The sequence below is a fragment of the Streptopelia decaocto genome (assembly GCF_964273445.1).
Source record: "Streptopelia decaocto genome assembly, chromosome: 15".
NCBI classification, from domain to species: Eukaryota; Metazoa; Chordata; class Aves; order Columbiformes; family Columbidae; genus Streptopelia; species Streptopelia decaocto.
In genome coordinates this window covers 3,121,689-3,190,853 of record NC_138670.1, presented here as the reverse complement: position 1 = coordinate 3,190,853, position 69,165 = coordinate 3,121,689, and the positions used below count along the sequence as shown (strand labels likewise).

At 50.8% G+C, this 69,165-nt stretch overlaps 3 protein-coding genes across 3 annotated transcripts in view; all 3 read right to left on the bottom strand.

Annotated features, from left to right (window-relative positions):
* Nucleotides 1-36,990: 36,990 nt before the first annotated feature.
* SCARB1 (scavenger receptor class B member 1) lies at nt 36,991-56,321 on the bottom strand. Its single transcript, XM_082066444.1, has 12 exons — nt 56,114-56,321; nt 52,328-52,485; nt 50,696-50,837; nt 50,042-50,245; nt 49,634-49,729; nt 48,980-49,092; nt 46,939-47,105; nt 46,190-46,308; nt 44,873-44,946; nt 44,202-44,253; nt 43,579-43,725; nt 36,991-37,480 (listed from the first exon to the last, which is right to left on the bottom strand). Exons 1-12 carry the CDS (start codon nt 56,231-56,233, stop codon nt 37,358-37,360), a joined length of 1,515 nt encoding a protein of 504 aa, XP_081922570.1. The 5' UTR covers nt 56,234-56,321; the 3' UTR covers nt 36,991-37,357.
* Nucleotides 56,322-58,527: 2,206 nt separating this feature from the next.
* On the bottom strand, nt 58,528-60,351 carry UBC (ubiquitin C). Its single transcript, XM_082065902.1, has 2 exons — nt 60,238-60,351; nt 58,528-59,754 (listed from the first exon to the last, which is right to left on the bottom strand). Exon 2 carries the CDS (start codon nt 59,746-59,748, stop codon nt 58,603-58,605), a length of 1,146 nt encoding a protein of 381 aa, XP_081922028.1. The 5' UTR covers nt 59,749-59,754; nt 60,238-60,351; the 3' UTR covers nt 58,528-58,602.
* A 4,487-nt stretch (nt 60,352-64,838) lies between these two features.
* DHX37 (DEAH-box helicase 37) overlaps nt 64,839-69,165 on the bottom strand; it is a 15,202-nt gene continuing 10,875 nt past the window's right edge. The window contains 9 exon segments of the mRNA XM_082065937.1: nt 64,839-65,204; nt 65,742-65,839; nt 66,283-66,356; nt 66,790-66,884; nt 67,237-67,374; nt 67,799-67,913; nt 68,277-68,449; nt 68,567-68,683; nt 68,922-69,135. Coding sequence (XP_081922063.1) covers nt 65,122-65,204; nt 65,742-65,839; nt 66,283-66,356; nt 66,790-66,884; nt 67,237-67,374; nt 67,799-67,913; nt 68,277-68,449; nt 68,567-68,683; nt 68,922-69,135 — 1,107 coding nt within the window. The 3' untranslated portion in view covers nt 64,839-65,121.

The following is a 69,165-nucleotide window of genomic DNA, read 5'->3' as shown; positions in this document are numbered from 1 at the left end:
GCAGGGGTGTAAATCAGCAGCGCTGCGAGGCTGCACTGGGAATTTGCTGATTTAAAGCGAAAAGCGATAGAGCCGTGCGAACCATCTCAATTTCAGGTCGGGGTTATTGATGCTCGTCCTCACCCAGCAACTCGTCCACCTTCCCCCTTCCCTGGCCTTTCATTCCTGCAGATACTGCAGGCTGGGCAGCGGCATCCCTGGGATTCCCACGGAGCTTTTTTAATAGTTTGTTTTGTTTTTTTCATGAAAGTAATTGTGTGCTTTTTTTTGCACGTCTCCAGTGAGTTAGTTGCCCAACACAAAAGGATGATATTTGCACTTGGAGGGCAGAGCTGTCCCAACACATCATCACCATCGGGAAACACGGCGCTAATATCCCCTCTGCAGAGGGGAAGGGGAGGGAATGCGTCCTTTAAAGTGCCTCAAAATGAATTTAATTTAGAATGGATTTCACATTCACGTTTGATGAATTAAAACCAGTGTGGTTTAACAACTATGTAATGGGTTATATATATGATCTGTTAAACAGGTGTTTGAGGTTTAGCAATTATCTAATAAGAGACTCATACATATTACAGTAGATAAACTTCAATAAATATGTTCTTAATCAACCAGAGAGCACTCAACATACAATTACCGTCCCTGCCACATCTTGTTGAAGCGAGCAGCTGATTCAGTGCACGACAGGGTTTTATGTGCTGCTAAGAACAAAACAATAAACAACACATCTCTTGTTTGTGCTGCCAGGGTTGGGGGGTGCTGCTGGATGGGGGGTCTCTGTGCTTTCCCCCAGGTGCTGGGGCAGCTCCTGCTTCCATTCACTAAAATGGAAAGGGATGCAGAATCATTTTGGTAGGAAAAGACCTTTAAGATCATCAAGTCCAACCATTAACCTACCACTGCCATGTCCACCTCACCGACATGAAACATTTCATCTGTTTGAGGACCATATTTGAGGACCATCTATTTGAGGACCTTTGAGGACCATGTTTGAGGACCATATTGTTCAAAGCACAGCAGTCAGGAGAAAATACAACAAAAATAAAGAGATAACTTAGTAACTAGCAAATAACGCAAGATTACAGTAGTAACTGAAGTATTCTCCTGTACTTTTTCAAGCTAGAATGCTGAAACCTAGAACAATTCCCACATTGCTGGATGTGTTTTGTCCCAGTGATGGATGGATGAGGATGGAGTTTCATCCCAACAGATGGATTCGCATTAGCAGGCGTCAGAAGTGGAGCAATAGGCGTAACACGCACCCCAACACCTCGAGGTTTTCCCTTGGTCAGCCGTGCGGGTGTGATCCACACCACGCTCCTGCCTCCCGGGATGCAGAAACCCAGCCCCGCCGTGGGGTTAACACAGCAACGCTTGGGCTCATTTGGCACATTTCCAGTTCAGGTGTTAAATCTAATTAGCACGTTAGTTCTGGCTTTCCCAGCCATAAAACAGCGGAGGAAATCCCCGTGAACTGCTGGAGACAAAGTCGTGCATCACTTGGGCGGCTTCCCCACATCCCTGTGCCCCAGAAAGCCAGGTTTTGCCCCAGAGCGGAGGACAAATGGACAAAGCTGCCAGCGCTGCGGCCAGGAAAATAAACTGAGCTGTTGTGTGGAATGGGAAAGTACCTAGAAAGCACTGTGGGGTAAGCAGAGCTCATTTTATTTTGTGCACAGACGTTGTACAGAAGTTCGCAGTGGGTTTGAATCACAGCTGGGACGGAGCAAAAATCAAGTCAAGGGGATGCAAAATTTTTACTTTGAACCACAAGGATGTTTGCACAAAATCGCTTTTGAGCATCCCAGTGGGGGAGCAGCACGAGCCTCCACGTAGCCACAAAAACATCAAGGAATGGGGTCTCCAAAGGGCCTCCTCTGGATATTGCAAACACCCACAGCAACATCAAGCCGACCTCTGAAATCACTTCCGACACTCCATTTCCCCCCAGGACCTCCATCAGCTCCTGCCTTATAATCGGGTACACATCCCTGCGATGAATCCCCATCCTCCTCGCTGCAGCCCTTGCTCCTCAAATTGGGGAGGTGCGCTCCATGCCAGGCTGCGGGACACCCTTGTCCCCGCATCCCAGCTGTGGGACCCTGGGGACTTGATGCTGCCGGCAACAGGCACATCGAGGCAGGTCAGGCAGCGACCCATGGGGCTGCGATCCCTCTTCCCGGGGAATTTTCCTCTCTCTCCCCTTGACTGCACAAGATGAGCACATTTTTAAATATAGCGTTAGTGCTGTCTAATAGCCAGCTCGCTCCGGCTTGGAAATCTGAGTCGCTCTCATTGATTTCACAGCAGCTAAATGCAGGATACCAGGCGTGCCCGGGGGACACGCAGCTCCTCCAGCACAGCCCGCCCCAACTCAATGATTTCTGCCAACGTGCTGCTGCTGCGGAGCTCTCGCTGTGGAGCTTTATAGTCTTTATATTCTTTATATTCTTCTGGTGGTGCTTTTTTTTCCATCATTACCGGGGCAATTTTATCGATGGCTGTATTGCTGGCTATTTAATTATTCCCTTTTAATCCTTTCGAACAGATGAGACATAAAAGCAAAGGCCATTAGTGACTCGGAAGGGATGTGCAGGGGCATTAGCCTGGCGGGCAGAGCAAATCCCAGCCCGGATCGTGCCACCCACCTACTATCTCTGTGCTGGACAGTCGCGTGGGAAGAGGCATGCCGGAGGGGGCAGAGCTTTAAATAGAGACATCAAAGGGGGACAAACAAGGAGGGAGGTGCCAAGGGTGCCCCAGCGCCTGTTTGCACCCCCCAGGGTACCCCAAGCCTGTAGCCATGGGCGCCCATTGCAAAGAGCAGCCAAGGGCTGAGCGTCCTCAGGGGGGTTTCTGCTGAGCCCATATTTGCAGCACCCAAACCCCTCTGGTTCTGCCCCAGGGACAGTCCCACGAGGCTGCTGTCCCCACCACCCCCCAGGGACACCTGCCACGGCCCCGCTGAGTTTCAGCTGATGGGCTTAGGTGGAGGGAAAGCAAAAGGCATTTGCTTCTTTTTTTAGACCTGAACGGAGAAGTTGTACAATTTCAGCTTATAAATAATTGAAGGGCTAATGTAATCTCAAACTGAGCACTTATTAAATGGAAACGTCCCTGTTGACAGATGAATTCCTGTAAATTTTCTTTGGTTGAGCTCAGATGCCCATTTTCTGCTTTGAAGCAGATGAGGTCACCCTGGCTGGACAGCACACGCTGTGCCTGGCAGGGATTTGGGCCTTTGCAAAGAAAAAAACAAAGGTAATAACAATAATAGTAGTAATAAAGAACTGAGATTTTAAAGGCTGCAGGATGGTGTATACAGGAGGTTAGTGCACATGTTTGTTTGCTCTGTTCTCCAAAGAGGGTCTCCTGGGATGGGACATCCCAGGTGTCACCCAGGGACCGCGGCCCCAGTGGTGTGGGAGGGGTGTGGGGAGGAAGGTGGGGACCCCGCAGACGGGCAGCGCGGAACCGCGGCCGCCCCGACGTGCCATCGCCTTCCCCCGCGCTGCCGCTGTGTTTACGTTCTGCCTTCCTTCAATTATAATTAATAGCGGCTCATTATCAGGAGGGGACCGTTTATAAGATTCAATTAGAAGCCATTTATTTTAATGCTTTTGAACACAAAATGAGTTTGATCTCAGGAAACATTTCATTAGCATAATCTTCCCATAACAAGATCATCTTCTGAGCTTGACATATTCACAAGCCGGTACCAGGAGGAGGAACCGTGTTGGAGCATCCATGGCCCTGAGATGCCCAAACCAGGGGTGGTGAGCAGGGTGCTGCCTGCACCCTGCCTGCACCCTGCCTGCTTTTCCCACTGCTCAGGACAGGCGTCCTTGGCCAAGGGTTTGGCTGGTTGGGGGGATTTCAGTTCCCACATTGCACCCTCTCCCCATCACCAGTACCAAACCGTGGCTCCTGGAGCTGGCTCAACTCAGCAGGGACCATCACGCTCCATTGTGCCAGAGCCACAAACCCAGTGCTGAGTCACCAACAACCCTTTGCCTTTGGACAAACACAACATGGGGGCTAATGGCAATGCTCCCATGTCCCCCTCCAAGCTGGAAACCTGCCTGTTCCAGCTTTTGCACAGAGCAAGGAGCTCTCAGCAAACCTGTGCCATGGCACAGCGAGGGAGTGAGATCATACTGTTTGACTGTTCAGCTTAGGAAATTTAGTCATGAAGCAGGAATGAAAACTTGCATCTATTCCAAGTCAAAATACTCAATACAGCATGGCCATTGTTTTTTTCCACGAGGACAATTATATCTGATTTGTTGCCCATATGGAAGATGTATTGGTTTTCCATACACCGGATGAGTTATACATTTCATAAGCTAAGCTGTCCATATATTCAAAATAATATGAAATAATTCACTTAGGCTTAAGCTGCATAGTGCACTGCCATGTATTCCGGGTATAAAATTATGCCATGAACATATTTGTAAACGTTTGGTCTTTACCAGAGCCCTGATGTGAGCTCTTGCCTTTCAGAGAATGATGCTCAGGGTGCTTTGCCCACACCTCCTAAGAAATCTCCAGCGCCACAGCTCCAGATTACCTGCTAGGCCAGGAGGCGGTTCTCAAATATTTTACACGTATGTGCCATACATTCTGGAAACATAACATACACAGCAACATACATACACTGCTTCCCCATATGGGCTTGAAGGAGCTGCGGATTACGGAGCCAGATGGCCGGTAACTCAACGCAGCTGAACCAAAATCTCTGGGCCAAATTCGTCCCCACCACAATCACAGTGAGCCTGAAGGGCTTACGCTATGGTTTCACTTAACTCCTCACATTTGACTCCCACAACACGCGGGTTATCTGCTCGTGGAGGTCATTTAACCACGGGTAGCTGGGAATCTTGTTTCTGCAGTTGTTCGTCCTGCTCTCGTGTGGGTCTGTCCCTCCTCCCCAAGGTGCGGGGACAGATGGACAACCCCCAGTTCTCCCACTCCTGTGCTGGGAGAGAGGTAATTTGGGTTCAAAAATGCCATATTGCACCAGAGCGTCTCATACTCACACTACAAGTTCTCCATCCTTCTTGGGGCATCAGGTGCCCTTGTTTTGGGGCTGACTCTGTCCATGCACCCACATCATCGGCAGCTGCCCCTCCAGCTCCGCACATTTGGTGTCCTGCTGGACACCCCCACCTGCAGCCTGTGGCTTCTCTGTGACTTTGTGGCCAGAATAAATTAACAGAAAAATCTATTTCCATGCTCAATTTGCCATGTAGCTCGGGCAGTGAATAATCCCCGAGCAGCCCTTGAAAACCTCCCAACTCCCACGCTGGAACCCACGGGCGGCACCAGCGTGGCCAGGGCACTGAAACCACTCCCCGCAAAGTCCCGGGCTGCCCAAATCTATGAGGGGCTCCTGTGGCCATGGGGGCAACAGACATCTCATGCTGACTGTACCCACAGCAGGATTAAGCAACCAATTGCATGTAGGGATTGAAAACCAAGATGATTCATAAAAGGCAATTAAAACGCTCATTGATACTACAGGAGATTTGTTTTCAGCTGTTACACTCATGGATAAGTGGCTCGGGAATGAGCAAAGGCTGGAGCTGGAGCTCCCCAGCCCCTGGGTGATGCCTCCTGCCACCTTCGAGCCACCTGTTTGTCCCCAGGACACCGGGTGCCCGGTGTGCCGTGTCCTGCCGCGGTTTGACCCCAGGACACCGGGGTGCCCGGTGTGCCGTGTCCTGCCGCGGTTTGTCCCCAGGACACCGGGGTGCCCGGTGTGCCGTGTCCTGCCGCGGTTTGTCCCCAGGACACCGGGGTGCCCGGTGTGCCGTGTCCTGCCGCGGCTTGCCATGACTCACCCAGCAGAGGCACCGATCCTGCTCCTCTCCCTTCGCTCTCCCCGCGTTACCATCGTTATGAATCATTGGTCTGAAAATAAGGACACCAGATGCATGCGAAGATGAGTCATTTGAAGGAGGTGAAAGGAAAACCAGACCAGCCACAGATTAAAACTCCTTGTAACAATAAAAGGACTGTGTACGTAAATCAGTTTATTTTGACTACAGTGATAATGGTTTTCCGAGAACATGCTGACTCGCGGAGAAAACGCCGAGCCTAGACATGATCCTACTCCCCAGCCAAGGGCAGTGCCTCAAAGTCCACCAAACCCGGTGGCTTTGCTGAATATGGGGCTGTGAGGGGATGCTGGGGGACACGGGCTCCACGTGGCCTCAGAGCAGGCACCGTGGTTCCCCGTGGTGCTGCTGGGACGGGTTCTGCTGCTTTAAAATGGACGCGGAGCAGCTCCGTGTACATTAGACAAGTGCTAATGCAACCCAGACACTTGGGCAACGCCTTTGCCTTAATGAAGTTGAATTTGAATGTAGCTCGAGGGTGGAGCGGGTCCCTCGGTGCAGTGCTGTGATGCCCAGGTCCCATCCACGCCGTGCACGGGAGCCCGGGTGCTGCTGCAAAAGCAGGTCCCCAGGTTGGGGACACCCACCCAAAAGCCAGCCCGACAGAAACAGCCTGTCAGCCCTGCAGGGAGCTGCTGCTCGAGCAAGGGAAGGCAGGAGCTGCAATCATGGGATTAAATCAATTTATTTTGTGACATGGATTTAGATTCCTGCCCAGTTTACAGCACGAGATGAGTTCAATGCCACCTGGGAGCAGAGGGAAAGAAGAGACAGGGAGATGCTGCGAAAGAGATGACCCATGCATTTAACAGAGGAAAAACACCTCCCCGCATTAGCCCAGTTCCATGACAGGGTCGAGGGATTTTGTGGGATTTCTTGGAGAACTGAACACATTCACACCCTGGGGTTTCCCTGCAATCCCAGGAAGGAGGATCGGGAAGAGCCTCGGGGTGCACCGTGCCCTGCTCGGGGCTCTGCCGGCACAGGGAGCCCTGGCGGTGCCAGCCAGCACCGCGGCACTGCCGGCACAGCCCAAATTGTTCGCATTCCTCCCCTAATCTCCAGGTTACCCCCCCGGCTCCTCTCAGCACCTCAGGACCTGTTTGCTTCCCTGCCCTCCCCAGCACTGCTGATGGAGCTTTTGCACCAGGCCCAGAGAAAGCAGAAGATGGGACAGAGAGCGATTTGGGGCTCCAAAACAACATGGGCAAACATGCCCTTGGTAAGAATAATATCCTTCCAGCTAACAAAATTGCTAAATCGGAGCAGTCTGCTCCTCCCGGACCGTACAGCCAAGGTAGGTGTGCAATGCAATGAGTTTGCATGCTCAGTAAGGCAGCAGATAACGAAGCACCGTCCTCCAGCCCTCGTCCCCCTCCTGCAAGCAGAACGCCGGGAGGAGAGCCATGCCAGGATTTGTGTGTGCGGAGTCTATTACGTGGGTTAAGACAGAGAGAAAGACAATTTCGAGCTGCAGACAGAGGTACAGAGAGCTCTCTGCAATCCCTCTGGCTTCACTTCACCAAGGTCTGTGTTTACCGAGCCAGCTCCCTCCCTGCCAAATGCAAACATGATCCTTAGGGGAATAACAGAGTGAAGAATTTGGATGAAGAAGCTTTTTTTTAAAAAAAAGAAAAAAAAAAAAGAAAAAAAAAAAAGACATCCAACAAATACTTAAGGGAAAAACTGAGGAAGAGATTTCCAAAAATTCAGAGGGTAAGTGGTTGCTCTCAGGGGAAAACCAATCTGAGCATTCCCAAGAGCCGCAGTTTCAGCCCTGCGTTGGAATACCCTTGTGTGCCCCAACAGCCTCCAGTGCTCAGCAGGGTGGGCTTTCATTTTGAGCATGCCCAGTGGTCACCCACTGACAGAAACCACCTCAGGATATGCACAGCAGCTTAAAAAATGATAATAATTAAAAAGGCAAAACTAATTCTTGCTCTCTTCATCTTGGAGAAAGCCCAAGGTCCCTCAATGCCTCGTCTTACCCTCCAGGCTGAGCAAACCACCACAAAACCCCACTTGATTTCTGTGGGACAGACCCTGGCAAAGTCTCCCAGACTTAAGCCAGACTTAATTACCCATCTCTCTTCCTTTTTTAATTTTCTGTCTCTCTGGTCCTCTATTTCTAGACCACAGACCCTGCCCATCCTCTGGGGTGGGATGCAGTGCTGTCTCCCTCCCCTTGGCCGGGCTGACAGTGTTGCTCGGGGGGATTGAAAGGGAAGTTTGTTTTCAAGTCGGCTCAGCCCAGGTTCCTGGGTTTTCCAGATGGTCTGGCTGTCTAGGGATGCCTCTTGATGCCTTTCATAGAACGAGCCCTCCCTGGAATATGGGAAATGTGAACTAACGTTACAGTCCAAACACAGATTGCAGGAATATTTTCTTCTATTCAAAGCAGGAGACTGAAAATACAGATGTGTCAAGAAATCGATGGGCAGCTTTTCCCCTTCACTGCTATAGTTGTGGGATTCTTTTTATAGCCCGAATACTGATGTAAAATGAGCCTTTCCTAAAACATTTAAAGTTAAGAGCCTGATTTTGCAAAGGAAATCGCTATTTCAGCACAGGATAGTCCCGTGTGCGCAAGAAACAGGAGGTTGGAGGAAAACCAGGGGATTCCTGGATGAGTTGCAGCTGCTAAAGGGATGTGCAATATTGCAGATGGGCTAGATGGTCCTCGTAGGTCCCTTCCAACCAAACTATTATTCCATTCCATTCCATTCCATTCCATTCCATTCCATTCCATTCCATTCCATTCCATTCCATTCCATTCCATGCTATCTGTGCTGGTGACCACCTCTGAAGTAGCAGGAGCATCTCCAGATGTGCCTGGGCAAGCATGGGATGGGGTCACTCCAGCCACAGCATCTCTCCAGCACCTCCTGCCCAGCACCCAAACCTCTGCCCCATTTCATCTGCCACCCCTGGAGCCAGGGGACCTTATTTTGCACTCACAACCCCTGGCAAAAACTCCTTTTCCACTCTCTGTTTTCAGGAAGAATTTCTGCAGCCCCAGCAGAGGAGAAGGGACGCTCACCTCCTGCTTTAAGCAATAAAATCCATACATGGTAGAAAAGTTTTTAAAAGGCATAATCATTTCGATCTCAGATAGAGCCAGCATGTGATGGAAAGAATTTCGCAATTGGCAGGGCAGGAGAATCAATTTAAGGTGTTTATACAATGCAAAGCTCCCAGTGTATAATTATCATTTTATAGTAAATCAATTGTAATTTTGATCCAGGAGAGCAGCACAGGAAAATTAGCATTCAGGAGCACCTCTGATAAATTAGCGAGGATTATGGAGTCTGTGTTTGCAGAGATTTTAGTCTGGCACTAGGGGAGGATTTAAAAATGGCAAAGTTTTTGCCTTTGCAGCTGAATACACCAGGGGCTGAGGAATTTAAAGCTGTTTAGTTCTGGAAGAGAAGTAGGATTAAAGCTACGGAGAGGGCAGGGATCTACTCTGTATTTGATTAGGAGTTTTATGATGCAAAGAAGCTTTGGGGAACGCTCCAGCTCTCCGTGCACGGGATTATACTTATCACTGTATTAATTATTAGTATTAGAATAACACCTAGAAACCCCAGCAGCGTGCAGAGCCCTCCCGCTCAACGCACTGAATATCTGGGGGCTGATCCAAATCCTGCTGAAGAGACCTGGGATCTGAGCCCACCGACCTCTCTGCCCCTCTGAGCCTTTTCCTTTGGGAAAAGGAGGAAATTCGGAAACCCCCAGCTCCAGGCTTTCCCCCTGTCTGTCCCATCACGCTCCTCTCCTAAAGTGCATTATAGCAGTGGAAAAAATAATACAAGGAAGAGAAAGGGCCCCAAGCAGCAGCTGGGTACAGGAACTGTGTGACCAACGCTCCCTCATCAGCCTGTCCCTCATCTGTGCCGGCTTTATCATGGTAATACCGGGAGCCCAGTCTGGTGGCAATAATCTCCTCATTCTCTGCCGTTTCCTCACGGGGGTAAAGATCATGGAGCATTAACACAACGGATGTGCACTTTGAACCAGAAGCTGTTCCCTGGGCTATAAATCAGAGCCTGCCACTGCAGCACAATGGCCCTGAAATTAATTACCCCGTCGCTTTGCCAAAGAGAAAGCGCCCGGTGCTGCTGCGGATGCAGGCGCAGGGACCCACGGGACAGCCCTGGGGACAAGCCATAGGGTGGCCAGAGCCACTGATAGCGCCTGGAGCCACCACCAGAGGTAAAGCCTCGCTGCCAGCTCAGGGGTTTGTCGGCTGCATGTCTGCTCCAAAACCCCTTTAGCTACGTGGTTGTGCCTGGGAAGGTCCATCCTGCTCCCTCGTCACGTTCTCAACGCTTCTGAAGCTCTAAGACAGCAATAAAAATACCAAGTTGGGCCATGGAGCTCAGCCATTCGTTCTGGGGTAAAACCCCGGGGTTTTGGTCCCTGTGCTGATTCAATTAGCTCACCCACGGAGCGGAGAAACCTGCTTTCCGTAGGCTGGGAAACAAGCTGCAGCGCACAGCCCGGGCGCACGGGGAGCGCAGGCTGCAAGTACAACCTGATGGCAAAAACGGGCAAGGATGGAAAATATTTTTTCTCATTAAATCCTGCAATACACAAGACATTTCTAACTGTTTTCAATTTAAAGTGTTGTTTGCTCTTTTCACACCTTGCCCATCAGCAGAAAGGCTGGGAGCAGGGAAGAGGCAGCTCCTTACACCGGGTCTCCCATGGCTGTTCTCCGGGTGATTCTCAGGTCCCAGTCGGAGATCAGCTTGTTGCCAAATGGGTTTGTTGCCCCAATTTGCCCACCACACGTTCACCAGAAACCCTCCTGTCACCGCAGGATGCCACCGCGTCCCCGCAAACGTCATCTCCCAGCGGCAGGGCTGGCTGCGACGTGGGGGCAGCCTCGGGGAGACGCTTTCCCTCTGCACCTCCTGCTGCCGTACGAGGTTGCTATTTATGAGAAACGCGAACCCGCTTTCCCTTCCCCGCAGCCAAAAAGGTCATTTCAAGCAAGCAGTGAGATTTCCAGCTCGAACAGACTGTTCGGGGGTTGTTTGCAGTAATTTTTTTTTTTACATCTCAAGAACTGGTGCCGAAGAGACTGTACGCAACATTTAGTCCTTGTCTCACATGAAATCTAAGAAAGAAAAATGAAGTTGGTGCCCAGTGCACCTAGAGCATCTCCTACCCAACTTCAGATCCTGCTCCTACCCACTGCAAACTCTCCCCATCTCGCCCTCAGTGCCGGGGCTGGCAGTGCTGTCCATCTGTCCATCTGTCCATCCCAGCAGGCTGGCTGCTCCTCCGAGACGTGCCAACAGCAGCCGTGACGAGAAGCCAAAAGCATCGCTGCCTTTGGGAGCTGGCACAGCAAAATTTATGTGCAAATGAGACCTGAAAACATTGGCACTAATGGAAGGGAGAGGTTGTGTAGTGTGAGTGAAAAATATGACCCAAGTGATGCACAGTAAAATGGCAACATCCATCAGTTCTGGGATGTTCGCTCACAAAGCACAGGCTCCGGCTATTAGTTTTGCAACCATTATAAAAGGGAAAGGGGAAATTACCGCACGTTTTCAGCCTGGCTTTCCTCCCATCTGTGCTGTGCAACACATCCCTCTCTACACTAAAAGGTGCAAAAGGACGAAGGAAGATGAACCAAGCAACCAAAGCATAGGCCACAATAAAGCACATCCGTTTACTAAATAGACATTTACATTTTAGGAAAGAAAGCTAAATTATCCCCAAATGAACAGCAGTTTTTAGCTGCTACTCTTCTGTCCGTCCCCATTGCAGCCCAGTAAATAATACATTGCTTCCCCTTTTTCACCTGTCATGAAATCCAAATACAAATCAGGTGATGCCTCTTAGAAACCTCTGGCTAAGCTGTGTCAGTCCATGGCACTGTGCTTACAGGGGAAAAAACACATTATTGGAAAATTTAGGTAGAAAAGCCAACAAGTCAGCACCTCATACCCATGTGGGAATGGTGGTGCTGACTCTGTGCTTACAGGGACCGCACATCTCTACATCTGCTGGAGAGGATGCTGCCGGCCTCGTATCCTCTTCAGCAAGTGACCCATACGAGCATCACCTTATCCTGCTGGAGAGAACAGTCCTTCAAGAACCCTGTATTCAAAGACCTGCCTTGAATATAGATATATATATTTTTTTTTTCTTTCCTTTCTAATAATAAAACATTTAGTTCTAGGTCACTAAGCAGAGGAGAAGAGGAGAGGGAGAGCTGCTCTGATCTGTTTTGCAGCTTTTTATAGAGAAATGTTCTGCTTAACTGCCTTTCTGAAAAGCAAAAGGAAATGTACAGTATAAATGAGGCCTGGCCATCAGCCAGGGCTGCCCGGCTGTAACCCACTGGTGCGACCAGCTCCGGGGTGCCGCTGGTAACCAAAGGCAAGCAGTAACATAAGGAGTGGTGTAAAAGCCCATTTTCCCTGGCTGGAAGAGCCAGATAGTCACAGGATTGCTGAACAGCAAGAACCAGCCCCCAAACCATCCAGCTGGGGTAGACCCAGCTCTGCCCCTTCTCCTCCCCATCCAGCAAACGTCCCAGTTCCGAGGACACAACGTCCCCCTTCCCACACGGCTCCACCATCACTTATGAATCATTCCCCATCAGTCACGCTCTCCATCACTTCCCTGGGTTTTATTCCCCTTGCCTAAATTGCCTCTTATCTGTGGATATCCCTGACATGAAGGGATAACTCATGGGTGGTTTCCTCACCGCCATGAGCCACAGCACATTATGGGAGTGAAGCATCAGTAAAGCAGATGGGGAACAAAAGTACTGCAAGAAATCAACTCGCTTTTCCCCAAATCGCAGTGTTATTGTGGGAATAACACTGGAGAAATAGAGCGGAGTGTCGAGCTAGCTCTGGGATTTGGCTTGATTAAACACAATATGAATTTAAACTACTGGAAGTTTATATGCTCCTATAGCAATATGCTATAAAGCTTTATGCATATTGATTTAGATAAAGAACAGTGTGTTTATTTTTTTATTCTGCATTATGAACCAATAAGCAAGCGAAACCCAACTCATTACTGAAAAGCAGGCGCTCACGTAAGCCTTACAGAAAATGTCTGTCTCGTGGCTTGATAGCCATAACAAAAATGATTAATAATCTGCTGCAGACACTTATAATTGCGATAGCTTCCTCTTGTGAATTTAAATAGCTTTCTTGAATTACTGCCTTTGACATAATCAATAAAGCTGAGTTATTGCTTTATCAGGAGGTTCTGTTTGGTGGGGGGAAGCAGAAACACAGGGAGCCAAAATCTCTCCAAAAATTCAAAGCTGGGTCTTGTCCCCGTAGGGCTGGGCCACTGCAGCCATAGAACCCCCCAAGTTTATTTACATCCCTTCAAACAGCTGTGACAGCAACCTGGAGACAGAACGGGAACCCATCGCAGCCCGGCAACAAATATTTAATGACCGACTTGTAAACCCAAGCAATATGTTTAACTTTTCCCATTCCCTATAAAAGGGCTCTTATTTAGCCTAAGTGGGCTCTGAAGTTAAATATAGGGTATTACGGCATGCCAGGGGCTTGGGAGGACACGGGGAGAGTTTGTCTGCCAGGATTTCCATCCTCTCAATGTGGAAAACGGGGGGAGCTTCACCCCAGGGAAACCCCCACCCGCAGTGTGGGGCAGCAACGCTTCCCCATCCCCAAAGAGACTTTTCACAGCCGCCAGCAGCAAGGAGAAATATTTTATTTCCTAGTTTAAAATTAAAACCAGGAATGTATAGATTTTTTTTTCCCCCCCTCTCTGAAAAAAATAATAAAAACCCCCCTCATTTTGAGCTTTCAGAAAAGTGTTCTGATTTGACAAAAGGCTGCTTTAATCCAATACCCTTTCACACAAATGTCATAAATTAAAGAAAAACACTCCAAACCCATCAACTAAATAACTTAAAGACTGGCGGGGAAAGCCCCAAAGAGATGCTGCCCGCGCACTGTCCCTCTTGACTCCCAAATGGGACCATCAGAGCAGCTCTGGTGGGAAGCAGCCTAAAAATAACGTCTTCTATAAACACCCCCCTGAGACCAGCAGCATCTTGGGGAGCGAGCGGTCTCGTAGGAGGGAGAGGTTTCCAGTTGTTGGGCCAAACTAAACGTTGACATTTTCTTAGTTGGGTTTTGCTTTGAAGCCGGTTATCTCGTTCCCTGACTGGGGATGGAAACAACCACCCCGGTGAGACCTCAGTTTCCAGTTAGTTTACCCGTTGCAAAAAGATAATGCATTGACAAGATTTTATGGTCAGATAAAGTACTTTTTTTTTGTTTCTGAATTCATGCCTATGATAGCTTCCTTAAAGAGCAAAATATTTCCTTTTAATAAACGCTGCGCTATATTAGCACTAAACTATATTTTTTCCATGAGAATCTTCTGCTAGATCTCCCGAGTGGGCAAAAACACCCTTAAAATTAGGGAAAAAATTCTCTGGAGGTTCACAAGGGCTTTCCATAACTCACTGTGACTCTCTGCCCTAATAGAGATGGATGAGTCACAGGTGGGGCCACTCAGAGGAAAATCACATTTTTCATGTTGATAGCACCTTTTAACAGGAGCTCTCAAAAGTGCTTGGAAAACCTTCAGTGCTGCTTCCCAGGCATGGAACAAGGGGGTAAATTCCCTTTCAGGGACAAAACCAGGCCAAACTTTCTGGGTTTGCTTTCCCAAAAATCAGTCCAGCCCAAACCCAGCTCAATGCCACAAAAGCCCCATTGGGGCAGGACAGGAGCCCACACCGTGCCCTAAAGCCAGAATCTCCCTGCACACAGGTAAAGACATGCCCAAGCTTTCCTGGAGTCAAAAAATAATATATAAATTTTTAAAAACACACTACCGTTTTGCTCCATCTGTGCTCTCGGTACCGGGGGGAGACAGCACAACAAATATTTCCAACAGGATCATTCCTTTTAAAGAGATAAATGAGCAAGATCTTGTTCAAGTTGAAGACTTGAGACAAGTATAAAGTGGGATTTTCCTTTCCGGGAAGGAAATGTTCCTTTTTCTTGACCAACCGAGCTGTGCAGCATCATCTCTCGTGGATTTAATGCCCCCATTGCTCACCCTGCGCATTGGTTAAAGCCTCGTGCAGCCCCAGAGCACCCACCACGCTCCCTGGAAATCTCACCCGGGGGCGGAAAAGGGATTAACACACGTAATCAAATCCCAGTTTTAGCAGAAACCTTTCTTTAATTTAATTAGCATCACGGATATTACACTAGCGACATGTTAAGCTAATATATGAGGACACCATTGCTAAAGAATTGAAATGATTGAAACCCAGAGGTGACACTGGAGCAGCGGGACAGCTCATGCAATGCACAGCAGGGAGATAAAGTGAAACTTAGGAGCATCATTTTGGGGAGAATCCTGTTATTTCTTTTAGATGGGGGTTAAGCAGCAAGACAAAGCTGGGGCATGAAACAGCCACCAAATTTGCCCTCAGCAACACATGCATGTGGGGTGTGTGTCCCATCAGAGGTGGAGGTGGGATCTCAAAGTGCTTATGTCACTTCTGAATTATACAAAGCAGGATACAAACTTTCATTAAAACACGCTTTAATTTGAAAGTACGAAACTACTTTTCCTGACTTTGGCACATTTGTAGATAGGTACTGTCTATGAAGTATAGGTTTAAGTTCTCACCTATCATAAGTAAAGGTAAAAATTGGCAATCAAAACTGAAACACTAGTAATGCATTCAAACGTTGCATAAATAATTTTTAAACAATTTTTGTACAAAAGGTGTTAAGAAGGCAGAAACGCAACCTCAAAGCTGCCAAACGAACTACCCCAAACACAGGCTCCATCTGGTGAACAAGCCTGCCCATGCCCCAGGGCAGCTCCTGTATTCCTCGCTCAGCCGCAGAAAATCTCAGGAAATTAAATTAAAAAAGAAAAAGCAGCCTATTGCATCAGTGACTGCCACCGAGGAGGGAACAGCGAGTGCTGGCAAGCAGAAGGCAATGTTCCCGTGCTAATGCCGGAGCGATGACATCTTCTTCAAGGATAAAAATGAAGATAAAGCTCCCGTCCCCAGCCGGAATGATTGACGACGGCAAGGGAAGGCGCAGGTTCTGGGGAAAGGGAGAAAAAGCAACTTGAAAATGCCTGGAATGGAGGGATGCTCACTCGGAGCTGCAGAGCAGCACAGGGACGGATCTGCCCGATGTGGGGTCACCCCGGCCGGGAGCCTGTGCTGCTCCTCACCCCCCTCCTCCACTCGTGTCCCCCAGGGACGCTGCCCCGCACCGTGGCCTCTTGGCACCAGCATCCTCCTCCTCGTCCTACCCCCACGCTGTACCTTGTGGGATTGTGAATTTTAGGTCATTTCCACAATAAAATGATTTAAAAAGCAGAGAGGCCAGACTCCTGCTCTTGGCTGCACAGAGGAAATTCCTGTCCATCTCTCGGGGGCTTTGCCTCATCTGTGCGTCGGAACTGGAGTCGCTCCCACCACCACCTTTTAATCGTTTTGTAACTCTGGCTTCCCCCAGCTCTTCGTTCAGCTGTTCCAACCACCAAATTTCATTAATCCCTGAGAGCCAGAAAGAAAATCTATTAATGCTGAAAATAAAACTATTTTAAGGCTGCAAATATGAGACTGAGGGATGCGAAGCAGCAAAGCTCCAGAGAAATCTGAGTCCTTGGGCACACTGGCCAAAAATTGTAACCATGGCATTTAGCACAAGCCCTCCAGCCTCCCCATCTGCCTTTTCCAAATGGAGGTGAAAAAAAAAGTGCTGGATTTAAGAGGATACCTCTGGCCTCATGCTTTCCCCAAATGAAGGCATCAGCTGAGGATGAGGGAGGAAGGCAGGGGCTGAATTCAGGCCCTGGGGATGGCTAAGGAAACATCACCTCCCTCCAGTTAACAAAGCCTGGAAAAGCCCCAAGCGTGGCTCTGGATGGAAAGTCTGGGGGTTGACATGTTAGGTTTCCTCTCGCTGCTTCACGAGCCTTCTGCCGTATCGCCATCATCTCTGGAACAGTCACATCTCTTGAGCTGTAACGCACACGTGTGCCAAGCAGGAATATTTTAAGCAACCTTGGCACCCAGGTGCAATCGTACGTGGAATTAAGGATGGAGGGAACGTGTGGAAATGATGATACATGGAGTGCTCTGCAGAGCCCGGTGCCAAAACTTTTAAAGGAGTTACAAGCTGGCTGTAGGAATGGGTTTTCCATAAAAGAAGAGTTGTTCTCTAAAGGATGGGTAGGGATCTGGCAAACAAGCTCTCATGGACAGCCAGGCTGCGCTCCCTGCTCTCTGCTCTCACAAACACGCCTGAAACTCACCCAAAAACCTGAAAATATTGCAAGTCTAAAGACTTTTCCCTTTGGCTTCTTGGGAGGCGCCTGGTCCAGGGCACTGACCTGTTGGGTCTCTTTGGCTCAGCCCGGACCCAAAGCCCAGAGGAGTTAAATGGATACCTAAGGATGATGGTTTTTGAGGGGTTTTGGTTTGTTTTCTTTAAAACCTGCACAGAAAGGGAGGAAAGGAGAAGCAGCATCTGCCTGGCGACTGTCATCTCCCACGGACACATCTCCTGCAACGGGAGCGATTCCCCAGCAAACGCCCACACAGCTCGGGCCGCATATTTAAAGTAACACATTTAAAGGCAGCATCTAGTAAGTCGGTCTTGACAAGAACCAGTTTCTTGGCTCTTGCCCTGAACTTGTGGGGAGGTTGAAGATATCACCTGCTATATTAAGCATGATATGCAGTTTAATGGTAAAAAAATGCAAATCTAGACTTCTGCCTTTTCTCCCACCCATACTCCCAGCTCTTAAATAATTTGCTCCTTTTAATGTTTTCAGGCATGGCAGAAATCCACTGTCAGCAGTTATGGAAAGAAAAGGAGAAGGAGACGGAGAGGCAGAGACAAGTTCGCTAAACCGGGAAAACCTTGTTTGCAATTCAAGATAAACAGGCACCATATAAATATGCACCTCAAAATATAGACATAAAAAGCCACTGATTGCTGTAGAAAAGCAAGATTCAGCCTCCAGCAGTGAGGAAGAGCCTCCACAGCGGCCTCCACCCCAGGAGGATGGGGAAGCAGCTCCTGCCAGGGCTTATGCCAATTAATGCATGGTTGAAATACAAATTGCTTAAGCAGCAGCCAGAGGTGCTGGGGGACTGTGGGGACCCCCGTCCATCTCCCCCCAACACCCAGCAGCTTTGGGCTGACAAAAGCTTAATTGCAGCTGGGGGGAGAGAGAAGCCCTTCCCGCTGGCAGCTGAGCTGCTCATCCTTGGAGGCGCCATCCCCAGCGAGCACAGCGGTTATTTAATAATCTTCTGGAGTCAGGCACATTCCCAGGCTCACAAAACATCACTTCATTAAGGGAAGGGAAAGCAGGAGTGGGGCTGACACCAAAGCCCCTCGCCCACACCATGCAGCATGTTTTTCTCATCCAGGGGACCAGTGCACCTCCACTTTTCATCGCTTCACCGCTGTGTTTTTGGCAGGCAATGAGCCAAGAGCATCAGTGCTAAGTCCCATCAGCCGTTCAGCTACTCTGGGTCATCCTCTGAGATCCCAGCCCGCTCGCCATGGGCATCTCTCCCACACAGCTGCCCATCACCCCCGCAGAAAAGGAGGGGAAGCCGAGCGAATTAATCTGTGCAAGATACATTAGCGAATTAACAGGGGGAAGGAAAGGACCACCTTAATGATATAAATGTGTCCTATAATTAACAGTTAACATGCAGGGAAGATAGCCCTGGGTTGGAGTCGTTGCTACCAAGGAGAAACATGGTCATTTATATTCTGTGTGGGTCCAGGAGCAGGCGAGGAAGCTCCCACACCACAAGCACTTGCATGTGTAAATAACGGCTCCTTCCAACAAGGAAAAGAATATACAGCAAACAAAATTTGGTGCGCTCGCTCAAGTGTCTTATGTTTAAATAATACGATCTAAGTGATGCATTTCTGCTCCAGCACTAATCACTGCCAGGGTCTCATGGCTCTGTTAGGAAAATTGCCTACTTCAATCACTTAGGACCATCTACGGCTTCTCTGGGCCCAGAGCGGCTCATTATTACTCTCAGTGCTCTTAATTACACATGCGTTTTTGGGGAGAAAAATCAGAAGTGGGGATTTAATAGTCCGTATATGAGTTGCAACCAGCCTGACAGTCCCAGCAGATCTCGGCATCCCCCTGTCACGATGCCCGGAGAGAAGAGATGCTCAGAGACATCCCACCCAAGCCCGAAACACAGCCCCGAACTTCAGCCGTGCTGGGGAAACACTGGGGTGACCTAAAGTGTGGGTAGAGAGGGTTGTCCGGAGGAGAAATAAAGACCAGAGCGGCTGAAAGCAATTTCCAGCGAGTGCAGCAAGTGCCTTTTCCTCTGCAAGCACACTTACGGCTTTCATTGCCAACCTAAACATTATTCTAACTGTGAAACCGAGACCATAATACATGTCACGGTTGGAAACTAGCAGGTTTTTATAACCAAATCTGGAAAACAAAAGTTGCAAGCTTATTTTTAACACATCACAGCTTTTTCCTAACCAGGTAAGAAGAGGAAATCCTTTCCCCAGGGCCCCGTGAGCTGCCTGGAGATGGCAGATCCTGGAGCAAACCCGCTGACGGGTAGAGGGGACACACAACCCACACGCTGCTATTGAGGCTGTTGTACTTTTCCAACCGCTAAAATTGCAAGTAGGCATTAAATATCTTATTGAGACTATCAGCACATACAATTTGTGGTCATTAAATGCATTTCCTTTATGTTTCCCTGAGGCTAGGACAAACCTGACTTCCAGATCATTTGCAAGAAAACTCTCCTAAGACTGTAATTTACCTGCTGCCAGCACCATAAATCTTTAAAATTAGTTAGTCGACTGTTTGCTAATGACCATAAATGTGTTCGATAATACAGCTACTTTTTAATTAGCTCACAAGAAGAGAATTTGAGTAGAGAGGAAAGCTCAGATTTTTTTTAATGGAAGCCAATATTATCCCAAGATACCCAGGACAGCACGAGTTAAAGTGTGCAGCCTCCTTCCCCCTCCAAACCCACTGGTTTGGGGATAATAACCCCATCCAGGCTCAATAGCCAGATCTGGGCTGGTTTCACCATCCAGGAGCAGCAAATACACCAATGAACTATAGAAAACGTGGGATATTCGCACTGCCGGGAGGGAGGTGGGAACGCAAACAGCAGCTCGGTCCGGCGCGGTTCCCCAGCAGGACGCGGCGAGAGGGAAAGGGACCGAGGGGGTTTCTGGAGCCCCATCCCCGCAGCGTCCCCGCTCCCCTCCCCAAAGCCATTCGCTTCAGAGCCGGCTCGGTACGGTTACACTCGCATTCCGCACAGGGCAACAGTTCTGCCTGAATTCCCACATTTATTCTTAATTACCTCGTGAAGAAGTCAGATATATTGACCGCCGCCTGCTCGATACATAATTCATGCGCCAGGAGAGGCAATTTCCAAAAGTTCACCTTGTTGGATCCTTCCAGGAGAAGGGAAAGCGGGTTTTTTTCTGGATGTCAGCAATTGCATGTTGTTAGCAGAGATGGATCCCTGCACGCTTTACAGGGGCAGTGGATTTCCAATCGCCGCCACAAAACACGGGGGCTGCAGATATTAGCGCTCGGAGGCATTTTGCAAGGCAGACATTTTAATTTAAATCGATGAGTTATTGATTCATTTTTCATGCTGGAAGGAGAGAGCACAGTGTGTATTTCTGCCACTCGATCTATACTTCTGATGACCTCAGGCATACAGTATAAACCTGATGTAAAATATTTCCTTTCCTAATAGGGGAGCTTTTATGGCCTTGGACCTGAGCAAGCAGAAAGTCATCTGGGAAAAGATGCCTGAATAGGAAACCCTGGCAAGGAAGGTAATTAACGTTCGGCACATACTCTCAAATTAGCCTATCCCTGAATAGGAAGGAAATGAATCGCACGTTGAACTTTTATATAGCCTCAGGGTCTTCTCAGACACTTACAGAATTTCCTGGTGTACGGGAGCTGATCAAGAGCCTGCAGGCGGGGAAGAGCCACGGAACGCAGCCAGGACGAGAGACCCGTGGCTGCTCGGGAAGCCGCCCCGTGCCCACTGTTGGCTCTTGGAAATCAGGAAGCTGGCCAGGATGTTTATGGGAGTATCTGCCTTAGAAAGCTCGGGGGACAAAGGGAAAACTGTAACGTGAGCCAAACTCTTATCAGCATAATCCTTCTGCAATAAAAATGAAAAAACAACCCACATCATCAATGCTTCACAGTCAATGACGGGAACCAGCCCTTTCCCCAGCAAGAGCATCACTCGCGTTTCAGGTAGGGTCCACCGATGTCTTTCCCTGGCCATATGGAGAGACAGAGATGGCTGTGGCACAGCGTCTGCCGGAGGAGGACCCTGACCATTCATGGGATGCCTGGTTAGGAGATGCCTGCCCTGCAATCCCCTTCCCTGCGCTGGGACCAGGGCCTGTGTGCAAGGTCCCTGAGGAACAAGAAGCCCCCACCCCAGGGACCCCATCAAAGAGCCAAAACCCAGAGGAGAGAGGACATGGAGCAAGACAGAGCCAAGGCACAGCCATGCCCAGCTCTTCTGGGAAAAAACATCCCTTTTCCAGCCACCTTGCACTTTCCCTAGATGATTCTCCAGCAACATCTTCTTTGTCTCCCCAGAAGTTCATCTTCTTTGACCCTAAAGCTGTCATCCAACACTCGCAACATCATGGTGACCTCCATGGCCACTCCTGCCATGTCATGGGGGACAAGAACATCCAGTTAAGGAAGGTAACAGTGACCACAGACACCAAAGCCCTTGTCTGACCACACTCTTCCCCAGAAATCAGAAATCTCAGTTAAAATAGGAGAAGTGCAGCCTGCCTGTGGAACAGGGAAGGGGTTTTCCACACTTTACCATGAGATACCAGCAGATCTTCCCCCAGTAACTACATCCTTTGAAATCTGGCTCATAAAACAGCAACAACGACAAGTCACTTTCGTGCGTCTAATAAAGGAGAACTACAAAACCATGAGCCAGTTTCCAAGAAAAGCCACCCTGTGCCAGCCAGAGTTTTAACCAATTGCACGGAGGAGGGGTTGGAGAAAGCAGATCTGCTTTGGTCACTACAGAGGCACATGCAAAGACATTTTTATGATGTCACTTTAAAGAAATACTGTGTTTCAGCCCCAAAAGCAGCTGCCACGTCCTGCCTTCGGCTGTGAGTTGGGGAAAGCCACGTGCAAGTCAACTGTCTCCTTCTGTGCTTGTTACTGCAGCCCACGCGATGCTCCTGCAGCATCCAGGTCCTGCTGGACACCAGTGGGAGCTGAGGACCATCAGGATCAGCCCCTTCTCTGCACTGGAGGGGTCTGAACCAGGACAGAGGGCCCGGTGCCTTCTGCCCCCGACTTTCACAAGGATGTCCCTTCCCTGTGCCAGCCTTTGAGGACAGGTTTGCTTGCCCCTGGGTGCCGTGCAACGTCTCAGCCTTCATCTAAAGAGCAAGTGGCCACCACCACTGTGCTGAGCAACGCAGAGGATCTCTGTTCCCAGGGGCACAGCACCCCAGCCCCCTTGTGCCATCCAGAGGTGTCTGGGCACCTCTGTGGCCTTGATTCACCCCCAAATCCCTCCTCCATGGAGAGGAATAAGTTCTGGGGAAACATTCCCCCACCTGCCTGATGAGAGGTGCGAGTGAGGACGTGCAGTCCTGAAAAAGTCCCTAATGCAACATCTGCAAGAGCACGGCTGAAGGAAGGTGCCACACTGGGGAAGTCTCGGCTGGTTAATCAAGGCTTTTTGGTGAAGATGTCGCATCAAGGACAGTTTTTCTCCCCAGCACCAAACAGACACCATGAGAGACCTTTGCAGGTGAAGGGAAGAGCTACTGAACATAATCTGGATAATCATCTGGGGGATGTTTGTAGAAGAAACCCTTCTGGTAATATTAAATGATAAATTATGTGCCAATAACTTCCCCAGCGCCTATCAGAAGACATTTCAGAGATGAGCAGGAGATGGGGCCAGTCCTGACAGTGACAAATTGGAAGTGCCGGCAGACACGCCGCCCTTCCCAACGAGACGGTGAGGAAATGCCATGTGTCAGCATTTACAAATTAAACCTGCAAGCGCTGCCGCAGCCCCGCCAGACACAGCCGCCCCGCTCGCAAAATGAATTCCTCTGAGTCACTCTGGTTCAGAGGTGGCTCTCTCCAAAATTAGGCTGACTACAGGCTCATTTGCAGTGGGAAATGCAAAAGCCACATTTGTCATGCACCAACGTCCCCAGCTCGCAACAGGGCTCTGCTTTTAACCCCTTGCTTTCCTGTCTCTACAGTTGCCCAAGGAGGATGCTTTGGGCATTACGTTTTGACCCAGACCATGCCTTGGAAGACAGCTTTGATGATAAAGGACATTAAGAGATTTAACGCTAGAAAGGGCATTAAGATTTCAAGCCCAACGCTCCAAATGTTGCTCCCATGAAGAGACAGATAGCCAGGGACACCGCCAGGTCCCAACCCCACAGAAGGATGGGGACATTTCTCAGTGCAGGCTCACTGTGGGAAACTTCAGGATTCTGATTAGACAAGGCAAAACAAAAGAAGCAAATCGGAGCAGTGCCGCTGCCAGGGACAAAGGCTGCTCCAAGCACACCTGCACTTGCCAGCAGAGCAGAAGGACCCTTGGAAAACCCGCAGAGCGCTCCAGAAGCAGAGCTACCTCGCCAGAACACGGATTCCGGAGCAAACAATAGCTCTTTGTATTGCTAAAACGCACCAGATGGCTGGTGGTGTGAGGATCCAAGGCGAAGAGATGCACTGAGCTGCTGCAGAGGAGCAGGGACGGAGCAACCTCGGGCTCAGGGTGCGGAGCCGTAAGGAGAAAGAGCTGCAAGGGTGACCTGGTGTAAAATCAATCCCCGGCTCAGTGAGCACCCTTGCAGACAAGCTCCTGCTCTGCCAAGACCTACAAATGTGTCCAAAGCCGGTGAACGTGGTCTACAAAGAGACCTAGGGAAGGAGCAGAGATGATTTACCAGACTGCGCGGGGAAACGCATCCCTTGTGTCGCACAAAAGCAGAATTTAGATAGAGGAGAAGTAAATAGAAAAGGAGAAAAAATAGCAAAGGCTCATCCCTGGTGTGCTACAGAGAAAAACCTTTCCTGGAGCAGTGCCCTGTGTGTGTTACCCCCTACAACGCTGGCAGCATGAGGAAAATACGCCAAAGTGAGCAGACCAAAGGGGAGAAAAAGCACCAAGCAGTGAGTCAGAGGAAGAGATTTTGCCTATAGATGGTAGAAATGCAATACAGAGCGTGTGAGGCGTAAAGGGAGCAGGTGTGGGGTGGAAAAGGCTACCAGATGAGGTGACACGCCAAGTGACACAACAAGCCCCGAAACACCGTCTGGAGAAGTGGGACGAGCACGGGAGCCAGCCTGGAGAGCTCCGCAGTGTGCAATAATACCCATTATAACCAAGTGAATTCATGAACCAAATGAGCCCAGAGCAGCTGAGACCCAGGGAGGTGTGCACAAGGGTTACTGGGCATTGCTGGAAGAGATGGAGCACCTTCCAAACACAGGGTTGTCGCTCGGAAACAAATCTACCGCAAACCCTTGATTTGTGCCTGCACCTCACTTCTCACCCCAAAATCAGACTTGCTGAAGCTTTTGCTGAGCTGAGCTCTTAGGATGGAGGGGGAGAAAACTTGTGGTGATTTATTTCTTGACCCAAAGCTATCTCCTTTCGGAGCAGTCCTCCTGTGCCAAGCCCTAGCTTTAAAAAAAATCACATTCATTAGTCAACTCACTTGGCTGGGTCTGTAATAAGAGCGTAATAAACTTTCCATATGTCTCTGATAAACTAGACAGCCTAAGTTATGACCAGAAAAAGGCATCAATTTTTAAAACATCAAAATTTGCCACGTAACTCAGGCCAAGCACTTGTTCTTAACGAGACGGTAGAAGGAGTTGGATCCAAATTTAGAGTCAAAAGAGCCGGAGGAGGACATGCCAGCTCAACTCTCGGGACTCCTTTTAAAGCCCTTGTTTTCACCAGCAACGCTGTGGGCATGAGGTTCTTATGGACGTGGTTTAGTGACAGCGTTGGGTTAATGGTTGGACTCAGTCTTGTGGGTCTCTTCCAACCTCGGTCCCCATCCAAGTGTAGGACAGTGGGAGCAGGACGAGAGGGGGCCACGACCGTATCTTTATATATACATCAATATTTTGCAACCTGTCCTCCAAGCACAAAGCTGGACCTCGCCCAGGGGGTGAATCTCAGCACAATCAGCCTCAAAGAGTGATGGTCTTTCAGCACTTTAATTACAAAGCAGTAGGCGAGAACAGTCCGCCCCATGTTCAGCAGGAAATTGAACCGTACAAGTGCTGCAGAATATTCCCGCACAGCTCCCCTAGCAGCTCCGGGAAAGTTTCCAAATTCCTGCACCATTAACATTTAAGGAATCGTCTCTGAACTCTGGTAGTTAAACAGTAAGGAGAAACAAGACACTGTAAATGGATTTGTTCAGTGTAGGTCAGTTAGTGAAGGGGCTGTTTAAATCAGGGCTTGCTGTTTCACACTGACAGCAAAGGTCTGGCTCGAAGCACTTCATCATTTTAAGTTTTCCAATTCGTTTTCTTTGACCACTCTTAGGCAATGGCAACATCTTATGGTCTGGTCCTCCCGCAACACAGAGCACAGGTGAGGGGACACAGAGCCCCTGGGCTGAGGGTTCTGGTGCTCTGGGCAGGACACCTTGATGCTCCAGGCAGGAAAAAAATGTGCTGTGATTTAATTCCCCACACACATCAGCTTGACATCTTTATTGGTGCTTGCAGCAGGAACAGACCTCAGTACAGGAGAGGGACGGCACATCCAGACCGACATGCAATTCCATTTCTCTGATGCCCAGCACAGGGCGATCCAGGGTCTCGGGATGCCCTTGAGCATCCCTCATTTGGAGCGAATCATCTCCTGGCTAAATCGCTGTACGGCTGTGGCTGCCAGGATAACAACGTGTGCAGGAGCTCGCTGTGCCTCCGGCTGGGCTGGCAGCTACAGGGCAAGGCTTTCTGCTGGGCTTTTTCTTGAGTTAACTGGCCCAGTGCTACACAGAAGCATAATTATAAACTCCTGATTCAGTGTCCTGAGTCCCAGCTGGAAAACCAGTTTACTGTCTCCACCGGCCTCCTGCAAAGGCACCAGGCCCTTGAATGTGGGTGTCTAAATCAAGGAATCTCATGATGCTCACAAGGATTATGCTCACAGGGGTGTCTTGCTGCTGCAGCGCGACCCTGGTGTGCCCCAAACCATGCCAGGGCACACAGTCACAGCCTCTTCTGAACGGAGCACACTTTCCATGGCCCCTGCCCCTTCCCAGAGCCAGCAAGCATGAGAAAAGAGAAAAAACACAGCCCAAAATGTGCTCCCACCCCAGCCGAGCAGCCCTCCCCACACACCCAGTGGGGTGCACGCACCTGAGCATCAGGCAAAGCGGCACGATAAAGGCAGTCGACTATAGGAAACAGTTATAGAAACAACCGAGAACGCACCAAACCCCAGCGAACCTGCGTCTCACTCCACTGGGACACAGAGCATCTGGAAGCTGTTTGCAGGTGGTTTCAGCCTCCAGCACTGACCGCCACCTTGCCGGCAGAGCCACCGCGCCGGCAGAGCCACCACCTCACCCCGGCTACCTCTGCCGCTCTTCAAACACCAAGGGCGCTCCTCCTGCCCGCTGTGCGCTGCCCACACAGCCAGCGCTGCGGACCCCCGGCGGGCAGCCTGGCTGCAAACTCAGCCCAGGTGCTCATGCACACAGCTGGGAGTTATTGGGGAAAGATCAGCTCTGAAGCGAGCCCAGGACCACCCAGGGCTTCAGAAAACAGAGTCCACAAGTCCACACGCAGCCCCAGTGCTTGCCCTGCATCCAAGCTGCTGACGGCATCTGGATGCAACGTGCTGCAGCGGAGGATTAACGGCCCGGGGAGAGGACAGGTTAACCGAGCAGGTCACCTGCCACCACGGGGCTTTGATCCCGTTCAGGTCCTCGAGACTCACGCAATGCCAGGGGACAATTGAAGAGTAAGCCTATGCAATGAATTCAGCTCCAATTAATTCTTCCAAGATCACCCTGTGTATAAAATACGTTTTGTTTTGCTCCAGCCTCATCACCCTGTCTCTCTCCCGCAAAAGGCACGAAGCTGTGGACATCCCATCGGCGGAGGGGACCGTCCCCCCGGGGCTGGAGGCTCACGGGAGCCAAGTGTCCTTGTGCCAATGGGCAGCTTCTGTGTGCGAGGTACCGGCGGCTGCTTCAGAAAAACAGATATGCTATTTGGACACAGTACAAAGCACTTGTGTTCCTCTACAGCCCAAATGTTTGCTAGATGTGTAATTCTCTCCACTACCAAATCCAGGAGAGAAAAAAAAAAAAATCTAATTCTGGAAGGGCTTTTATACACCTTCCTGGGACTTTGTTTCAAGTCTATTTGGCACTTATAGGTCTTTAATTTCAGGTGTTGACTTTGCAACTTCTAATGCAGAGTGAGGCTGCTCCTCTCCCCAGCCCCAGAGGCAGCAGCGATTTCCCACCTCCCAGCCCCTGCCAAAGGACCTGGATCCACAGACACCTCGCCTGGCCTGTGGGTATTTACACTCAGCAACACTTCAATAAAAGGCATGAAGCCAGCAAGCTGCTCAGCCCCATGCCGAGATCCCAGACGAGCCTGACCAGGGGGGCATGGCCAGCCCCATGAGCAGAGGGGGCCCCAAAAATCCTCTAAAGTGGAGTGGGGATGGGAGCAGGCTCTGAGATTAGTCGTGGACGGTTTAATGAGCGAGCAACCCTGCAGCAGCAACGCAGGCACAGCCGTGAAACGCGCCCCAGCCCGCCAGAATCATTGCGCCTACAGCACTATTCACCTCCAGAAATAAAAATCTGCTTACTGACACAGCACCGCGTGATCCAGCGGCCCTCAGTTTACTATCATGTATGTCAACAAGTCAAAATTTCGCCTGGTCAATAATGCTGCAATGAGAGCCCATCGCTCAGCCGCGCTCGCGGGCACGATGATGCATCAGCATCAATCACCGGGTGCAGGAGAAATAAAAGCGCTGGAATATTGTTGTCCCAGGATTAATGCCTCTTGCTGTGAAAACAAACGCCCCAGACTTGCCTCAACATTCATTTTTGATAAATGATTTGGCTTCGCCTTGACACTCCTGTAGCAGCAGGAGACCATTATCCTGAGACAATGTTTTATTCTATTGACATTATCTCTTAATTATAATGTGAGATATATCAAAGAGAGCGAGAGCCCACCAATTCCTCAAGCGGAGTTTCTGCAGTTTCCCCTGTCAGGGTATCTGGAAGAGATTTTCCTACAGCGGTTCAATGATCTGCTCAGGTGCAGCCTGGAAAGGGCCCATCAAGGAGCAGCAGGATCCTTCCATCACTTCACCTCAGTGACTACTTATTTTTATCCAGTAGCAAGCGGTTTTGTCTTTTGGGTTTTTTTGGTATGTGTGTTTTTATTTGGGTTTTTTTTTTTTTTAGATTTCCAGAAGCAGGGAGCTTTTTAGAAAGAAGGAAAAGTCTTTTGCTTATTTTTAAATGATATTTTTAGCAAGATTCAAAGGGGATTTGGCATTTACTGTACCCCAGAATATAGTCAATATTCAGATAAAGTTTTTGCAGGGGCTTCAGGGGTTATGCCAGTCGCTAACGGCTGGCAGGAGGAGGCTAAGGAGGTGAGTTACGCACTCGCCTTTGCTGTTTTGGGGTTAGTTCCCCTGCCAGGTGCTGCCTGCACAGCTCAGCCCATGCTCCAGCAGCCAGGCCTGGCCTGTCAGCAAATCTGATTGGCATTAATACTTTGCACAGTTTTGTTTTGCAAAATCATCTTGCACGCAGTGAATAAACAAGAGGAGGAGGAACCAAAGCACCCTCTCTCATCCTGAAATCCCCAAATTGGAGAAAGCGTGCCTGCTCCCAGCCCAGAGCACTGCACAGCAGCACAGCGCTGCTCTGGAACGAGGAAAATATTTAAACTGAGCCAACTTAATTAACTTGCAAGAAAAAAATGGCACAGCACTTTGTACCGGGATGAGGTTTCTCCATAGCAGAAAACAAAAGGGCAGGTCTGGTCGCCACCTCGGGCTCCCACCGGCGCGGCAGGGGGGCTGGACCAGGGAAACCAGCTGTGGCGTGTTCAGTCGAGCGGGATCAGAGGGAGATGATGGGGCTCGTCGTAATGTCTTCATTCCTACTGCACAGCCCCAAGTCGAGGACAGCATCCAGCATCCTTGCTGGTGACAGGCAGCACCGCGTCCCCCGCCTGCTGCCGGGCAGAGCAATTAGCAGCGCCCTAATGGTGCAGGTGGGATCGGGCATCCCACATACACACATTACAGGGGAGCAGGTGAGAACATCCCTCAGACAATTAGGGGCTCCCTCAGTGACCAGGCAGTGAGGACTAAGTCCTGTGTCACCTTCACGGCAGCACTGACTGCTCTCACATTCCAGCCATGCCTGGTTGTCCATCAGCGGTTTGCAACCAGAGCGTGAAGCTCTCCACAGAGAGAGCGTGTTGATTTGTTTCACGATTTCCATTAATTACCAGGTAAATGAGACCCCTGCGCACTCCTTGGGCACTTTGCCTCATCTGTTCAGGCTTTTGACAGCTGCTGGAGCAGTGAGGATGTTTTCATCACATGATGCCTGGCGGAGCATCCTCTCCCTCGCTCTGACCTCCAGAATCATCCCATCTGCTTTATTTCAGTATCCTCCCTTGGAATTTGTTCTCGGCAGCTGAAATCAATCCCAGTGCAGGCAGGAGAGCTCTGAGCCCTCAAGGCTTCAGTTACCTGGAGAAAAGTACCCTGGAGCCTCAAGGTTGGCCATGCTGTTGAGTGAATGCCACCCAGCGCACTGAACTTGGGACCTGGCCAAGGACTTGTGTCAGGCTGAGCTAATGCACGCAAGGCACCAAGCGGATCGATCGCTGGTGCTTTAAACTTTCTCTGCTGAAATCTTTCCTGGAAAGCCAATTAACGGCACCTAGCGCTTACTCAGGCTGCTCTTATTCCATAATTAAAGCTGAGCAATAGTGACCTTTGGGGGAAGGCGGTGGGGAAAAGGGGAATAATCTTTGATTTATGACAAGGTAGAGAGCCTGTAGCTTGGCTGCACGTGGGATTCATGGAGCCGCACAAGCTCAGTGACTTAAAACCCTGTTGTACAGTGGGGGTCAGGGAGTGAGACAGGACTGAGGTCCTTCTCTGTCCCAGGAGAATTTCGGGGATGGAAAGCAAACGGAGCCAGGCAGGGCATGTAAAAATGCACATGGTGTGAGGGGGGAGCTGGGAACACCCAGGCCAGGGCACATGTAGGCACCTGAAGGACATCAAAACCACCCCCAAACTGCATCCAGCTGCCCCTCGGCGTGAGCCCCCCAGTCCCCGCCTGCAAATGCACCTCCCGGGCCAGGCACAATCCCACCCCACCACCCCTCATGCTGCCAGCCCAGCACGCTGGGTTGCTGATTTAACAAGGATTGTTTCTTTCTGATGTCTCAGGTCAGATTAAGGGGTGGGACACGCTTCTGTACCCCCTCATTGACAGCATGTGACAGTGATTTACAGGCCTGCAGCCCACCGCGGCTTTCCAGGATTACTTAACGCAGGATGAAGAAGATCAAATGCAAACAGGCGGATGGTATGTGAACTACTCCAGCCAGCCAGGGCTGCTAAACCCTCTGGTTTCTTTCACAAAGCTTTGAAATGGGGAAATGTAGCTTCAGATAATTTATTTGATAGGGGCACTGGGGAGGGCAGGGGAATATTTATGAGCCAAAGAAAAATGCACAAGGTATGTCCCTGGGGATGCACCCGCCAGGGCACTGAGCACCATTTAAGCTGGGAAGGGGGAATGTGATCCCTCACTGCTGAGGAGAGGGGTCACCTCCTTGGGACCCCAGCCAGAGCCCCCCCAGCAAATGGAAATTATTGCTGTTCACAGAGCATCTTCTGGAGAAGGGGGAGAGCAAACACAGGGCTGTTCAGCAGCTGTGGGCAGGCAGGGACTGTCCCTTGGTCTCTGCCTCCCCATGGGGTCAGACAAACTGGTTACGGGGGTGCAGGGTGATATGGATCCCGCCTCCAGGATGCTCAGCACATCTGGATCTGGAGCAGCTCCCCAAGGGTCCCACAAGCCAAGGGACTGAGTTACCAACACCAGGAACTGCTATTTGCTAAAACTGTGCTCAAAAAAAAAAAATCCTAATCACCATCTATTTTTGTTGGCGCTGAAGGTGGTTTCACTGCTCCTTGTGGCATCCAGCACACTGGAAATGTGGCGCTCACAGGGGAGATGGCCAAGAGGGAGCGGCTCAGCACCTTAATTAGGGGCGCTTAATGAAGATAAAAGCCATGAACTGTGGACCTGGCCAGCACTGACCTCCAGCCCCAACATTCCCATGGATCTGTTCCGCTCCGGTTTCTACACCCATGGCCCCAAGCCAGAGACTTACTTGGAAAAGCAGAGGAAGTCTGAGCAAGAGGGGAGAGGGTAATTCCTTGAAATGCTGCTGGCTTTGGGGACGGGAGCTGCAGTTGCTGGAAATTCCTGCCCTGGAAGCCCAGTTGCAAAGCTCAGCTCCCCCCCACGGCTGCCAGGCCCCTGTGATGCCCCACGGCGCAGCCTCCCGGCCCTGGCACCGGTGGCTCAGCAGGCAATTTCTTACAAGAATCAATCCAGAAGCCAGTTCAGATGGAGAAGGCAGAAAGCAACTGGGTCACGGAGGGAGGTGGGGGGTTGACAGAGCAGTGCAGCCACAAGCAATGTTATTAAGCCCGGAAATTCAGCTGGTTCCCCCCACAGAAACAGTGCTCAGCAGCAGCAGCTGCACACAGCAGAGATGGGAAGGATTCCCAGGCTGGGAACCAGGCAGGCAGCCCCAGGGTGGCTGTTGCTTGCTCTACCTGAGGACAGAGACCATGTGGGGCTGGCAACCCCCCCAGGCCAGTGTCAGCTGCTGGGGATGGTCCCTGGCCCCAAGGAGCAGGAGCAGGGCCAGGCACAGCCCCGCAGACCCCGCACGCGTCAAGAGAGGCAGCCTGTGCCATCAGCATCGAATATGAAGCCAGCCTGCGTCTGGGAAAATCATGAACTTACAAACGGAGAAAAACTAAAAACAAACAAAAAAATCCCGTTAAAATAGCATTGTGTGCCTGTGTCCTAACCCCCAGGAACCATGGGTTGAGAGACCAAGCCTCATTCCTCAAGAGACTGATATCACCATTTGGTATCAATTTTCCATCCGACTGCTCCTTTTTAGGAATTGTTTCTCTCGCTGCAGAAAACGAGTGCTCCCAGGGAGCCACCGAGCACAGGGAGCCCTGGCTGGGCGCCGGCGGCACATCACGGCCCCAAGCCCCCATCGCAGCGGGACGGCCCCACCGGGCACCACCCGCACGGTGCACACCGCGGTGGGAAAGGGGAACGGGGACTCGACACGCGTCCATGGGCTGAGCTGCCATGGGAAGGTGACGGCAGGGTGACTCGAGGAGCCTCGTGTCCCAGGGATAGAGCATCCCAAGGAGAACATCCTCCGTGCTCTGCGTGGCTGTGGCTCTCACTGCTGGGACACAGCGGCACTGTGGCAAAAGGAACTGCTCTAAGCAGGGAGTACATTATGTTTTTTTCCTTCCCTTTTTGAAGGGCAGGAGAATTTTACAACCTTGGGTGAAGGAGCTTATGCACACAGGGTTTTTTTTTTTCCCAGAAATGGTCCAGCCCTGACTCTGGTGACTAGCGAGGCGATAAAATTAAGCTCCTGTGTCCTCACAAGCAGGACATAGAAGGACATTTAGTCACACTCTTTAAACGAGGCACTGAACACCATAAAGTTTAACATTGGCAACCCAGACACACGTGGGAGCAGAGACCTCTCTGCCAAAGCCCAGCAGCTCTTATTTTCTTTCTACAACGATAACGCACTCGACACAGGTCTCAACATCTGTGTGTAGAGGGTGTACCCATGGCATGGCTCACACTGGGGGCGATGCCGGGGTCCCCCAGCGCCGCCCCCGTGCCATCTGCGAGGCCAGGGACGCCGCAGGGCTCCTGCAGCGGGGGCACCTTCGGGCAGGCTGGTCGGTGGCCAAGGCGGCAGACGCTGCGCAGAGCGCGGCGCTGGCCAAGCGCAGAGGGCAGCGCGGGGCCGGGGCTGCCAGGCGCCGCGCACGCCAGCACTGCGGCACGCAGCGGAAAAACACTGTCTGCTAGGTGTCAGGATGAGAAAGGGCTTAGAACAAGGCAGATCCCCATGCACACCCCAGAGAGGGGGGTCCAGGCTGAACCCCCAGCTCGCACACAGGAGAGATGCTGGTTTAAGCTACATGGATTTAGCCAAGACCTAAGTTTTGCACCACAATGCGACACAGTAGAGATCCCTGCCAGAAATGGGATTAAATGCAAGAGGCACAGAAGTACAGGCAGACCCTGCGGTGCCCGGGCACACTGTGCAGGCTCCCCTCCAAAATCACAGGGGCTCATTGTCCTCCCTCTGGCTATCTCCTCCCAGACAGAGAGGGTCATTGTGGCCAAAAAGCAAGAGAAACCAGGTGCCACAATTCATTTCATCTCCTCCCAGCACCTCTTGGCTGGACCTTGGGCCCTGCAGTCCCACACTGCAGCCTCGCTCAGACAGCGTGCACACAAAGCTTGGTCCCTTATAGCTGCTAGGGAGAAAAACGCCTTCCCATCAAACATCATGGTGCCACCCCTATAAGTGCAACAGCATCAGCTACGTGTTGCCTTTTTTACTGTTGTTTCCTTGCTTTTTGCATTTTTATTTTTAAACAATAAGAGCCATGGCTCTGCCCCAGGAGACGCACCTGCCCGCGACCCCACAACAGCGGCTTCACTCACCACTTGCTTTGCCGAAGGGTTTTGTCACTGCTGCAAGAGTCCTGTGCGCAGGAGACCTGTGTGTGTTCAGGAGCAAACATGGGCGACAACAAGGAGAAGTGGAGCAGCTGCAGAGCAGAACGGAGCCTTGCTGGGTCTCAAACCAGAGCTTCTTGTGCCTGACGGGGTTTTAATCCAGCACAGCCAGTGATGGGCAGCTGGGAGCACTGGGGCACAGGTTGGGGGGATAACACAGAGCCTGCTCCTGGTTCAGGAGGGTCCAAGCTGGGTCTGAACCCCCTTCCCAGGAAGGGAATGGGAACAGCTGCTGTGTTGCGTTTATACCACATTTATAAAAGCACCATAACCCCAGTGTAAATGGGGAGGGCTGTGTTATCTCTGCTCCGTCTTCCAGAGGAGCTGGTGGAGACTCCATCACACAGTGGGGAAAATAAGTAAACAACAAGCCATGCAAGCCTCCCAGCTCCTCCAGTTCCCCTCACCTGCGCTGCTCCCCAGGCCAAAAATCAACCATTTTCAGCTGTGCCAGCCTGGGTGAAAGGAGGTTCCCAAGGCTCTGCATAGTAAAATAATAATTACCAAGTCTGTGGAGGCCAATTAAAATCTTAAGAGCATGTAAATGACTTTAACCTGGCTTGATGCAGGGGAGGGGGTGCTGTGCTGTCCCCTGTGCTGGGGGAGCGTGTTGCCCCAGGGGTGCTGGCTGTGCCTGGGGGGTGTTTGGGCTGTGACAGCCCCGAAGAGCTGGTACAAAGGGAATTGTCACGGGAGAACGAGTCAGGGCCAGGAAAGGACTTGGGGATTATGAGAAGTGTTTTAAAATTAATTGGAAACCTCACAAGCAGCCAACAAGGTGGCTGAAGAAGAGGAGAAATGTAACTGCGGTGCTCTGAGCTGATGAATCCCCACATTGCAGCGTGGCCGGTCGGCTGTGCCACAGCCAGCGCACGGAGCGGGGGACGAGCGCCCAGGAGCTCTGCTGGGCAGTCCAGCCTGGTACTGGTGTAAACTGGGCAAGCGGAGGGCCCTGATGACATAAAATGGGTTAATAGCCTGCTGGGCTTTCTGTGTCCATCCAAGCCCTTAGGAAGTGGTGGAGCCACCATCCCTGGAGGGGTTTAAAATACATATAGATGCGGCTCTTAGGTACATGGTTTAGTGCTAGTATTAGGTTACGGTTGGACTCGATGAGCTTAAGGGTCTCTTGCAACCAAAATGATTCTGTGATCCCGGCCTGTTTCCCCATGTTCACAGCGGGGGGCAGAGTGGGGTTTGCAAAGTGCCCTGAGCTTAATGCATGGATTATATACGCACACGGGCATCCCGTTTACCGGCGAAGGCCGCTCACGCTCCCCAGGGTGAGGAGGGCTCAGCAGAATCGCCCCCCCAATTCGGGTCCCCCCGTTCGGGGCCTCCCGCGGCCCCACAGCGCCCCCCTGCGGCCATGCCGGAGCAGCGCACCCCACCTGACACCCCCCCAACCCAAACATTTACTGCAACACGCCGAGCTGTGTTGAAAACAAGAGCTCTTGCACCAGATCTTCCTCCAGACACACACACAAAAGACACACACACTCGCCCTAGGACCACCATTCTAGTATTTTATTCGTTTTCACCTGAACAACAGCAATTAGCACCAGGACGTCATGAAAGCCTCAAGCCGGTGAGCCCAAGGGTGGGTTATCTCTGATCTACCATTAGTTTTGCCAAACGCCGCTGGGTCTTACTGGTGTGAGGTGACAGGTCAAGTGTCCCACAGCACCTGAGCCGGTGCCTCTGCCCTGTCCCCACTGTCACTTGCTGTGGCTGTCGGTTGTGAGCGCTGTTGCAGGGGGACAATTTTGGATTCAAGGCCAGAGAGAGCTGACAGCGGTAGTTTAAGCATCGGCCTCAGCGAGGACTCGTGCCACAGAAATAATCCAGCAGTCCTGGCCACAGGGTGGGACTTGGCTCACCCCATCCTCACCGTGGGACATGCTTGGGGCATCCAGGCAAACCCAGCCTATGGACCAGGTTCTGTGGTAGCTGCTCCCCTTCCCCTTCGCGGCCTGGGCTGTATCACAACTGTTCCCATGATAAAACAGACTAATCCCAGCTGCAGGACTAGGAACATGAAAGGAACCGACCAGCACAGTAACTGCTGGTGTTGGTTGTAGCTCCTGGGCTCTTCCTGCCTAGTAAGAGGGACAGAGGTGCAAGAGAAAAGCATTGCCGACCCCACTGGAACATCACAGGGCTGTCCTAGACAATTGCAAAGGTCTCCAGAGCACAACAGCATCTATGCCGCACACAGTGCAACAAATCCTCTGGTCCAAGAGGTCCAGAGATCCATACACACTCTGTTTTGTCCTTGCCAGAGGCATCAGCACTGGCCCCTTTGGTTTCCCCAAGGGCCGCCCCGGCTCCTGGTTGGAAGCAGGAAAGGCAGGTGTGGTAGACAATCACTGATAGGTAGTTAGCCAAGAAAATCCCTGGGCTTTGGGCTTCTTTCCCATTAAAAAGTGACCCCAATCCACCCATCCCCAGTTAACATCCAGCCCCAGGACATCATTTCAGAAATCTGCAATATTTTAACCAAAACCTACTAAGGCTGTCATTACTTTCGTGATTGCACATAGCCTCCTCCATCTCCAAAGCACAAGTATCTTTGTTAACGCTCAAGAACAGGCTCAAGCTCCTGCCTGTTCCCATCCCGTGTGCAGGTGGCATGGCCAGGGTGACACGATGGCCTCCCAGCACCCACAGCCAGAAGAGCTGACCCTGGATGGCCGAGCGGGACAACTGTCAGGAGCTGAGTGACAGGTCAGATGTACCAGCGAGATTTTTGGCACGGCTCATCTCGTGCAGTCACCTAAAGTGAGGAGAGGCGAAGTAAATGGGCTGGAAGCACTGGAACACAAGGTCATGGCACAGAGTTGGGTTTTTAAAAGTCACCACTGTCCTCTCCAACACATTCAAAGGCTGGAGCAACCCCAGGCAGGCTCCGGGTTACCCTGGGAAGCGCCATCACTGACGTGACAGCGCCCAGAATTGATTTGCGGTGTAGTCCAGTCACATCAAGTGGTAATAAAATCGTAAGTGGCTTCAGGAGAGCAAGCCCCATTCGCGTGAGATGAACAGCGGCTTTTAAAAAGATCACTAAATCCCATCAGTGCTCCATATACAAACCTCATTTATTTTGAAGGCTCCTGTTAAAGTGCCTTTTATTCCCAGCAATAGGCAGTTTTAAATTGCAAAATAACTTCTCGGATCAGCCAGCCACCGTCTTCATTCTCGCTGGCCCACAGGGACAGAGGCAAAAGCCCTTGGGGACAAGGGCTCTAGAACACTGTGTTTTGGGTGCCTGAAGGGGGTCTCCGGTGCCCCGGTGCAGGAGTGCTGGCCCGTGGCTTTGCCGTGGTGTGCAGGGTCTCCGCTGAGCTGCCCAGGACGACTTCACCTTCCAGAGACCTGTGGGGATCCAGAGCAGGTCTCGTCCCCAGCAGGGAGGTGTCCCGGCGGGACGCGTGCGCGGCCGGTGGCTCAGGCGTCATGGTCGTCCGGGCTCAGCGTGCCGGTGTCGCGCAGCAGCGGCGTTGTCTCGGAGGAGGGGGGCGGCTCGCTCGGCGTGGTGGGGTGGCTCGGGCTCTTCTTGGTGGCAGTTTTCTGAAGAGGAGAGGACAGCGGTTACAGCCGCGCGCTCTGCGGTGGCACCGTGGTCACACACCACAGTGCGCAGGTGTCACCACATCCCCACTTGGGACACGTGTAGCCCAAACCTCTTGGTCTTTCACGTGGCCAACAACCCTTTTCTGAAGTCTTCTAAAACCAAAGATTTGTTTATCTCCTCCCCTAACAAAACAAAGTTATTTCCTTTCCTGCCCACTGATGCTTCTAACGCGCCCTGAATGCCCAGCCTGAAGAGCTGTGTCACCAAGTGGACAAAGTCAGCCTGCTGCACAGCATCAGAGAAGATTGGAAGGGAGATGGACAGGGTCTCCTCAGGGCCACAACAGCTTGAAGACCCCCGACTCCAGCTGCAGCAGACCCATCCCCAGTATAACGTTAAATGCAACCCTGAGGAAGGTGAAGGATGAAAGCTGTTGCCTTCTGGCACCAAGAGGAAGGCTCCTGCTCCACCTAAAGGCTTATGACTACACAATAGTTTGACCACCCTCAAAGATGAAGTGGAGCAGATATGCATTCAAGCAGATCATGTGGGCCCCCTAACCCTAAATCATGCAACAGAGACACCCATCTGTCCACCCGACCTGTCATCTAGAAACATTTGCTGCTTGCTGGGGACCTGGATCTGGGGTGCTGTGGAGGGACTGCGAGGCTTGTCCAACCCTTTGACTGTTACCCCTTGCTTCTTCTGCGTGGGCACCAATGATACCACCACCAGGGCCACTTGGAAAGCATCAAAAGTGACTACAGAGCTCAGGTGGAGAGACAGAGTCATGGCAAAAACAGATGACTGGCATTCAAAGATTACCTCCTCCAAGCTCAAGAGGGGGGCATCTCAGCAAGCATCCCAAGTAATGCAAAAATGCCAGCAGGCTGTGTGGATGAACAAGGAGCTCCTTGCCAAACTCAGATGCAAAAAGGAAGCACAGAGAAGGTAGATGAAGGGACAGGTAACCTGGCAGGAATACAGAGGACATGTCCCAGCAAGCGGTTAGGAAAGCTGAAGCCCAACTGGAATTGAATCTGGGCAAGGACAACAGAGACAAGAAGAATGACTTCTGTAAGTACACAGGTGACAAAAGGAAGACTAGGTGACATGTGGGTCTGTTGCTGAATGGGGCAGAAGACCCCAGAGACCAGGAAGAAAGTCTAGAGCAAGGAAGACAGACCCTTTTTGGAAGAGGATGAGGTCAGAGAACACTCAAGCAAACTAGACATCCATAAATCCATGGACCCCAACGGGATGCACCCATGAGTGCTGAGGGAGCTGGCTGATGTAATTTTGTCCTGGTTTTGGCTGGGATAGGGTTAATTTTTTTCCTAGTAGCTAGTATAGTGCTGTGGTTTGGATTTAGGATGGGAACAATGTTGATAACGTGCTGATAACAGCTGTTGATGAGCAGGGTTGATACTAAGCCAAGGACTCCTCAGTTTCTCATCATGCCCTGCCAACGAGGAGGCTTTGGGTGCACAAAAAATTGGAGGGGACACAGCCAGGACAGCTGACCCCAACTGACCTGAGGGATATTCCATACCATATGATGTCATGCTTGGTGTATAAAAACTGAAGGGAGTTGGCCAAGGGCTGGTGGGCACAGCTCAGGGACTGGCTGGGCAGCAGGTGGTAAGCAATTGCATTGTGCATCACTTGCCTTCTATATTATTTTATTATTTTTTATTATTATTGTAGCTTCCTTTTCTGTCCTGCTAAACTGTCTTTATCTCAACCCATGAGTTTTACCTTTTTTCTAATTGTTTCCCTCATCCCACTGCAAGTGAGTGAGCAAATGGCTGTGTGGTGTTGAGCTGCCTGCCAGGCTAAACCACAACACATTTCTGTGCCACTCTCCATAATCTTGGAATAATCCTGGCAATGAGGAGAGGTGCCCAAATACTGGAGTAAAGCAAGTGCCACACCTGTCTCTAAGAAGTTCACAAAGGAGGACCCAGGGATCTGCAGAACAGTTGGCCTCCCTTCAACACCTGTGAGGGTGACTCAGTAACTAATCCTAGGAACCATTTGTAGGCACATGAACAACAAGAAAAGTCATCAGGAGTAGTCAGCATGACTCCACCAAGGTGAAAATCACACTTGACCAACCTGATAAACTTCTATGATTAAATGGCTGGCTTGGTAGATGAGGAGAGAACAGTGATGGTGTCTACCTGAACTTAAGTAAGGTTTTCAACACCATCTTCCATAAGATCCTCATAGAAAAGCCATGAAGTATGGGCTGGATGAGCAGACAGTGTGTTGGACTGAAAACTTCCTGAACAGTCAAGCCAAGAGGGTCATGAGAAGTGGCATCACACCTAGTTGGAGGCCAGTAACTGGCATTGTGCATCAGGGGTCAATACTTGGTTCAACCCTGTTTAATATCTTTATTAACAATCTGCAAGTTTACGGATGACACAAAACTGTGAGGAGTAGCTGATACACCAGAGGGCCATGCTGCCCTCCAGAGGGACCTCAACGGGCTGGAGCAATAGGCTGGCAGGAACCTCATGAGGTTCAACAAGAGGCTGTGCAGAGTCTTGCACCTGGGGAAGACCAACCCCATGCACCAGTACATGTCAGGGGCCACCCAATTCCTAAGCAGCTTGGCAGAAAAGGACCTGAAGGTCTTGATGGACACCAAGTTGGACACAAGCGAGCAGCATGCCCGTGAAGCAAAGGCAGCTAACTGCATCCTGGGCTGCATCAGGAGTCCAGCAAAGGGGCACTAAAATGATTAAGGGACTTGAGCACCTCTCATGTGACCAAAGCACTAAAATGATTAAGGGACTTGAGCACCTCTCATGTGACCAAAGCCCAAGAAAGCCCAGAGAACAGAAGAATGATCTTAGCAATGTGTCCAAGTATCTGAAAGGAGGGTGTAAGTACAGAGCCAAGCTCTTCTCAGTGGTGTCCAAGGACAGGACAAGAGCCAACAGGCACAAACTTAAACACAGGAGGTTCCATCTGAACATTAAGAAGCACTTTTTTTATACTGTGAAAGCTGTAAAAATTGGAACAGGTTGCCCAGAGAGGTTGGGGAATCTCCATTCCTGGAGATATTAAGAGGCATCTGGACATGGTCCTGGGCAACCAGCCCTGCTTGGGCATCGTGGGGCATGGACTAGATGACCTCCAGAGATCCCTTCCAACCTCAGCGATTCAGTGATTGTGACCCTGTAATACAAACCCAGATATTTTATACATCACAAATTCCCTCTTGAAAGCTTTTCCACTGGGGGTGCCTGCATGCAGGAGGGGAGTGAAACCCACCAGTTGATTACCTGTTACCACGAGTTTTTACCCATTCCAAAACTTACCTCTGGATCGTAAACACATGGAAAGGGAGGGAAATAGGCAAGAAAAGCATTTCCTCGCACCAATCCTACTTCTCATCCTGATCCCCACTGATATCATTAGGGCTGCAGACCAGGTACACCAGGACAATAACCAGGCTGCAAGCACACACTTTTAAGTGTGAGTATTAAGACATATAAATTGCCCTGAATAAAGCCACGAGATAACATCATTACTTCAACGCTTGCCAAGAGGGCATGTCTGGTACCTGTGGGCAATAAACATTTCCATTTGATTGGTTTTAAGCGAAGTTGAATCAAATCAGGATGAGAGAAAAGCATGTTACCTTGGCTGGGTACCCACCTACAGTCTGGCTTCCCGCAACACCGTCCCCTTAACTGGAGGCAGCTTTTTGGCAGAGGTGGCCTGGTTGGCCTTATTACTGTCTGAGTTCTTTTTATTGCTACTCCCAAATAGAGAGCATTTTTCCTAGAAGACAATCAGGCTCGTTTATGGTGCACTTGGACATGAATTCCATGGGGGTTCCAATTTGAGGAGATTTTAAAAATCACTGTTTAACTAGAATCTAGTTATTAATGAAGATTCCAAAATTTAGGTTAAACTAAGTCCTATTTAAGATTTTGGTCAATGTCAAGCCAGTTTTAAAATGGTCTGTTTGCCTCTTAAATGCATCACCACCCAGGCTTTAGGCCATGTTAGCAGAGGAGAGCTACAGTGCTGCACTTGGGCACCTTTTTTCATGCCTGTACAGATTTATGCAGTTTTTAGAACTGTAGGCCCAACAGATGCATTTCAAACTGGCTCCACTATAAGCTAGACTAAGATTTAAGTCTTTTGCAGTACCTCATCTGGACTGGGTTTACAGCACACTGCTCCCTCCAGAAGCCAGAGGCACCCAAGATACTCCAAGGAGTTGGGCTCAGTGAGACCTTCACACTGGCAGATGGACACGTGAAGGGGGGAACAATGACCCCGCTCAGCATCCCCCATGACATAACCCGTGTCTTCAGGAGGGAGATGTGCATGATTAAGCAATCATTGCTGGATCAGCAACACTTCAATCAAATGAGGAACGCACCTTTGGCTGCAAATTGCTGTCTTCCCATTTACAAGCTCTTATCTGTTCATTAGGCAGAGACTTTCACGTGTTGTTGCAAAGCTTCCTCCGAGATTTATAGGGTAATTGAGGCTTTTTAATCACATTCCAGGTAGCCAGGCACTTCCCGCAGTTGATTTTTAGTTTTAGCACTTCAAGACACTTTTGGCTGAGCACCCAGATACAGCTGGCTTACGCCTTGGTTTGGGATATTTTATAAGCAGATATCCAGTTGACTTGAGGGAATTTAAAATCCAGCTTTTCTTCCTGACAGTTCCTGGCATGGCTAAGGCTCTTTGATACCAGGAATTATGATTTGCACAAAGCAGGCGGAGGAAACGCCAGCCCAGGGCTGCACAAGGTCTTAGAAATCACTGTCCAGCAAATACAGACATTTTTCAGATGCATAGAGTGAAGTCTGTTTGCCAGCAACCACTTGCACTTGCCGAGGCAGGGGGGCTCGGCACACAAAGCCTGACCAGCCCGGGAGGGTTTAACGCTGAGCCCTCGGCCCAGCATCACTCGGACCCTCCAGGGGAGGGTGTGGAGGAACAAGGGGATTTTGGATCATGCGTTTAAGTCAATTAAGCAGTTGTAGGCTTGGTTAAAATCCAATTACGTGATACTCTGAGAACCCTGGTGCTATTTAAAGTGGGTTTGCATTAGTGTTTCCATAAGGGCAGTTATGGAGGCTGCACAAAAGCAGCCCCTCGCACATGCTCTCCCCTAAGCCCACTCTCATCCTAAACGTTGCCTTTTTATCCCCACAAGAAGCCTCTTCACTTCTGTAGCTTTAGATCCAGCTCAAGCCACCTGACTATAGTGCACAACTAAATAAGCTTGCTTTGCCATAGGTTAGGGAGCTAGATCTCTGCTTCGAGAGCTAAAGCTTTTAGAGAGCTTAGTGTTATCAGATGAATGCTTTGGAGCTGAAGTTACAGATCTCCATCAGGCATTTTAGCTGGTTTACATTGTCCTTACAGCTCAGACCAGACTCGTGCACCAACCAGGTGCCCTCGCTGCCCATCGCGGGCCAACTCCTGCCCCGCTGACAGCTCCCTGCGGGCTCCAAAGGGCCTCACTTCCCAGTAAACCCAAAGGGTTTAACTTCCAGTGCTATTTGGAATAGTTTGCAGGGAAACAAGTGAGTTTCCAGGGAAAGGCAGGGTCTGGTCTGGGTTGAGAAGCAGCTGCAGTGTCTGTGTCCCTTCTGCAAGAGCACAGTGACTGCATTTCCTTTGTGAACAAGCTATGCTCAAGTAGCTACACCCCCTCAAGAAGGCTCTGTTCAGATTAGAAAACACTCGGACTCTGCAGAGATGCAGAGTCGTGCAATGGCATAGACCTGCTGCTTTCTCTGGAGGCTGGATTGATGAGCTGGGCTTGTTCTTTCATGAGCTGGATGAGCTGAGGAACACCTCCTACAGGAACCCACTTCCATCACTTGTGCACTGAGACGGCCAGAAACGTTTTTATGTCATCTACTTGCAGCCCAATGTCTTGGTGGCCAAGAAAATCCTGCTGCCATGTGCTGGCATCATTAGGACATTGTTTGTGGCATCAGCCAATGTTTCCTCAGGCATATTAGATTTTCAGCCCAATCTACATCATCTGATTAAGTCTGATTTGGCCAACAGCATTTCCCATTAGCCATCTGCAAGTTCTTACCTGACTCATTGCCAGGAGTACAACTGCTGAGATAATGAGCGGGACACTCAGCCCAAGGAAGATATACTGCAGGTATTCCAGCACGGATGGGATCAGCACCAGGTTGGTGTAAAACTGCCTCAGGACGGAGCCTTCGATGTATCCACTCTGCTCAAAAAAAGCAAAATTGTCAGTGGCATTTCCCTCCCACCCAGGGCCAAGACAGACCAGCTGGGGAACTCCTGTCTCACCACCTCCCAGCACAGATTAGGGAATTTAGGCCAGATTCAGTGAGGCTAGAAGCTTTTACTAAGTAGCTGGAGTCAGCTGGGCATGCACACAGCTGCAGACTGCCCTCCCCAGCCCGCATCAGCACAGGGATGCTGGAGCTCCCTTCTGGGCCCTATTTAACCCCGCATCTAGGACAGAGCCAGAGGTTTACCAAGTATAGTGCAGGGTTTGTTCAGCTCAGAGGGATTAATGACACAGGCAAGTATTACAAAGCCTTCTGTTGGGGCTTAATTAGTCTAGCTGGCTTAAGGCTTTATCCAAAGTGGAGTTTCCCCAGCGCTGGGTGATGGGGAAGCCGTTCCCCCATCCCGCAGGAGAGGCCCTGTGGAATCAGGTCACGGAAGGCAGCTCACCTCTCCAAACCACAGGAGTGGCAGGACCACCGGCTTAATCCTCCCTGTTTGTCTAAGGGGGAAAGAAAAAAAATATATACACACTTAGATTTCTGGTTGATCACGCCACAATTAGTGCCATAATTCCTCCTAAAGGGACAGGTCTGACAGACTGATAATGGCCAGGAAACCAGAGCAAGGAGGTAGCAACTCCTGCTGTTTCAGTGAGCTGCTCCCCCCTCCAGGGATCAGCTCCAACCTGGGCCTTTCATGGAAGAGTGGAGCTTATACTTCCATCGGTGCTTAGCCCCCTGACAACAGCAGTGGGTGCCACCCCAAAGCTGGAAGTGTCTTTTTGGACACAGGCTTCAACTGCCAACCCTGCAGGCAGATGTGATTTGTTCACCCGGAGGAACAGCCCGTGCATCGGCTGTCTGGTCGCGGCAAGAACGCTGCAGGAGCCGAGCAAAGCGGCAGCCACACGCTGCTAAAGGACAGTGGCTGGAGGTCACCGGAATAGCTGACATGTCACCACACGAGCCAGCTGGCTGCTGGAACCACAACAACTGGTCATGTTAAAGCTACTTCATCTTTGGGGAAGGTAAATTAGTAAATTCAGCAGCGACCCCAGCATCAGCAGTACACCCTGCTCAAGGAAGGGAGATGGACATTTCTAAAAGGTGAGTACTTACATGATACCCGCCACCTGCTTTATGTACAGGTTCAGCTGGAGCTTGATGGAGCAATTCATGGGGATGCCCGTCATCTGCATAGGAAGAGACCAACCAGTTCATCAGTAAAGCCAACATTTGGCTGGAGAGCTTCACAGAAGAGCAACCCTTTGCTTTCCATCACAGCTGCTCTGGGTGCTCCCTAGGCAGGGTGTTTTAATACAAACTTCAGCGGCTTTCAAGGCCTGATAAGCCTCTTCTGTTGTTCGTCCTACCAGCAGCAAGATGGAAATGCATCAATGCAAACGACTCATGCAGACAGCAAAGTACGAAACACGTCTCAGAAATAGAAACCAACAGATACCACTGTTCAGCAACACCCTAAGACCACGAAAACAACACACGTCAAAGTTGGTCTCGTTGACACTCATTAAGACACTGGTTTCTCCTGACACTGCAGTTTTGCAACACACTTTTAAGGGCAGAGTTTTGTTGGATTGACCCTGTTTACACTCAACAGGCTGCAGCTAGATAAGAGTATAGTTAACTGTACTGTTATCAGTAGATGTTTGATACTGTAATAAACTTAATTAGATTTTCCATAACTGCGATAAGTAAAGCAGAGAGAACCCAATGCCTAGATAACAAGCACAGCTTACCTCACCTCAAAAGGGGAATTCGTTTCTTGCTTCAGCAAACATCACCAAACATTTGGAAAATCTGACCACATGCAATACACGCTATAGGTGGAAGATCCCAAAGTCCCCTCCCCACTAGCAGGAGGGACAACGATGGCTCAGGACACCCCATCTCATCACCACTGGAGGGGTAAATTCACCCTTATGCTGTAGATGTGAGAGGTGTAACACAGCAGCAGGCCGGTGCAAAAGCCGCCGGTTAGGTGGATAGGCTAAGAGATTGGAATAAGCCAGTCCAAAAATGGCGGTGATGGCTTCAGCTACATCATGGTCTTCAGACTTTGCCAGTCATCTCTCATGGCAATACACATTTGCAGATTTGGGGCGTAACTGGGCTGCTGCCGGATACACCTCCTGGTGTTATAGACCTGAGTCAGGGAAAAGAACTTGACTGTGCTTATCGAAACAATTACGCTTATCATTAGCTCTGCAATTCTCTAGAAGCCAGGCTAATTATTCTATTAGTTTATGGCTTTGACATTTTTATCTGCACATGTCCTTGCCAGTCTTTGCACTATGGAACCTGCTCCAATAAGTGCCATGCGAGCAAAGCCACCAGGGAACTGGTGGCCGGGTCCCCTCCTCAGCCCAGGCTGAGGCCCCTCGGTGGGGCGAGGACCCCGGCGGGCTCCCGACTCACCGGGTGGATGTCAAGGAAGAGCCCATGCTTGTCCTTGCTGGGCTGCAGACCTTCCACAGCATTCAGCAGGCTTGGGTCGGCGTTGTAGAAGTGAGGATGGGAAATGAACATCGGTGCATCTGGATGAGAACAAAGACACCTTGAGCTCATCCAAAACCATCTGCAACTTGTTTTGTTGATGTTTTTAAGCCATTGCAGCCCTTGTTTTGAATGGGCTTTTATACTTTTCTCCTCCCAACCAGAAAGCTCCTTCCCCAACCCTTGCTCCATTGCTCTGGAGGGGTTCAGACCTGGTATTTAAGCCTCCCTCTTTCCCTATGCACTACACAACACCGTCATAACTCACTGTACCCAGACACAGGTTAGGACATGAAGTCTGAATTCTCACTCCTGTGTGGCCTGCACTTGGTGTCCAAAGCCAGCATTTAATTTGGCAGGGCCTGCCCCTTCCTGCCCTTACTCCCTTCTCAGCCCGGGGGGACGTAACGCTCCCACCGGATCCTTGGCCATCCCCACAAACACCACACTGTCACAGGGCTGAGGACCAAGGGGGCTTCAGGCACATGGATCTCCCCTCTTTGTTGAGATGCCTGTGGGAATGCAAGCACAAATGCTGTACACCCAGACCCCAGAGCTACCTATCAGCCCTCTGGCAGACAGCAGAGCCCATTTTGCGGCCACCCAACCTCGTATCACATCCCCACAGGTTAATATTGGTATGACAGGGGAAAAGGGGAGGAAGGACTCACCGTGCCTGCAGGAGCTGACGTTGAGGATGCCGGACTGCAAGCAGGGGCAGAAGCCCTCGTTGGGGGGATACTCTGTGCCATTGGCAAAGAGGGTTTTGGGTGCCACGAAGCGATAGGTGGGCACACCCTTGAACTTGCCGGACTGCTCGTACACCAGCGTCATGGATCTGGAAGGGTTCAGTGGAGAAGGATCAGGATTAGCAAACAGGTTCCCAGCCCAGAACCAGACTCTTATCTTGGCTGGATAAGATGCAGTTGCAATGTAACTTAGACTTTGAGATCAAGATAAACACTCAAAGCACTGCTTTGGATGGGGAATGAACATTTAAGCCATTTGCTTTCTATATTTTAAGCAGAGATAAAGGGTTGGTCAGGACTAGTTAGAGAGAGAAACCACAGGCTTAAAAGTGTGTTTGCAGTATCCAGATGAGATTTGTTTAAAGGCAACTAGTAACGCCCAGGGCCACTCTCCGAGAGATAATACTCGCTTTGTGCAAGCCTTGGCTCCGAGGCGGTCTGTCACAGGGGATGGACACTGGCTCAGTATCTTTTGCGGCACAACTCCAGCATATCAGTTGTTAGGAAAGTGGAAAAGTTTACTACATCATTCAGCAGGAATTTTTTCTTGATACAGCAGTGCTAGTGATGTTATGCTGCATTATTTCTACCAGCTGGGCAGGATAGATGGCAGTTTCCAGGAGGGAAGTTTGCTGCCCACCCCTCTAGCGAGGCTTGCAGGGGTGCAGAGAGCCTGGGCAGGCCAGGGAGATGCTTATCCCTGCAGCCGCTTCTGACACGAGGACCAAGGAGGGGGGATTCAGGGCACGTTCAGCAGTTACGTGAGTGTCTCTTGGCTGTCCTCACCTTCCAGCAAGGAGGCAGAGGCTGCTGCAGCACATCGGCAGGATCAAGCCTTGCCTACCTCACACACAGGTACTTGCATCTCAGCATCAGCTGCACTTAACGTGCAAACAGAGCAGGAGATGAACCCTGCATGCCCTGCAGCAATGCAGACAGGCTCTCAGCCTACCAGCTGATGCTGAGAGTCCTTCCTAGCCAGCCTGGCTAGCAGAGACACTCAGAAATTAGGGGAGAAGAGACAGTGCTGCCTGGTGACGAGGCAGAACCGCTTCCCTCAGCACTGCCCGTCTGGAATCTCCTGCACAAACACGAAACCAAGCTTCGTTTCCTTATGCCTTGCCTGGAAACATGCTCTGTTCCCTAGAAGATTTCTGTAGTTTTACAGAAACAGGTATGTGTACTTAAGCTTCGATTACTGGTAAACTTCCCTTTAAGTCCTTGGCTCCGGGTCATTTTGGTATTTGCTGATGTCCCTTGTGTACAGAAATTCCTGCACTAATATGTGGCTCAGCTGACTTCACTTGTTCTCTGTTCAACATGAGCACTTGCTTGTTTTGCAGCACTATCTACAAAGCCTGAATTAACATTATCTTCCCTAAGCTGGGGACAGGGTTTTGTGTCACTGCCTCCTGGCCTCCCCTCCCCTGGAGTTTCCACACAGGGGACTCTGCAGGACACTCTAACCCCGTGTGACCAGCTAAGGTCAGAATGTCTCATACAGGACAGAAATGCACAGTAATGCTTGAACTAGGCAGCAAAAAAAAAAAGCAGCAGCCTGGAAATGGTGGCACAAGCCCCCCCAACATCATTTCTGCAGACATTTAGTCAGCTGAAATGGTTCCACAATCAGCAACAGTTTCATTTCCTTATAACAACTCTTGCTTCTCCCTCTCACCTCCCACATCTTCTCTAGAGTGGTTACTTTCTACTGATTCAACATAGGCAAGTTAGACTTCTCCAGTGCTCGGGAAGGTATTTACGAACACCGCAAGATGCTGCTAATTAGACAGCTACACTGTTCGCAAAGCTCAGATGCTGCAACACGGAACTGCAGCTGAACTTTAACTACAGAAACGAGTCCTGAGCCCTCTGTGTCACTGCACAGCGACTGTGTGCGCACAGGAGGAGCGTCACATCTCCTGCCACCTGCACAGGGACGAGCTGGCAGCTGTGGCCTCACCTGCAGGCATCAGGGCTGTAGAACTCCAGCGACGTCGGGGACATGAACGGTGGCCACATCTCCCCTGCCGTCCCATTGATCATGTTGCACTCGTTGCTCCGCCAGTAGTTCACCTAAGGGACAGATGCGGAGAAAAGAGCTGAGAAGGACGAGCTTGCTGGAGAGTTGGCTTCCAAGAGCTTCCTAGATCTTTCCCATTCAAACATCTGCCCAGTTAATTGAAAAAATAGGACAAGATCCACCTGTCCCAAGTGCTCCCGCAGTGGTTGATCTGTAGATTCAGTTGAGTTTAGTTAGGAGTGGAATTTCACAAGGGAAGAATAACCACACCTTTAACAGGGGTATTTAAAATAACGCCTTAAACACCGGCCACAGGAGCCTGGGACTTCAACCATCAGAAGCAACCAGCTCCAACAGTGATTCAAGGGAGTCCAAGTGACACCAATGAGCTGAACTAAACCTTCAAGACAAGCCCCTTCTCACACAGCTGCCTCCTGGCAATTTGCTAGAACAGAAGCTGCAGCAGTTGAAGTCCCATACAAATTTTCCTTCAAACCTATTACCCAGAGATACAACAGCACCCAGAGCTTCCAGTTTATCTTGCTTTAGGTCAAGCATTGCCCCCGTATACGAGGTTTGCTGCCCAACACTTACCATCCTCAGTCCATTCCATGTATCCACCATGTGAACTCTGCTGATGTTCTTCATGCCCGTGTTCACTGTGAACAGTCCTGAACTGGAGCTGTTAAACTGCAGAGAGAAGAAACCCATTTTTAATCCACTATACACAGCAAGACTGCAACATGTTAATGACTTTGCATGCTTCATCAGCTCTAGGGGTACTTCACATACTATATGCTCCTGCATTTTAATATGCCAGCTGCCAGTGACAGCTTCCAACGCATGCGTTTCTGCTTGAGGAGAGAATTAAGGCAGCCTCACACAACCACCGCCAGCTACACGTGGCTGCTCCAAACAGTTTGTGAGGGGACTGAGCATCTGGGCTATCCACAAAACAAACACTGCTGTGATTTTAGTGTTCCCAACCAACAGTTTACTCACCTCTATAAATAAGCCAAATTTCCCCTTGAAAGGGATGAGGCCTGGGACAATCGCATTGATTGTGTCTACAAGAGGGTCGTCATACCCCCACATGATCTCCCCCACCGTCCGGTTCATGAACGCCTCCTGTCTCAGGCCAGCCAAGGCTCCACTTAGTATAACCTTCACAAAGTTTGGCAGGTTTTCCATCATTACAGCTGCTCCCTGGGAAGAAAACAAACCTTTGAGATAAGAGCACCATCTTTACCAAAGATAAGCAATGCATCTTTGGTGTTCAGCAAGGTCCTTCTCCTGCACCAATCAATAGCCCTAGAGAAATCCTTTGGACAAACTGAGGTTCATTGTTTATCTCCAGTTAGGGAACAAAGCAGCTGAGGGCTCACAAGGCTTCATTTCACCTGGAAGATGCTCAAGGTTGCAGATTCGAGCCCAGATGCTTTGCCAGCCCCTCTCCATGCTCTGTGTTTGGAAGGGCAACAGCCCAACACAACAACCAACACCCAGAAAGCAGAAAACTGCGTTTTATAAGGTTAACCACCTGGTTGTTTGATTAGCCTTAAGGCCTACAAGAAAGTAAACCTGAGTCAGCATTTGGCATCAATGCCCTCCCTGCAAGCTCAGAAGTTGCTATCAATTTAGGGAGCAAGTTCTTACCATCAACATAATGTTTGGTACAACAACATAGTCGTCTTCTCTACCGTTGGACAAGTCTGGCTGGAAGAAGAGTCTCCGGTACTCCAGGAAAGAGACGGTGTCATTGTCATGGAATGTGATATTTGTTTTATACCTGTACTCTCTGCAAAGAGATGGGAGAGATGATGGAAACCTTCCCCCATGCATTGGATTCTGCAGCGACATACAGATACCAAGTGTTTCTTCCCAACTCACAACTCAGCTGATGAGAAGTTTGAGATAAAGTATAAACATTCTCTGTCACTTTGCCAACAGCCACAAAAAGTGCAGTTCTGCCAGAGAGACACCCAGCTAAGCCGATCTACACCAACCGCACAACAAAACAAGCTGTAGGACAGGAGAGGACCAAACGAGATGCCACAAGCCCCACCAGTGAGTCCACACTGGTTTGCCCCAGAGCTCCCTGATGGCTCCCAGGTTCAGGACAGCTTGATCCTCCACAGAACACTGTGGTTCTCCTGCTCCTCAAGGTTTTGGGCCATGCCATCTCTGCACCGCTCCCCTTCACTCCGTGCCGTGGGTCTCATGGGGCTGCAATGCGCCACAGTAGCACGAGGTTGCCCCCGGCACTGTGAGCCTGTTACAGCTCCCAAGGAAGCTGAAGCTCAACCCACCAGCAAAAACAAGGTCCTTTATTGTAGAGCCTCTGTTCTATGGCCCACATGAGGACAGGGCACTAATCTTGCTCAGCGGGAACACAAGAACACTAATAAGCTTTGCCCCCTTTGTTTATTCTTATTTACAGTAAGTGAGGCCTTTTCCCCAAGCCAAGTGACTGACGGGATCACAACATACAGAATCCACGTGGTTTTGTGGAGTGACCTGGCAAGCCCAGAGGAAACAAGGACATATACATACTGCCAGGTTTCCTCCAGCGCTACTCAAACAGCTTTGGATTAAACCAGTAATCTTCCCACATGAGCTTGCTTAGGCTGCTGACCTAACTTTGCCTATGTATGTAGGCACTACATGTGTTGAATATCTCTATTTATGGATAAGTTCACACACTCACCCAAACATCAACCATCGCTTCATTTTTCAGGTCCAGAGAAGCACCTGGGGCTTCAACCACCATCCCCAGCCATGGCAAATGCTTCACCCCTGCTGTGGGTGGGCCCAAGCAACTTCTAGTGCTCCATACCAGTTCTTGTGACCAGAGCATTAATGTTAGGCAGATTCTGGGTCTCATGTTAGATAAGAGGTCTTAGGCCAATTCATGAAGTCCGGTATTGAGGGGACTCCAGCTCTGGCATTGGACTCTTAAATGCACAGTGAAGATGAAACAAGTCCACCCTGAAGATGGAGGTTTCCCACCATCACACCAACATCCTCCATGCCTGTGTTTGGACCATATCAACCCAGCTCTGGCTGCCCAACAGGTCCCAGCATGGGACTGAGCTCCACAACTCAGTGAAGCACAGACCAGCCTTACCACCCCGGTGGCCAAAGGTCCTACTTGTAGCTTTAGCAAGACCAGAGCAACTAGAGAACAACTGGGTCACTTTAAAATCCTGCCGGAGGAGTCAGCCAGAAGCCTGGCAGGCAGGATGGTGGTTGGGCTCACACATAGCTGGACCACAAGTGGCACCTGACCTGTAAACGTAGGGTCCGCGCTCGCTCAGCACCGGCTTCGCGCCCTGAAGGACCTCCTTGGGGTTCAGCACTTCGAAGAAGTGCACCGACAGGTAGAAAGGAACGGGAACGTCTTTCCACATGCTGAAGGAGATGCTGTTGGGGTCAATCCTGACGTTCTGCAAGAAGGGAGAAAAAAAATTAAGAAGTCAGGAGACACAACTTTCCGGCTCAGCGGCTGCAGCCGAGCACGTCCACCCGCAGCTCCACGGCAGGCCCAGCCGAGGGCGGCAGCTCCAGCGGATCCAGGCGTTATGCAAACTGAAACTGAGCCAGCTCTAGATCAGAAACTCCTACATGTGAGGAAGCATCAAGTTCATGCCACGGGATATCTGTATTTTTTTATTCTGGCTCAGCATTGCAGATCCTCCCCATAGGATTTCGGAGCTGTTTTGATGTGCTGGAGGCTTGCTCCGCACTAGGCAAGCCAGCACTGAATTATTCACGGCTGTGCGTTTGACTTGCCTGGCACAAACAACTCTGTCCCCAAGGCCACTGCGTGTCCGCCAGCTGTGACAGCCCCATGCAGCCAGGAGCTGGGAAAGGTGGCACCTTCATCTGCACAACTATTTGGGTACCAGCAGGGAGCACCCACTAGAAATGGCCTCAAGTTACACCAGGGGAGGTTTAGACTGGACATTAGGAACAATTTCTTCCCAGAAAAGGTTGTTAAGCACTGGAACAGGCTGCCCAGAGCAGTGCTGGAGTCACCATCCCTGGAGGGGTTGGACAGACCAGAGATGAGGTTCTCAAGGACATGGGGTAGTGCCAGAGTTTGGTTATGGTTGGACTCGATGATCTTGAGGGTCTCTTCCAGCCAAAATGGTTCTAAAATTCCCGAAAAGCTGACAGAGAACTGGGATGTCCACCCAGCTGTGTCCAACAGCCCCATGCAGGACACCTTTGCCTCCTCTCAGCTGCCGTCCTGCCGTGATTCATAGCTGCTCACAGAGCAGGACAAGGCAACACACAACTGCAGTGTCCGTATCACTGTCCCATTCGCTGGGAAGCGCCCGCAGAAGCCCAAATGTCACTTAAGCCGTCACCAGCTCCCAGCCCAGAAGCTGCACCTGGGCACATCCACCTCCGCTCCCTCCCGGGGGCTGCCCCCGGGACAAGAGCCTGTTCCTTCCTCAGCATTTACTAGGGATGTGTTCCAACATAAACTGCTTCCTCTGCAAGCACAAGACCTTGCGATGGTTAAGTAACCAAGCCAGCTTATGGCAGCGGGTTGGATGCACTAATTGGTGAAGGCACGTGGGCATTACCCAGCTCCCCACCACAGCTCTCCTGCTCTGGAGCAGCTCAGTCTAACTGCACGTGGATTTTTCTTCCACAGGGGGTTGAGAAGAAAAGCTGCCGGAGCCTTTCCTGCAATGCTTCATCTTTCTTTAGCCATTTTCTGGCCAGATCATGCCATCCACAAGCAGCAGAGCTTTGCAAGCCCCTCGCTCAAGCCCAGATCCTCCAAACCCTACTCCTGAGCAGGTATCTCCACAGCTGTAACACACCCAGCAAACCCTTCCACCAGTTAGAGGACAAGATTTGATTTAGCCTGTTTTATAATCCTCACTCCCAAGTGTCCAGTAGAGTAGGAACAGCCACATCTCCTTTGCTTTACTTGCTTATTCTGCCTTGCACTCCCCAGATCCCTTGTTGCATATGCATTTATTTATACGATATGTACCCAGTTGGATGGAGCTGCATCCCAGCTCCCTGCTGCCTTTCTCAGCCCTCTCCCATCTGCACACAGCAGCTCCAGGTACTCCACAGACACTGCTAAGCAAGATCTGCTTCACAGGGCAGCCTCAGAATTAAGCTACTTGTGGGTCAAAGCAAACATGGTCATGTGTCTGAAATAAAAATAGGAAATTTTTCAATTAGATGGGTTACAAAGTGTCACTGAGAGGTCTGACTCCTGATAACACTGATCTCTGTTGCTGAGGAACTGAAAGGAACCGGCTACGGCTCATGCCCTCCAGACGGGACCATTGGAACAGCAGCTCCATCAGCAGTGCCCAAATCCTGCTTCTCCAGACCCAAGACCAAACAAGGTCTTTTCTCATCCTCTGTTCCCACTGCAAGTTATTAGGAATTAGCTATTCAGGTAGAGAGAATCAGGACTGGCTAAAAAGAGGACCAAAATATTTTTGCACCAAAAATGTCACTCCTGTTCTGTCATTCAGCCTTTTATTTATAGGTACCAGCTCCTGACATCCATGAAAGTGGACAAAGATTGACTTTTACTGCTTAAGCCACAGGCCTGTCTGGCTTCACCCAGGCAGCAGCACTTCCAGAAGACACATTTCAGTAGAAGTTCATTTTTGGCAAAGACTTTGCATCACATCTAACCACAGCCATGGGCTACAGAGTGTCTGTTCACCTCTTCCATCAGGAGCACGTCTCCAGGGGCTGACCTGGGTAGGTGCAAGCCCAGAGAAATGCCTGGATGGGGGTAACGTCTCCTTTGGGCAGGGAGAAAAAGACTCGGCTAACGGTGGGAATGAGCCAATTGGTTCGTTACAGCAGAATAACTGATGTCCCAACAGCGAGGACAGTGACACTTGCTACCAAGATTGTTCAGTAAACGCTGCACAGACCAACAACTCTGTCTCCAGCCCCACATCTTCACCACGGGGGACAAACACTCCTTTGGCCTCGGGACCTCTCTTGTGGATGAGACAGGTCTTCAGAAAGGCACCTCTTCAGGTTTTCAGGTTAGGAGGAGAGGAGGTTGGTCCATGCACAAGGCTCCTTCGGAGCACTCCTGCACACGGTCTGTCCCATTTCCAGTTTGGAAGCGTCTTACCAGAGTATCCGTGAGCCCGGCAGCCTGCACGCCCACTGATGGAAGGAAGAACTGGCGCTGCGGGTGAAGGCAGGAGGGTCTGGAGGAGGGGCTGGTGCTCAGGGCAGTGCGCAGCCCAGCACCACCAGCACCACCGCCCCAGCCAACTCCAGCTACACAAAAATAACCTTGCTAATCAGGGATGGGAGCCTGCTCAACCCAGCTGTGTTTGCTGGAACCAAAGGTGGAACATCCAAAGCCCGGATTTGCCCACACGAGGATTTTGAGGCCGCTCAAAGCTGCAGCAGCGACACTGAAGCAGAGACCCTTGGGTGCTCAGCTGCCGCACACTTCTCTGGATTACACGATATATGGAAAACATGCACACGCACTGGCCCAAGCACACAAACAACCGTCACCTCTGCACCTTGCACCGGGCCCTGGCCGCACACCAGCCCCACACCAACCCCCAGCCGTGCTCCAGCTCCAGCACCCCCCGTCTGCACCACCATCACCAGCCCCACACCAACCCCCAGCCGTGCTCCAGCACCCCCCGTCTGCACCACCATCACCAGCCCCACACCAACCCCCAGCCGTGCTCCAGCTCCAGCACCCCCCGTCTGCACCACCATCACCAGCCCCACACCAACCCCCAAAATGTGCACCGGCTCCAGCACCCCCCAGTCTGCACCACCACCCCCGCACCTTGCACCAGCCCCACACCAACCCCCAGCCGTGCTCCAGCTCCAGCACCCCCAGTCTGCACCACCATCACCCCGCACCTTGCACCAGCCCCACACCAACCCCAAAATGTGCACCGGCTCCAGCACCCCCACCCTGCACACGCACCATCAGCTCCGCACCGCGTCCCGGCTGCACCCCAGCCCCGTACCGAGCCCCAGCAGCTGCAGGGCCGCCCCCCGGCTCCCGTGCACCCAGACCCCCCCGGCCCCGCTGACCTTGATGACCTGATCCTTGACGATGATGGGCCCCACCACCAGCAGACAGACCCCCAGGAGGGCGCAGGCCGCCCCGGCCACCCCCAGCCCCACCGCCACCCTGCGCCGAGCCACGGCCATGGCGCGGCAGAGCCCAGCGGAGCAGCCCCGCCGCCCCGGCCGCCGCTTTATGCCCCCGCGGCCCGGCGGGCCCGGCCCGGCGGAGGGAGCAGGCGGGCGGGGGGCGGAGCGGGGCCGGGACCGCCCCGGGGACCCAGCAGCGCCGGCCCCGCCCGCTCCGCGCAGCCGGTGAGGAGCGGGGAGACGGGAGAACCGTGTGGGGTAAACACAGAAACGTATTAATAGAGAAAAATATATAATTATGTGTGTATATACATTGAGCCAGGCCACCGCTGGGAGGGAGAGAGTCCCTCTGTGGCCACCGCGTTAGCAGGTGGGTGTGAGCCTGTTGGCGCAGCAGGTGTTTGGTGTCACTAGAAAAGGGACAAGTGTAACAAGCCAATTTAGCTCGTTCCCACACGTAAAATCTCCCGTGTGAGGAAAGGCTGGGGGAGCTGGGGCTCTTTACCTTGGACAAAAGGAGACTGAGGGGTGACTTATTCATGGGGATCAATATGGAAAGGGGGAGCGTCAGGAGGATGGAGCCAGGCTCTTCTGGTGACAACCAGTGACAGGACAAGGGGCAATGGGTGCAAACTGGAACACAGGAGGTTCCATTTAAATGAGAAGAAACTTCCTCATGGTGAGGGTGGCAGAGCCTGGCCCAGGCTGCCCAGGGGGTTGTGGAGTCTCCTTCTCTGCAGACATTCCAACCCGCCTGGACACCTTCCTGTGTAACCTCAGCTGGGTGTTCCTGCTCCATGGGGGGATTGCACTGGATGGGCTTTCCAGGTCCCTTCCAACCCCTGACACTCTGTGATTCCCTGCGCAAAGGGGACGTGCCCCTTCCTGTGCGTTTCTCCATTTGTCAGCACCTGGTGGCACCAGGCTTGACCCCAAGTGCTCCCCGAAAACAAAACATCCATCACCTCCTTCTAACCTGCCTGCTTTTCCAGGAAATTGGGTGTTTTGTCTATTCTGTGCATCTACAGCAGCTCTGAATAAAAGCCTGGTTGAGGCTCATCCCTAAAAGCGTCTATAAGTCAGCAGAAATTTTTAAAAATGAAGAGTTCCATTTGTGGCAGCCTATTTTTAAACTGTTCTGTGCATCATCTTGCTGCCTGAACTGGAAGCTGACCTGAGCCAAAGCGTTTTGAAACCGGAGCACACCTACCTGCAAACCGCTGTCTCCAAGACATGACAGGTGGACCCTGTTGCCTCTGTTTAATTGCTGCAGTGATTGACATGTTGCTTCTGTTTAATTGCTGCAGTGATTGACATGTTGCCTCTGTTTAATTGCTGCAGTGATCGACACGTCTCTCATCAGAGGCGGCTGCTGGCCGGACCCCATTTCCCCAGCAGCGGCGCCTCAGCCCCAGCACAAAGTGCCATGTTTTCTTTTAAAACATTTTGCTGGTAACAAATCCTGCAATAAACCCCAGTGGCATTCAAAAGCACAGATCTGCACCATCCAAAATCGTTCCTTACAGAGCCACAAGGCACTAAAACCATATTCCACTACTCTTAATCAAGAATAATTAACAAGCAGTGTTACTTCAGCCAAATCCTATCCCACCCTTCTAGTCTGCAGTGCAAGGCCACTTTGGGTCCCACTGAGGTCAGCGAGGAGCTGAAACCTCCAACTCCCACCACCTCCCCTTTGAAAGAAAAATCATTCCACCACCCTTACAAAGTGTTACCTGTTTTGTTGGGGTTCGTTTGCTTTTGGTTTTTGTTTCTACACTGTTCATCGTCCCCCTTTCCTTCCCCAGCCCAGTGTGGTTAACTGCTCACAAGCTCCTACATTCAGCACCCTCCACCACAAAATACTTAAGCAGAGATTTCCCTTTCAGCCAGTGTTTTTACAGGATAAGGGAGCAGTTCCGTGATATTTATTGCAACTGCCAGAGCAGGCTGCCAGCCCTTGATCAAACTGCAGAATCACCCTTTTTTTAGCTGTTGCTGTGAATGCAAAAACCCCAGGGGAAGGATCTGCCAGTAACTGAGCAAAGCAGCACAACCAAAGCCCCCCAGCTGAAAAACAATGGCAGTGTCACATCATCTATGTGCTTACACAACCCCAACAGCTGCAGGACATCTGCCGGCTGGCACTGAACTCCAGCCAATTACAAGAACGCTTACACAACCCCAGGAAACCGCAGCTGAAGGAGCGGTTGTGCTTGCCAGGCACATGAAAGCTTTGTGTAAGGCGGTTTTGCAACACCTTTGTCTGAAAAGTTATGTAATTACATTTATTAGACAGCCAGACTCGGCCAATGGCATAAATAGGTGTTCACAGAACTCGAGACACAGACTTCTGTGGATGCAACAACTTTATTGGAATGAACAAGTGCAGACAAACTTCTAGTTGGAACCAACAAGCAGCTAGTTCAGTTACCACCCCTGAGGCGCAGCACGAGATGCAGAGTAGACTCCTTCTGGATGTTGTAGTCGGACAAGGTGCGTCCGTCTTCCAGCTGTTTGCCAGCGAAGATCAGCCTCTGCTGATCAGGGGGAATGCCCTCCTTGTCCTGGATCTTGGCCTTCACGTTCTCAATGGTGTCACTGGGCTCAACTTCCAGGGTGATGGTCTTGCCGGTCAGGGTCTTCACGAAGATCTGCATGCCACCCCTGAGACGCAGCACGAGATGGAGAGTGGATTCCTTCTGGATGTTGTAGTCAGACAGGGTGCGACCATCTTCCAGCTGTTTGCCAGCGAAGATCAGCCTCTGCTGATCAGGAGGAATGCCCTCCTTGTCCTGGATCTTGGCTTTCACATTCTCAATGGTGTCGCTGGGCTCAACTTCCAGGGTGATGGTCTTGCCAGTCAGGGTTTTCACAAAGATCTGCATGCCACCTCTGAGACGTAGCACCAAGTGCAGGGTGGATTCCTTCTGGATGTTGTAGTCGGACAGGGTGCGCCCATCTTCCAGCTGTTTGCCAGCGAAGATCAACCTCTGCTGATCAGGGGGAATGCCCTCCTTGTCCTGGATCTTGGCCTTCACATTCTCAATAGTGTCACTGGGCTCAACCTCAAGGGTGATAGTCTTGCCGGTCAGGGTCTTCACGAAGATCTGCATCCCGCCTCTGAGGCGCAGCACAAGATGGAGAGTGGATTCCTTCTGGATGTTGTAGTCGGACAGGGTGCGACCATCTTCCAGCTGCTTGCCAGCGAAAATGAGCCTCTGCTGATCAGGAGGAATGCCCTCCTTGTCCTGGATCTTGGCCTTCACGTTCTCAATGGTGTCACTGGGCTCAACTTCCAGGGTGATGGTCTTGCCAGTCAGGGTCTTCACGAAGATCTGCATGCCACCCCTGAGGCGCAGCACGAGATGGAGAGTGGATTCCTTCTGGATGTTGTAGTCAGACAGGGTGCGCCCATCTTCCAGCTGTTTGCCAGCGAAGATCAGCCTCTGCTGATCAGGGGGAATACCCTCCTTGTCCTGGATCTTGGCCTTCACATTCTCAATGGTGTCACTGGGCTCAACCTCAAGGGTGATGGTCTTGCCAGTCAGGGTCTTCACGAAGATCTGCATTTTGCTCTGCAAGAGATAAGATCATGGAACTTAAGTCTCTCTTCCCTGCGCTCCCATCGCGGCCGCTCCCAGCCCGCGCTCCCCCGCGGCAGCGCCGGCCCCGGCCCCGCCCCACACCCCGTGACGTCACAGCGGAGGCCTCGCCCACGGGGGGCGGAGCCACCCGCCCGCTTCTTCCCGCCCACGGCGCGCGCGCCCGACTCCATCTTGAGAGGCCGCTGCGCCTGCGCGGCCGCCATTTGCCGGCAGCTGCTTGTACCCTCCTCTCCCGCCCATCTCCGCCGCCGCCTCGCGGTTATGCCGCTAAGTTAGAGGAAAACGTTCCAGCCCAGGGCCCGCCCGCAGCCCGCCATCTCCTCAGCCGCATCCCCTTCCCCACCGCAACCCCGCCCGCCCGAGCACGCAGCTCAGCCCTGCCGCCGCCACAAGCGGCCCTGCCCGCCGCTTTCCCCGCGGATGCAGAACTAGACCGAGGCACAGCGCACTCACCGCGGGACTCACTCGCCAAGCCGACACCAACAACTTCTCCGCTATTCAAATACCTACAACTGCGCCACCCCTGCCCCTCCCACTCCTTATATAGTATCTCCGCTCCGCCCCGCCGTTGAGATCACTCCGCCAGGCACTATTTTTCTTGTAGTGCGCCGCAGCTCTCCTGTGTGGGTGGAAGGGAGCAAGGCCCGGCAGCGCGGAGGAGTCAGGCATAGTGGGAGGCCGTGAGTGCGCAAAGCGGCACGGAGGAAAACCTGTCGTGGAACCGTCGGAGCGGGGCAGCTGTGGTGCCTCAGCCAGACGAGCCTTTCGAGTGTATGTCTAAAGCGTCTTGTCTTATGTTTTATTCAGGGATTTAAGCCCCTACAGTTGAGTCCCTGTTTCAAAAGCGCCTCCTTGATTTTCCCCTGGGACAGGGTGAGGGGCAGCTCTGCCTGTGGGCCTTGCCGAGAGGCAGGCTCTGAGGTGTGTGTATAGTGACTGTATGTGTGTATACATGCACACCCAAAGTGGAGTATATATCTGAGATACAATGGAGTTTATAACTCAGGACTGAGGCCTTTCCACTGGAGGTAAAATCAGTCAGAAATTAAAATAATAATGCCTATTTCTTCCTGTGCTCTCACAGAGCATCTTGTGGTAGATCTCAGTTGGCTCCTGTGCTGTCCTGGTCAAACCAGCCAGCAATTCGAGGGCAGCACTGAGAACAAAATGGGGCTTTGTTTGCAAGATGGGCGAGACTCCATTCGGTTCAATCCACCTACAAAACCCTGCGTGTGGTGGCGTCTGAGAAAAAACGCTGCCTGCAAAAACCATGATAACAGCCACAGCAGCGAGGAGCGCAGGCCCAGCAGCAGCTTTGTGATCAGTTTGAGGGAAAACTTCTGCTGACACATGGAGCTGTTTATGGGGGGGAAAGCTCTGGGGAGCTTCTGCCTTGAGTTTGCATTAAAACTCAGCGTTGCAATAGTAATAACAACCGCAACCACCATTTAAGTATTTTGCTTTCTTCTGAGGTTAGAATCGTGCTTATATTGCATGCATTTGGAATTGTATAGACGTAAAAGATTGGAATTGCCTTTGAGATTTAGGTCTTTCCTCATCTGAAAGTGCGTAAGGATGGTAAGCTTATTCTTTTAGTTACAGAGTGAGGACTCGGGACTGAAAATAGTCAAAAAAGCACATAGAAATGTATTGCATGACAAGATGGATTTTTTCTAGCAGGAAGAAATTAAGGTGATGCAGTATTGTTCTTTGTCTAATTAGGGTGGGCAGGCAGCCACTGAGCATCCTGAGGTAACAGACCGTGACCACTGACCAAGACTGATTTTATGTGCCCAAAAGCGTCACTTTGTGAGTATTATTACAAACTCTCTGGGGCAGGAACTGTCTCTTTCTCGTATTCACGTGCAGAAGTTCAGCAGTCCAGGGAGAGGTTTACAACAGGGACGTTCACACTTCACCAGTGCTGTGGCCAAACATTTGGCTCAAAATAGCAACTAGAAGGAACACCAGGAAATAAACATCACTGGGAGTGTTTTAACCGCCCTGGCAGGAAGTGTCATTTTACATCTGTCACTAGTCAGCTCTCCCTGCCAGAGCGAGCTGGATCTGCTGGTTATAACGGTGCAGATAAAACAGAAACCACTGGCTTGCGCAGCGCCAGCTCTGCCTGTTTCTGGGGTGTCAGGGTTAGCAGAGCAGCAAACCCCCATTTCAGCGTTTGGTGCTTTTTTCCTCCCTCTGGGCCGCTCTGCGTCAGCAGGGTCTTGGTGTGTGAATGCAATATCCAGAGAGACAGAAGGATCTTGTGTGTTTGCACAGTCCTGAGGAGAAACAAGTGACAAAAAAAGCCATTTTTTGCTACTGGGAAACTGACGCTGTGGGCAGCACGTTCACGGTGCAGATTTCTGTTGTTTAAGCCTGGATTAAAAAAAAAAACATCAGGAGGTTAAAAAAAAAAAAAAGTGAACCAAAAAAGTGGAGATGCCGGGGATTGAACCCGGGACCTCATACATGCAAAGCATGCGCTCTACCGCTGAGCTACATCCCCCTACCCGCAGTGTGTTTTCCTGCTTGCCGGTCAGGTCCGCACCCGGCGGGGGCCACGCTGCCCGATGAGTCCCTCACCGGCGTGACCGGGGCAGCGCCGAAGGAAAAGGACACCCGAGGGGACACGGGCACGGGAGGGGACACGAGCAGCCGGTGTCCGGCGGTGAACTTCACACATCTCTTAGGAGCATGGGAACGCTCTGCGTTCGGAGACACAAAACTCTGCCTTTTTTTTTTTTTTTTTTTTTGTATTTCCTTCCTTTAGCAAATCGGAAGATTTCTTGACGGGGAAAAAAAAAAAAAAAAAGGAATAAAAAGTTGCGTAACCTCCCCGTCGGGGAATCGAACCCCGGTCTCCCGCGTGACAGGCGGGGATACTCACCACTATACTAACGAGGACGGCTCGGTTAAGTGTTTTGCCACCACGCTCCGTGTCCGAGACGCCCTACGCGGGAAAGTGATTTCTGCTGCAAAATCTCGGCACGCGTGACCGCCTGCGGTGACACCCGCGGTAACAGCCCCTTTCGCGGACCGGGCTTCCCGCTGCGCTCGGCGGCAAAACGACCCGCCATTACCCGCGGGGTAAATGGAGGGAAAAAAGCTCTGCCGAAACCCGGGATCGAACCAGGGACCTTTAGATCTTCAGTCTAACGCTCTCCCAACTGAGCTATTTCGGCGCGCAAAAGCCCCCACGCTGGCTGCGGACACGACCCCGCCCAGCGTACCCGTGGGTGCCCGCGGTCTCGGTGTTGTCTGCCCGCCCGATTCAGGGTTCATCCCGCGGAGGCAGCACCCGGTTCCTGGGTCGCTCAGAGGTTCCGCCCCCCCTTGCCTTCGCACACGCTTTCCAATCCCCTGTAAACCGGGGACTGGACCCCAGGCAACCCGCAAAAATACCCGCAGCAGCAGCGGGGTGCTCGGAAGGCACCGCGGGGAGAGAGGCAGACCGCGATCCCCCCTCCTTGGCACAAAAAAAGCAGCTTTGTCTGGCGGTCCCACCGCTCCACCGCCGCCTTCCGAGACAACCCTACGCGGACGCCACCCGAGGAAAACGGCAACCGGGGAGTAAAATGTGTAACCTCCCCGTCGGGGAATCGAACCCCGGTCTCCCGCGTGACAGGCGGGGATACTCACCACTATACTAACGAGGATAGGCACAGGGAATATTTTTCCCGCCTTCCACTCTGAGGCCTCAGCGCGTCCCTCAGCGTGGGAACAGCCGCACACCCCGCGCTGCTCCGCGGGAGCTGCCGGTGCGGAACGCGGGATGCGCGGAGCGGGGGACGGCGCGGATAGACGGCGTGGGGCGGCCCAGCGGCCAGGGCTGGTGTACGGCGAGGAGTACCGGCCAGATAAACCGTGTGGAAACCGTTTAATGGTAAGGGGATGTAGCTCAGTGGTAGAGCGCATGCTTTGCATGTATGAGGCCCCGGGTTCAATCCCCGGCATCTCCACTTTTCTATATTATTTTCGTTTTTTTCGCCTTGCAAGGAGTGTTTCCGTCCGAGCCAGTTTGGCTTTACTCTTGTCCATTTTCCCAAAGGAGCCGTAATTTTAGTTTTATAATTTGTAAATACGCTCAACATTTCCCTTTGTTTGTTGCTTTGTTTTGTTTTTCATTCCGTCCCCTGAGCGCAGAGCAGTTTGCAAACTGCTGCAATTTTTGCTAGAGAAAGGAACCCTGCCAGGAGCTCACAACACCCTCCTGCCTGTGGTTATTGCTAAACACTACAGAGTTGCAGCATTTATGTTATAAACACACAGCCAAACCAAGCTATTTTCTTTCTCGGTCAAAAAAATATACAGATGAAACATCAGCTTTTGTTTATCGCTTACTTGTGTCCTGGCGTGCAGCCCCTGAAGCACACGGGAGCCATTGGGGTGTGGGGATCCAGCATTTTCTGTGCTCCAGTTGCACCAGCTCAGTGCAGGGGCACGAGGGTCCCCACACAAACCTTCACATATTGCAGTATTACAACCAACAGCGATTTAACATGGTATGGGCACAGGGTTTAAAAGGTGGACAAAGATTAGGTGAAATAAAAGGTAAACCTCAAGCCTTACATTTTCTTCCAAGACTACCAGAATTTCTTACTGCAAAATCAGCAGATGGTTTGGATAAAGTCTGCCCTGTCTCCTAAAAAGCTGCTGCATTCCCAAAAGTGCTTCAGCCCATGAAATGCAGGGGGGGTCAGGAGCTACAGACATTACAAACCAGCCCTGGTAAACCACAAAAGAAATATTAGGACTGTATGGGGTCTGGCTGGGCTGGGCTGATTTCTTCATAGCAGCCCACGTGCTGCTCTGTTTTGGATGTAGATAACACACCAGAGTTTGAGCTGTGGCTGAGCAGCCCCTGCACAGCGTCAATTCTTTATCTCATCCCCCCTCTGCTGCTCCCAGGAGGAGGCTGGAGGGGGGAAAAGACACTGGGGGGACCAACAGTTCGGTCGGCGTTTGGATCAGGACGTCACGCACGAGGAAAGGTCCACAAAGGTCTGAAATTCTGCTTAATGCAGCATCCCACGTAGAAAACATTTCTCCCATCCAAACCAACAACTGTACATCTTTAATATAGTCCATATGACTAATATAGTCCAAAGAGAAAGTTCAGATAGAAAAAGACAATCTGTAAAATACAATGGATAAAATTATCCAAACAATATTACAAAATACCAGCAAAACAGGTGGTAGGGCTTCTGGGAACCAGAATAACACCCAATTTGCTTACAAAAAGGTATTGCTAACAATTCGCAAGTCCATCTGTGTCATCCAAGCTCCTGAAACATCTTGGAGAAATAGAGTCCAGCAAGAGCAGAGTCAGGGACTTCACAGTGCTACCGGTGGCCAGTTCTTGGCTAGATCATCGTGCATGGCTTCGGGGATCCACTGACGATAGGCTGCGAGCAAATCTGGAATGAACGAGAGGAGGAATTAGAGAGCTACAGGAGTGGTTTGGCTGGAAAGACGAGGTGCTGCGGTGTCATCCTGTGAGCGAGAACCAGCTTTCCATCACGGCGCTGGTGCTGCAGCTCAGACAGCTCTCACTGCATCACCCTGCTGCTGCTTCTATGAAGAACTCTCATAATCTGGTACCCTGATATTGAACAAAATCCATCTTATCCAGAAAAAAAAATCTCCCTGTATCCACTCACAGTCCTGTCATAGTCTAATTTTTCAAAAGCCCAAACTAAATGTTTTAGCTGTGATTAGAACTAGAGTAAATAAATTCTTAAAATAAAAACAAATGTTGCCTTCTAAAGTACAGTGAACTGCAGTTCTTCACAAGAAGCAAAACACAGAGCGTTACTGTTTCTGGTAAGAAAATAGCAAATATTTGGAGCTTATCAAGTGAAATTGTCCATTTTTTAAATTATAATTCAATGGTGCTTGAGACACTACAGAGTCTGCACTGATATGATGAGTAATTAAGCAAGCAGAACACTTACATTTAGGATTTTTCTTCCATGCAGCCACTAAAGCATCGCGATTATCACAGTTTTCTGCAACTAGAGCCTGCAGGAGGGATTCTGTCCTGGGCTGAAGTCTAAATCAGTCCAAAATAAAATGACGCAATAACACAGTGTTCATTAGCACAGTTTAGCAAAGCATCCCGCTTACTATTTTTAAAAGGCCAAGTATAGAAGTAGAAACACATGATCTCTGGATACAGAGATGTGTCATTTGCTCAAGAAAGTTCACTGGAAGTCACTTCTTCCCCCCGCCACCACGTTTTGTTGTTCAGGTGGCAGCCGGCTGCTGCGCGGCTCTGACCAGCAGGCTGCGTGCTTTCTTCCACGCTGCCCTTACATCACATCAATCTCCCGAGACACAATTTTTCTTGGTAAGAAAACTCATTTTCCTCTCCCTGCGGCTCCAGCCAAGATTGCTACCTAGAACACCCTTCCCAGCATTGAATTTCTTTCCTTTGAAAGGAAGTTTAAAGTGTTCACTGGAGACAGGAAAATTGGTTTGTTTTTAACAACTTACTTGGACCATGTTTTCAGCATTATGAGGGGGCTGGACAGCAGACACTGGCTGTAAGAACTCAACTTTTCGATTACCTGGAAGGTTCGTTATAAAAAGTATATAATTAACAAGGTAAATTAATTGTTCTGTGGACACAATCATCAATGAACTTGGACTACTGTGGATTTCTATTCCATGTTCTCTATTACCATTTCTCTCCCATCTATGTCTCCATATCAATCTTGTCCTGACTGGCTTTCTAGATGATGCTTGTGTCTGAACAAAGATATGAACTATAGCTTTTCTCCTTTGCAAAAAAAGGACTTAAATTTGGGGGCCTCTTTCACCCAAATGCTGATTTTCATGCTGTTTCACATTTTAAAGAGATCTTCCCCACCTCACTAACCTCCTACAGCTACCAGCAAGTTACGAGGAATGGGCACACGCACAAAGACAGACACTACATGGCTCATGTCCTCCAAAAACTGGGCTAAAGACTCACTGATAACGCAGCTGGACCACACTGACCTTTCCTTCCAGCAGGAACCTGGCGAAGTATTTGTAGCGATCAATACCTTCTGGGTAATCCACCTCCACAGCCGGGAGCTCCCAGCTAACTCGATCTGGAAAGAAAGATCACACTGAGTCTGCCAAATGCTCGGAGGGGACATTTCCAAGGGAGATGTGACAACACAGGTGCTAAGAGAAGAGGAGAGGACACAGCCAGCACCCAGCCAGCCCTGCTCCTTCGCAGGGGGAGCAGACGGGCATACAATGCCCATGACAGTGGGAAGATGCTGCTATTTAAATGTATGAATCCCACAGAGCTACTCAAACCACTGTTTAGCTCTCTGAACGGTCCAAGCTGAACTTGACCTTTCTGGTCTGCTGAGTGTCTTGTTAAAAGCAACATTACGATGACTACAGAGCAGCTCTTGGATGAAACTACCGACTGACGCTTTGCAATACACTTACGAAAGACACTCGGTCTGTGACATCGAATTCGGCCTGTTTCGGGACAGTAAGACGGAGGAGGATTTTCCAGAGGCTTCCCAAAGTGGCAGTATGGGGGCAACAAGACAGGAATCCACTCGGGTTCGACTGCGGACACACCTGACGAAGGGAAAACACACTGGAATGCAGGTTTGCTGCCAAGGGCTGCTGCTCATGAGCAGTCCCGTGAGTGCAGTGCAGAGTCAGGGCCTCACCTCCACAGATTTACTTGTATCTCATTTTTCAAGCCAACTATTTAGGTTCTTCTGTTGAGAGACCAGCAATAGGTAGCTGTTGCTGACAGTGCTGGTGCAGAGCAGCTATTTCAGAAGCTGAGCTTTGCTCCAGCCAATTCTGCTCATCAAACAATAAACCAGGCCTATTTTTCCCCTGATCCCAGATCTAGAAAACATAAGGATCCAAATCCCAGGAGGCATGACCACTGTAAGGAGAGCGCTCCGTCACCCCAGCGAGGGAAACATTCTAAGGCCCTTCTGAATTGCTCACCGTAGCCAAGAACACACGGGGACCGCAGCAGCCTCACCTTTCATGTACAGTTTTGTAGTCTCAACAATTTCTTGATACACCACAAACTCTGGGAGCTCTCTGAAGAGGATTGAGCTGGGATGGATGAACACGGGGTCCTCCAGCAGAGCGGTCTTTAAGAAAGCACAGAAGATTGAGGCAGAGTAAGATGAGTTACTGGCAATCTGATTTCTTGATTGCATCTAGTATCAGTCTCAGATGTACATTTATATGGTTTCTTTAAACGATAGAGATTTTTAATAACCCCACAATTTTCTGCTTCACCTCGTCTGGAGACATCAAGCAGTTTGTAAGATGGACTAATGCTACTTCCTAGCTCTTTTATAACAATTCCTACGTGAGGACTGGGAAATTGCAACACTGGAAACTTAAATTCTATAGAGAAAAGTTGTAGAAAACCAGCACAGGCAGCCTCAGTGCTGCATCCTGCCAGAAGCCACAGAGGAAGAGGAATTCGGCCAGCTCAAGCTGTTTACCTTGTAGGCGTTTTTCCACTTGTCGTCCAGGAGCTCTTCTGCCTGAACCCTTCGGGCAACGTGATCCCCCAGCCCTGCCAGCACGATCTGCCTCAAGTAAGTTGCTTGAGCTTCCGTTGGGGGCTTCATCTTGGGATCAACGTAGAGATCGGCATCAGTGCAGACTGAGTTCACTGCGCGGGAGAGAAGCGAAGATTCAACAGAAAAAAGAAGAAGTTTGCAAAGAGCCCAGTTGATTTGTCAGACCCTGAAGGGGAATAAATATGCAATTCCTCTCAAAACCCAGTTACCTGCTGTTGTCAGCTGCCCTCTCAAGCGCCGGATTTCCAGCATGGCTTTGTATCGGAGCCCGTTCTCCTCGCAGAATTTTCGGGTACAGCCAGCATATTCACAGGCCCCCACTGCTCCTGGAAGTGAACAGTCAGGTGGAGAAAACGACTTAGCCCATCAGTTCTAATTAAACCAACTTTGGGACAGTACTGTCATGGCTGACACGTGCGTATCACAGTTCCTGGGACACTGGCAATACACTGCTGGGTTTAGTCCTGCAGCACGTGGATGCCTTTGGCTGTAAAAAGCTGAGAGCTCAGGGTGACAGGGAGAAGAGAATGGAAGTTAATGGGACGGGGAAATCACGCTCAGTACCTAACATCACCATGAGGTCTCCGAGCTTCTGCATCGGCCCCTGCCCAGCCCAGATCTTTTGCATCTGCAGAAGCCTTGCTTTTCTCCCCTTCAGTCTCGCTGTCTCCTCCTCACTTACTGCTGGCCTAAAAGAAACACAAACCAGCATAAATATTGTAATGATGAGCAGAGGGGCCCCGATGTAAGAGGCGTTGCTGTGACAAGGTGACGCGCCCTGTAAATGGGATGTCAGGCTCACTCACTC

Coding starts and splice junctions, on each gene's coding strand:
- SCARB1 (XM_082066444.1), bottom strand. CDS start 56,233: ATGGCCGTGGCTCGGCGCAGGGTGGCGGTGGGGCTGGGGGTGGCCGGG. Junction 52,486..56,113: donor TCAAGGATCAGGTCATCAAG/GTCAGCGGGGCC, acceptor CCCTTCTTGCAG/AACGTCAGGATTGACCCCAA. Junction 49,730..50,041: donor AATTTGGCTTATTTATAGAG/GTGAGTAAACTG, acceptor TTCTCTCTGCAG/TTTAACAGCTCCAGTTCAGG.
- UBC (XM_082065902.1), bottom strand. CDS start 59,748: ATGCAGATCTTCGTGAAGACCCTGACTGGCAAGACCATCACCCTTGAG.